Below are 72,089 nucleotides of genomic sequence, written 5' to 3'. Positions count from 1 at the left end.
GCTGGCCCCCCTTTTTTCTTTTTTGTGCATGTTTGCAGGCCGGAGCTTCGGGAGCTGCGCGCTGGCCTGTGCACCCCCTCCTACCCCCTGTCATCCCGTTGCTGCCTCCACCTGCCTGCGCCCCCCCCCCCCCTCTGGTCATCCCGCTGCTTCCACCTGCCTTCTGTGTGCTGTTGACGTCCCTGACCCCCCAGTCTGGCCCTCGGCAGGAGGGTCACCCCTTATGATCCAGGTCCTGGTCCAGGTTTCTTCCCCCCGTATGATCCAGGTCCTGGTCCAGGTTTCTACCCCCTTATGATCCAGGTCCTGGTCCAGGTTTCTTCCCTCCTAAAGGGGAGTTTTTCTTGCCACTGTTTGGCTTAAGGTTTTTCTCCGACTAGGGGAGTTTTTTCCTGCCATTGTTTATGTAATAATTGCTCGGGGGTTTATGTTCATGTTCTGGGTCTCTGGAAAGCGTCTAGAGACAACATCTATTGTATTAGACGCTATACAAATAAAATTGAATTTAATTGAGTAGTATCATTACACACAGGAAAGCATCTAACAGTCAGCTGGGCATTTTTATTCAGTACCCTACACAACTTTAATTTGGAAGGTCATTCATTCATTCACGGGATTAAAACACTAGAGCCACAGTAATCACATAATACATTTTATTTGTTAGGTGCCTTTCATGGCACTCAAGGTCGCTGTACAACAATCAAAATATAAAAACACAATTTAAACAACAGAAAACAGCAGAGTTTGCAGCAGAACATAAAAGACAGTTATTGTAGGTCAAATGCCTGTCAAAATAAGTAGGTTTTGAGTTCAATCTTAAAAACTGAAACAGAGTCAATATTCCCGATGTCAGGGTGCAGGGAGCATGTCTGTCCACCCCATGGTGGACAGACATGCTAGATGGATAGTCAGGCTGATGGAGGAGGCAGATCTAAGAGACCGGGTGTATATATATTGATGTATAGGAGCGTAGAGAGGTGTGTGGGAGCAAGGTTATGGATGGCCTTAAACATCAAGTTTAAGGCCTACCTCAGTTTTGTTGCTGTTAAGTTTGAGGAAATTTGAGGAGAGCCAGGCTTTGATTTCCTGTTAGCAGACACAGAGGGAGGAGGGTGGGAAGGTGGAAGTGGGTTTGGAAAAAACGTAGAGCTGGCTGTCGTCCGCATAACAGTGGAAATGGATTTTATGTTTGCGGAATATCAGTCAAAGTGGGAGGAGATAAATAATAAATAGGATAGGGCCCAGGACAGAGCCCTGGGGGACACCAGAGGAGAGGGGGGATGGGTGGGATGTGAATGATTTCAACTGGATGATCTGAGTATGGCCAGACAGATATGAGTGGCAACAGTCAAGGGGAGTGTCAGTTATGTAAACGGAGCCAATCTGTCAAGGAGGATGTAGCGTTGGATGCTATCGAAAGCTGCGCTCAAGTCAAGAAGAATGAGGATGGTGATAGTCCAGAGTCAGCTGCCATTAGGAGGTCATTTGTAATTTTAAGGAGGGCCGTTTCTGTGCTGTGGCGGGGACGAAAGTAGGATTGGAATTGGTCATACAGGTTATTGTTGGAGATGAGCATGAACCTCTGAACCTTCTTTTCCAGCAGGTTGGAGATGGGACGATGGTTCTTGTAGTTGCTGGGTTCTGAACCAGGTTTTTTCAGTATTAGGGCGGCAGTAGCTCAGGTGGTAGAGCGGGTCGTCCAATGATTGGAAGGTTGGGGGTTCGAATCCCGCTCCGTCTCAGTTGCTGTCATAGTGTTCTTGGGGAAGACACCTTACCCACCTTGCCCCGTGTGAATGTGTATGAATGTTTGGTGGTGGTCGGAATATGGCAGCCACGCTTCCGCCAGTCTGCAGGGCAGCTGTGGCTACAAACGTAGCTACCACCACCGGTGAGAATGTTTATGAATGAATAATGGTCTCTGTAAAGCGCTCTGGGTGCCTTGAAGGGCACTATATAAAACCAAGCCATTATTATTATTATTGTTGGTGTAACTGCAGCAGATTTGAAAAATGGTGGGACAGAACCAGTGGTCAGAGAGGAATTGATAATGGCAGTTATCAAAGGCAACAGAGATTGGAAGGACCTGATAGTGCCTTATGTTCCTGGCAGAGCGCTCTGCTCTCAGAGTGCAGGTTTACTCGTAGTTCCTAGAGTATCTAAATGTAGATTTGGAGGACGGGCGTTCTGCTATCAGGAGCGGCGTTCTGGCCTGCGGTCCCAGTCCCCCCGCATCCCGTTGCTGCTTCTACCAGCCTACGGGGATGTTTGCTGTGTGCTGCTGACGCCCCAACATCTGTTGTATTAGACGCTATATAAATAAAATTGAATTGAATTGAATTGAATTGAATTGAATTGAATTGAATTGAATTGAATTGAATTGAAGGGAAGCTATAACCAGGGAGGATGGCAGGGGGTAAAGTTGGCAGGTTGATGGTTTGGATTTCCAGATGACTTCTGATAGATCTGCGGCAGAGGGGAGTTCGAGGCATGAGAGAGGTGCAGTGATGGGGCGTGGAGAACTAGTGGAGATGAAGACCTGGATGTGATGGGGGGAGACATCTGGGGGACGTAGTGTGCTGTTGAGCACTGAGAACAGGGCCCTGGTGTTTCCAGCCCCAGCAGTGATTATTCCAGTAAAGTATTCTGATTAGACTGAGGAGAGGGCATCTTTGTAGTGGAGAATGTGTGCATGCTACATCTGCTTGTGAACAGCAAATCCGGATTTTCTGGAAAGCTGCTCCAACTGACGTCTTTTGGCCTTCAGCTGACGTAGGTGAGGGGAGAACCAAGGGGCAGAGGGGAGAATGAGATAGTCCGAGTTTTGAGGGGGTCGAGTGAATTCAGTAGAATTTGGAAACCATGATTATAAAAAGTGACCAGCTGATCCAGGGTGCATAGGTGATTGAGGATGGGGAAATTGCTGATGCCTGCTGTGAGGTCTACTAAATTAATTGCGGAATGACATAACACGTGGCTGTTTGAATTTATATAGTGACAAACTCAAATTAAATGAAATCAGCATGTGATCAGATATGAGAAGATGAACAGGAGAACAATTGAAGGGAGAGACACCTGAGAAACATGTCCTTTAGAGTGGGTGTATAATGCATAATGGGATGTATTCGAATATTCATCGGGGAACACTGTAGGTCACAACATAGAATAAGTCTCTATGCAGGTGACATATTACTATAGCTAGAGGATCAGTGCAAATCTATAAAGGAGACTTCTAATATCATTAATAATGTTTCCACATGAGATTCTGACCACGGCGACTCGTTCTGATCTTATCAAAACTCCAGGTACTTACCCCCTTATCTCAATCTTTTCATATTCACTGCCCTCTATATCGCTTTAATTAGGGCCCGAGCACTTACAGTGCGAAAGCCCTATTGTATCTGTAGGAATTTTATTTTTATTTTTTTCCTCGTTTTTATTCTTCCGATGAAATGAGGGCCTTTTTGCCCCCCTAAACGTGCCCCAAAAGTCACCAAATTTGGCACGCAAGCCAGGCCTGGCGAAAAATTTGATATTTAACGGTTTGCATTAATGGGCATGGCAAAATGGCTCAACAGCGCCCCCTAGAAAACTTTGTACCTCAAGCCCCACAATATGGTTTGACGTACGTGCACGAAAATCGGTACGCACCTGTATCATGTCGCAACTTAAAGAAAAGTCTCTTGGCGCCATGGCCGAAACCGAACAGGAAGTCGGCCATTTTGAATTAATGATGTAATTTTTCCGCAATTTATGCCATTCCTTCGGCAGTTAATACGGCCCGAACCGTAACGTGAACCCAGGTGTGTTATACATTTAAATGTGCGTCTCCATCCTGCATTACTTTTCTCAGTCAAAAGCGTCACCATGGCGACGCTAGACGCCAAAAAGCGCGCCCCCCCTTCATCTGATTGGTCCATATTTGATAGTTCCTACTTTCTGCCATAACTTTTGAATGGTTTGACATAAAGACTTGTGGGTGGTGTGATCCAACTCGGTTTTCGCACAATAGTCCTTGAACAAAATTGGTGCAAATTAGCCCCGCCCCTTCTTCTGATTGGTCGATATTTGATAGTCCCTACTTTCTGCCATAACTTTTCAATGGTTTGATATAGAGAGTCGTGGCTGATGTCATCCGCTAAATGTCCAGGCCTGAAGAATCTACATGCAAGTCATACAAGCGCTTTCACTGCAGCCTGAACGTAGAAAAGGGTGCGAGGGCCCGTTCATCGCTGCTTGCAGTTGCAGCTTTAATTGGCATTGATCTTGCCATGAGTGAACTCCCATAATCCCCACCAGGACTCATTCGGTTCTTTTCCACTGGGAAACTTTACTCCATGTGTCCCCTTCATGAAATTCCCTCATTTCCTCTCATGAACTCTTTTTCAGATCTTCACGTACTGCATTTTTAAGCTTTAACATTGTGTTACACTTCTATATGTGTTCATGATTAGACACTCTCCAAAACTACCTAAAATAAAATACTTCCATGCATGATATGCATGTGTAAGATAAACTAATGGAATACTTAGAGTACATGAGAAACTCTCTCAGATATGGTTCTTTACTTTTTCTAACATGGTTATCATGTTGGTATCTTTGACACTAATCCCTAAATTCCCCCAAAGTTTCAGTGCGGATCCTCAGTCACGAACAAGCAAGAGAGTGAGCTAACACCATCATCTAAAAGCATCTGCAGTCACTGCAGGTCAGGGCAGAAAATACAAGAGTGTAGAAATGATTTAATTAAAGTAGCTACACCTACAGAGCAGTTTCACAGGTCCAGCGTTGTTGACACCTATTCTCGTAAAGGTCCCAACCTCATCATTTCAAGTTAACACCCACTAGCATTCCAAAAATAGGATTGCAGATGTTCAGCCATTTCCCAGTTAAGAGGTCATTACACTACAAAAAAACTACTGTAATTGAAATGACTGTTATACAAAATAACTACTGTAATAAGCTGTAATTTATGTTTTGAAATAGACAGACAGAAATAGACAAATAGAAATAGACAAAGACTGTGTGAGTCAGTAAGCAACTGTGGCAGAAGTCAGACTCAACAGTAAAACAGTGGAATGTGACAAGACTGTTCCAAGTTTATCCTTAAACATTAGTGAGTGGACGTGGTCCCCTACAGCCGAGGAAGCCTGTCTGGGCAGGATTACTGTAGAACTGGATTCATTTTTCATTTCATTTTATTCTTTATTTCATTCAAAAAATAAATCAAACATTCAATACAAATACAAACACAAATGTTCATAAATTGTGACTGAAAAGGGAGCAGAAAGAAGAAGAATCTTATCTAATCTGCCCCTTTTTCCAAGAAATAAATTCACAAATAACAAATTAAAAATAAAAAACCAACAACAACTAAGTAAATAAAAAACCCAAAATAAAATAAAATTTTAAATAACCGCTGTCTATGGGTATGTCAATCAAACTTAACTAACATATTTCATTATATTTACTTAACATAGAGGCTTTAATTGTTCTTTTGAATGTAATGTTTGATTTGGATTCTTTGTTTTCTTTATTCAGATTGTTCCATAAACTGATTCCTTTCACAGAAACACAACGTTCCATCAATTTAGTCCTGAATCTTGGTTTTTTAAAGCTATAAAGCTAGCTGCATCGTGTGGAATCAACTGCTCAGGGGGTCGAGATGAAAAAGGGCATGGATTGATTGGATCCCCACGCTCTCTCACGGCAAGGGCATGTGGTGTTGGATCCTGGTACTAGAGAAGAGTCCTGCAGCTCTCTCCTCTGGGACTGTTACAGTGTGAAGCTGCCACTGTGGCGTATGCTCACACACACTGCTCCTCTATCTGCTCTACCCACTGGTTCTTTACCCTGCTCTGCTCATCATTGGATGTGTGTTTGTGTGGGCCAGACACAAAAAGTGCTTTCATTTGGCTGCTTTGGCAAATTCTGTTTTTTTTTTACTCAGAAGCTGCGTACAAAAGTCATGTGAAAACCATAAAGTACAGAGTGAGAACGTGTATAGAGGGAATGCGCATGATGTCACAGATGCGACTTCACAGCGGGTTACGCCCACTGAGTGTCGGAAAGACTGAGTGTCAGAAAGACTGAGTGTCAGAAAGACTGAGTGGCAGAAAGACTGAGTGTCAGAAAGACTGAGTGTCAGAAAGACTGAGTGTCAGAAAGACTGAGTGGCAGAAAGACTGAGTGTCAGAAAGACTGAGTGGCAGAAAGACTGAGTGACAGAAAGACTGAGTGTCAGAAAGACTGAGTGGCAGAAAGACTGAGTGTCAGAAAGACTGAGTGTCAGAAAGACTGAGTGTCAGAAAGACTGAGTGTCAGAAAGACTGAGTGGCAGAAAGACTGAGTGACAGAAAGACTGAGTGTTAGAAAGACTGAGTGACAGAAAGACTGAGTGACAGAAAGACTGAGTGTTAGAAAGACTGAGTGGCAGAAAGACTGAGTGGCAGCGTAAACTTTCAGTTTTAGCAACTGGAAAACATCTAAAATGGGAAAGAGTTGTTGTGGGATCGACTGTACCCTTTTTACAGACTGCCAAAAAATAAGCTTAAGAGAGACAAATGGATCGCTGCAATTCACAGAAACAACTGGATTCCAGACACCGAAACGTGGATTTGTGGTTCCCATTTTGTATCAGGTAATGTTGGATTTTTGGGTAGCTAACGTTAAACGGTCAAATCATAAAGTTCGGTGTCCTCATCACTTTAATTTCTACAACAAATCCTACCTTGAAGTCGGACCAAGCGTCAAGACTTTTGTAAGCCTTCAAGCTTTGCTTCGTGTATTTCCCCGGCGTAGAAATTAAGTACATATAAATATCAGGAAACTGGATTGGTGTTCATGGATTTGTCCATGGACAAATATTAATGTCCATGGACCTCTGGTTCTTGGGATAACTGTACGGGTCACTGTCAAGTCCAACTGCCTTTAATTTAAGCCGATAATCAGCTGTTATCCCGTCTTCTCCACTAGTTGCAGCTGTTTTTGACACTCAATGCGAGTAAGGGGCCGTGGTCCGGTGGGAATGTGACGTCAATGCAGACCCTCTATCCAGGGATCTGCAGCATCACCGCCGGGTATTTTTAAAACCGAATATTTCCCCCCTCCGTTTATAAAATAATTTGTATCCACATTACATCGTTTAAAAAAAAAAACCCTTCCACACATAACCGAAGATCTGCGTTTTCGACCACATTCATAAGCATTCCAAACCTGTAGATCATCTGCGCCTGCCGGGGAAGCGCTTCCCCGGCAGGCGCGTCTGCTTCTCGGTTAACGAGCCTCCGTGTCCCGCCACGGAGCTGCCGGCAGGTGCGTCTGCTTCTCGGTTAATGAGCCCCCGTGTCCCGCCACGGAGCTGCCGGCAGGTGCGTCTGCTTCTCGGTTAACGAGCCCCCGTGTCCCGCCACGGAGCTGCTGGTGAAGCTGCGCCTCCGCGGCGCAGCTTCACCGGCAGGCGCGCATCCTTCTCGGTTAACGAGCCCCCGTGTCCTGCCACAGAGCTGCCGCGTTATCGACGCGTAGGGTACGGCGTAGGGCTGCGTCGGTGTAACGCAGCAAACGGTGGTCAAGAGCAGAGACCATTTATTTAATAAATAGCTTGGAGAACAGATGGTGGATCATCTGTAGTTCTGTAGTAAGTAAGTAAGGAAAGTGTCGATGCAAAATCTCATTTCTACTCTCCCTCGCTGTTCAAACAGCCACCGCTTCTAAACAATGGCGGAGGTCGAGCCGGCGGAGAGAGCTTGTTGTGGGCGTGGTTTCAGCAGTGGAGGCTGAACCTATGGAAATCTGCTCCTGTCGTGACGTCACGACGGGAGCAGATTCTAATCGGCTCAAAAAAAATCACGTGACACTGGGGGATTCTGTCCGGCGGGGGTCAGAGACCTTGCAGAAATTCATGGTATTTTGTCTTCCCTCTGCTGACAGGGTGAGGGGAGACCACTTTATATATGTTAAATCAAGAAAAAACTTGTTTTTCATAATATGTCCCCTTTAAGGTTGAATTCTGGTTCTGCGTTAAACCTGCGCTGTAGGCTACGCGGCTGTCTCTCCGTAGCTACGCCGTAGCCTGACCTGCACCTCCCAAAAAATGGAACTACGACCCAACGCAGGCTGTGATTGGTTTGCTTGGTAGCAAAGCATTTCCGGTTCCGGTGTTCTGCCATTTTTTGCTGCTTTGCCAAAAAATGCTACCTAATGGTTTTCTACCTTTGTAGAGCTACAATTTTACTGTGTTTTACTCCCTAGCCCACTTCCTTTTCCCCCAAGTGGTCCTTGTTGCTTGTCTGGTCGCCATTGTAAATAAGAATGTGTTCTTAATGACCTGCTTGGCTAAATAAAGGCGAATGACTGAATAAATATCAAATAAAGCGATAGAATTACATTTTTTTTTCTCTTTATCGCATAATGTTCACCAAGTGTAATGCGATTCATGTCATGAGTAGTGTATTTTTTTGAAGGATCAAATACTCAACATCCCATATTATCAATTTAGCGTGGCAATCAAACTTTGAAAATCGACTGTGCGCATGCGCAGAACCACAAGTAGCATTTCTCGGCAGAAATTGGCAGAACACCGGTTCGTGAAGCAGTAGTGAACTTTCAGCGCTCTTTTCTTCATGCGTGTGATTTAAAATTTTTTTTTTGATTGTTTTGGTTTTTTGCACAATAGTTGTCCTTATCTCTTTGATTCTGTAATGGGAAATTTTGGTATAACATAAATTTTGATCTTGTATGCTTTCACAAATCCTGTTTTCAAGTGAACATTCCTTGGCGAGGTCATGCTCCTTTGACACAGTGCCTAGCACGGTTGTCAGGGTGATATATATGTTTTGTCTTTGTTCCCAGCCTGGCTGAAACTATAATTCAATTCAATTCAATTCAATTTTATTTATATAGCGTCTAATACAACAGATGTTGTCTCTAGACGCTTTCCAGAGATCCAGAACATGAACATAAACATAAACATAAACATAAACATAAACCCCCGAGCAATTATTATATAAACAATGGCAGGTAAAAACTCCCTTAGTGGGAGAAAAGCCTTAAGCCAAACAGTGGCAAGGAAAAACTCCCCTTTAGGAGGGAAGAAACCTTGAGCAGGACCAGGCTCATAAGGGGGGACCCTCCTGCCGAAGGCCAGACTGGGGGAGTCAGGGACGTCGACAGCACACAGCAGGCAGGTGGAAGCAGCAGCGGGATGACCAGAGGTGGGGGGGGGGGCGTCAGCAGCACACAACAGTCATGTGGAAGCAGCAGCGGGATGACCAGAGGGGGGGGGGGGGGCGTCAGCAGCACACAACAGTCATGTGGAAGGAGTAGCGGGATGACCAGAGGGGGGGGGGGTGCAGGCAGGCGGAAGCAGCAACAGCAGACATCCACGTAGGCAGGTGGAGTAAATTTCCAAGAACAGGAAGCCTGAGCGTTAAAAAGCTGGAGGCTTTGCAGGTTAGACTTGAGATGACTGAGGACCAGTTGTCACTCACAAAAAAGAAAAAGAAAAAAACAAATTGAGATAGATTGGAAGGCCTTCGAAATGTGGCTGACCGAAGCAAAACGGAGGCAGATACCCAAACAGACCGCGCCCCAGTGTGCGAAGCTGGACCCGGACTTGGACTCTGTCCCACCCGCAGCACCAGGCCCTCAACCGGCACCAGCACCCGGACCTCAACCAGTTGCGCCCCTTTACCCCCCTCTGCCAACAACCACTCCTCCATCCTCACCCATCCTCAAATCTGAATCTCAGCCTTCACTCATTTCTCCAGCATCTCAGGAGATGCTGCAACTGGAGATTTAAACGATGAGGAGAGTGCTGAAAAGACTGACCATCAATTCCCCGCCTACACTGAGCCCCTCCCGACTCGGGAGCCGCAGCAGCAGGGCGCGGGAGACGCTGCTTCTGCGTCCTGTTTTGCTGCCAGCCCACCACAGGTTGCTGGATAAAGAGGACTGGCACAATGTTTACAGAGTGCGGGAAGAAGGAAGGGGAGAAAGCCATGGCCTGGAGGCCGGGGCGCAGAAAGGGGGGCCGGGATGGAGGAGCTGCCGACCGGTGCGGAAGATTCGGACACTGGGCTCGGGATTGTCGGTTTGTGCTGAAAAAGAACTGACTAGGGGTGGCAGAGAGAGCCGGTGGGGGTCCAGCGGACACGCGAGACCGGCTGAGGGATCTGCAGAACACGTGAGCACCCAAATACACAAATACACATACACGCAAGAACCTTGTTTTTCATTTATTGTAATAATTAATCTGATCATCGACTGTGGGATTGTGGGAGCTAATAATTTTTAACTTTTTGTTGCCAAAAAATGCAATTTTTTTCCACAAAGGAAACGTTAATCAAGCAGACAATCCTAAGTACCCCCTGACCGCCTCAAAGATTTAACAGGAACATTTAACAGCAATTTGCAGTTCTGGATTGTTTAGGTGTGTGTACACAATGTTCAAAGGGGAGGAAATCAACACACTCGTCTGTATAAGATTATAAAGTAATTTATTAAAAGAAAAATTGGAATTGAGTATTGTGTCAGGAGAGATTATTCATGACGTGTGGGTACACACCCCGCTGCTGTTGTAGCTGCTTGCCCGTAATTAGTATCCTCTCAGACGTGATTATTAATGAATAAAGAACTTACGAAGTTACGTGAACACAATTGTAAAATTAAATAAGTGTCAGTAATTTTACTCATGACGAACTGTTAGTGAGTTAAAGGCTTCATTATAATACTTTCGGCTGTTAGAACACTGTTGCAGGGGGCTAATTTATACTTTTTGTTTTATTCTGCAGCAGGAAAACTCTTGCATCACATGCCAGACTGGAACGCTTCATTCACGGTTAATTAAAAATGAGGTACAAATGAGATTAAGTGATATAGATGGACTAGAAGTGAAATGGATTCGACCTAAATCCACATACTATTCTGTCTCAGGTTCCGGTAGAACGCTTTTTTTTTTTCTCAGTGTTCCAGTGCATCCTGACAGTCAATTTTGGTTTGCTTTTGTTTTGATGGTAAAATGTTACACGTTCACTCGTGTGGGGTCGGCTCGACGTAGGATCAAGCAGCCGTGCTGATTTCAGTGACAAGGTTATGGTCCTGCGCCGACCGAGGCCCGGTGACGGGTTTCCCTGTGGAGGAATGGTGACGTAGAATTGTCAAATTGGGTTGATTCACCATTCGAATGGTTGCAGATTACTTTTGTGATACTGTATTTGACCCTGATTGTATGGAAATGGGATTCTTGCCATTGCGCATATGAGCTGTGTATGATTGGGCATTGGGTTGATTGTGACAAGCCTGAAACATATCAATAATTTTTCTTTATTTTGTCTGTTGTGAAGTCACGTACTCATGATTGACGGCTTCATCAGGTTGGGTTTCGTCCCGTACAATGAGTGCCCCTGTGTTTTTGGATACAGTGGGTCCCGCATTATGCTGAAATTGAGGCACTGTTGGCAGCAATTGCCCATGGAAAAGGCCTAAAAAGTATCAGACCCTGTTACCTAGACTGACGAGGCTGACAAAGCCTTCACTGACCTGAAACTGACGTTACAGACGCCTCCGATACTTGGACTGCCTGACTGTTCACAACCTTTCACCCAGACTGTGGACGAAAAGGGGGGTTACATGACCTCAGTGCTACTACAAGTTCTTAACCCTTACCCTTTTGCCAACAGCTGAGGAAGGAGAACCACACGACTGTGTGGCAACGATAACATCTATTCGTTCCCAAAGACCTGATTTGAGGGATGTTGCAATGGACAATGCTGACTTTGATCTTTTTGTTGATGGTTCTGCCTCCAGGGCTCCTGCTACGAGCAATAACTCTGCAGGTTTTGCTGTTTTGGGGCCTTTGTCCCCAAAACACTCAGCACAAGCTGCTGAGCTGGTGGCGCTGACAGAGGTATTTTGCCATTGGTGAAGAAACTAGTGGCTTCTGCCATCTCCACCGCTGCTGGGCCGGGAGGATGAGTGGGTTCCTTCTTTCGTGGGAGAAGAAGAGTTACTTTAACTTTATATTCTGCATTAATCCTTCCTCAAGCTGATGTTTTCATTTATGCTGTTTTGAACTGATTTTGAGCTGTTATGTCCTGTTGACAAAATGAGAGGGAGTCAAGCATTAGCCCCGTGTTACGAAGGGTTAATACATGGAGAGTTATGCCAGGGCATGTGTGATATTTTATTTACCTTTTTTCTTTCTCACATTTTATCCTACTACTACACAATGTTTTTGATTTTTCTTTTTTTTTTTTTCTTCTCCTTTTTCCTTCATGGACTATTGTGCTAATTGTGATTTGTTTTGTTGTTTGAAGTAGATTAGTTTATATTTCATTATGAGTCTTTTACACTGGGCTTACATCAAATACGTCAAAACACAACAATAAAAAACAGTTTTCTGTACTTATCAATATGACTCTGTCCTTCACAGGATAAGTAAAATGTATCAAAATCTTAACAAGAATATTTGTCTTATTTCTAGTTAAAATGTCTAATTTTAGTAAAAAAATCTCGTTACACATAAAACAAGACTCATCACTGGAAAAAACAACAATTTTCACCTGTTTCAAGTAGATTTTCACTTGAAATAAGTAGAAAAATCTGCCAGTGGAACAAGATTTTTTTGGTTGTAATGAGAAGATAAATCTTGTCCCACTGGCAGTTTTTTCTAATTATTTCAAGTGAAAATTTACTTGAAACGGGTAAAAATTGTCAAATAATATTTTTCTGGTGATGACTCTAAATGTTGAAATGGCAGTAAAACCACATTCATTGATGAAATGACAAGAGATGAAAAGGGGGGATGGCAGTTTTACAGGGGGGATGATTTGGACCGTTTTTATTTCAGGGGGGGATGATTTGGACCGTTTTTATTTCAGGGGGGGATGATTTGGACCGTTTTTATTTCAGGGGGGGATGATTTGGACCGTTTTTATTTCAGGGGGGATGATTTGGACCGTTTTTATTTCAGGGGGGGATGATTTGGACCGTTTTTATTTCAGGGGGGATGATTTGGACCGTTTTTATTTCAGGGGGGGATGATTTGGACCGTTTTTATTTCAGGGGGGATGATTTGGACCGTTTTTATTTCAGGGGGGGATGATTTGGACCGTTTTTATTTCAGGGGGGATGATTTGGACCGTTTTTATTTCAGGGGGGATGATTTGGACCGTTTTTATTTCAGGGGGGATGATTTGGACCGTTTTTATTACAGGGGGGATGATTTGGACCGTTTTTATTTCAGGGGGGATGATTTGGACCGTTTTTATTTCAGGGGGGGATGATTTGGACCGTTTTTATTTCAGGGGGGGATGATTTGGACCGTTTTTATTTCAGGGGGGATGATTTGGACCGTTTTTATTTCAGGGGGGATGATTTGGACCGTTTTTATTTCAGGGGGGATGATTTGGACCGTTTTTATTACAGGGGGGATGATTTGGACCGTTTTTATTTCAGGGGGGATGATTTGGACCGTTTTTATTTCAGGGGGGATGATTTGGACCGTTTTTATTTCAGGGGGGGATGCCATCCTCCCTCATCCCCCCTCAACTCCAGCACTGGTGGTGGGGATGGTTTTTCTTGTGTTTTTGCCGTCAGCTTGATGGTCACCGTCTTCACTTCGGAGTACTCGGCCAGCGCGTACTCTCCCCTGAGGGAACACAGAGAGCCAGTCAACACACGTTCAACAAGAACACCGGGAAAACAACGTGATGGTTCTTACAGCTCGCGTCCATTGCCTGACATCTTATATCCTCCGAAGGGAGCCTGGACGTGCAGAGCGTTGTAGCAGTTGATCCTTAACAAAGGGAAAGAGGTCCAGTGGTTAGTCCTCATCCTATCAGGCCTTAAATGAAATAACTGAATCCACTTGAGAAATGCTTGGAGCAGTGTGGATCCTGAATAAAAGCTCTACACATTTACTTTGGCTCGTCTCTCTCTCAACACACACGAACCCGAGATATTTCATCAATTTCATCAATGGTTCAATGGTTTCATCAGCTGGTTCTGTCTCCAACATATGTGCAGCTGAAAAAACCCCAAGCTCAGCTGGTGAGACGCATTCATATAACACTGACAAAAGTCAAAACTGCTTCTCTTTTCAACCTATTCCATGTGTGGAAATAAGGAAAGCTCTTAAAGCTATTAATCCAAGAAAATCTCCTGGACCAGATAATTTGGACCCTTATCTCCTGAAAACTGCAGCTGATTTTATTGCTGAACCCATTTCTCATATTTTTAATCTGAGCCTCCAAATGAATATCATCCCCACAATATGGAAATCAGCTTTTGTTGTGCCACTTTTTAAAGGTGGGGACCCAACTGATCTCAACAACTATCGCCCTATCTCAAAATTGCCAATTCTAGCTAAAATATTAGAATCTCAAGTAAATTTTCAGATAAAACAGTACTTGGTAAACAATAATATTCTGTGTGAAACGCAGTCTGGTTTTAGGGCAGGACATAGCACCATAACTGCAACGATGTCTGTGCTTAATGACATCTGTAATGCTTTAGACCAGAAGAAACACTGTGCTGTACTGTTTATTGATTTAACCAAGGCTTTTGATTCTGTTAACCATGGATTACTGCTTAAAAAACTCAAAGATATTGGCTTTTCTGACCCAGCTGTTCACTGGTTCAGGAATTATCTTACAGACAGGACCCAATGTGTAGCTACAGATGGGCACCAGTCAGACTTTATCACAATTTCCAATGGGGTCCCTCAAGGTTCTGTTTTGGCTCCTGTCCTATTTACAGTTTTTATTAATGACATTGGGAGGAATCTGAACAGTGCAAAAATCCATCTTTACGCAGATGACACAGTTATTCATTCGATCGCCCCCTCTCTTTCCCAAGCCATCAATGATCTCCAGTCTGCTTTTGAACAGCTCCAGACATCACTGACTGAACTAAAGTTGGTCCTCAACGCCAAAAAGACCAAATTTATGACTTTTACCAGAACCCGTTCAACCAACACCATCCATCCTGGTATACAAACTACAGGAGGAGAAACTATTGAAAGAGTACCATCATATAAATACCTGGGTATCTGGTTGGATGACAAACTGTCATTTTCAGAACATGTGTCTCATCTGGTAAAGAAACTGAGGGCTTTGCTGGGGTTTTATTATAGAAACAAAACCTGTTTTAACATTGTTGCCAAGAAAAAACTAGTACAGGCAACTTTTTTAAGCACTCTGGACTACGGGGATATTATTTATATGCATGCTGCCTCCTCAAAACTTCATTACCTTGATACAGTTTATCACAGTGCTTTGCGTTTCATTACCAACTCAGCGTTTAGGACACATCACTGTGTTCTCTATTCTCTGGTCTCCTGGCCCTCACTGACCCTGAGGAGACAACAACATTGGATTATTTTTATTTACAAAGCCATTCTGAATAAACTCCCCACATATCTGTCCAACTTGTTGTCTCCAGTTCACAGTGTGTACAGCTCCCGCTCTTCCACACGGAAGCTGTAGAAAGTCCCCAGGATTCATACAGAACTTGGCAAAGCAGCCTTCTCCTACGCTGCTCCCTGGTCCTGGAACAACATTCAGAACTGTCTTAAACTTTCTGGGCTCATCTCCTTGGGTGAATTCAAGGTTCTTCTCAAACAGAAACTAACAGAAATGTGCACCTGCTATTTTTAATGTAAGGTATTGTAATGTTGTTTGCACTGTTTGTTGTTGTTGTTGTTAAATTGATTTTATTGTTGTTTTCAATTCAATTTTCAATTCAATTTTATTTATATAGCGTCTAATACAACAGATGTTGTCTCTAGACGCTTTCCAGAGATCCAGAACATAAACATAAACATAAACATAAACATAAACATAAACCCCCGAGCAATTATTATATAAACAATGGCAGGTAAAAACTCCCTTAGTGGGAGAAAAGCCTTAAGCCAAACAGTGGCAAGGAAAAAACCACCAGTTGTTGTTGCACCAGTTAAGCCTCTTGGCCAGGTCTCCCTCGTAAAAGAGATTCAGTCTCAAGGGATTTTCCTGGTAAAATAAAGGTTAAATAAATGTTTGTCATAATAAACTTCCTCTCTATGAAAATACATGAATTCCAACGCATCAAGTCTGGAAGTAATTCAGGGCTGATACTGAGGTTGACGTCTTTTTAGTGTTGTTAAGACATCCATACTGTGTTATTTGACGCGTTAGATTTGATTTTTATTTTGTACATGTAAAAGACAACAATTAAAGATTAAAAACTAGGGGAGTTTTTACCTGCCATTGTTTATGTAATAATTGCTCTGGGGTTTATGTTCTGGGTCTCAACAACATCTGTTGTATTAGACGCTATACAAATAAAATTGAAATTGAAAGAGAAGATAAGAAAACAAAACAAAGCAAACAAAAAAAACAAACAAACAACAAAACAAAGAAATTCATACTTTAACACTTTATATCTTAATTACATGTGCAACAAGGAGTCGGAAGAAGTGTAAACTTATTTAATCCTACCCCCATTCACTAATCATTTATTAACACGTATTTATAATAACTAACTATACTATAATTATACTCACACACTAACCTATACTGTACATACATACACATAGTTGAGTAACCTGCAGAAACACCTGCACAAACACCTGCAGAAAAACCTGCAGACTCGCCTGTAGAATCACCTGCAGACGCGCCTGAAGAAACACCTGCAGAGGCACCTGCAGAAACACCTGCAGACGTGCCTGCAGACGCGCCTGAAGAAATACCTGCAGACGCGCCTGTAGAATCACCTGCAGACACGCCTGTAGAAACACCTGCAGAAACACCTGCAGACGCGCCTGTAGAAACACCTGCAGAAACACCTGCAGATGCGCCTGTAGAAACACCTGCAGAAACACCTGCAGACACGCCTGTAGAATCACCTGCAGACGTGCCTGTAGAAACACCTGTAGAAACACCTGCAGACGCGCCTGTAGAATCACCTGTAGAAACACCTGCAGAAACACCTGCAGACGCACCTGTAGAATCACCTGCAGAAACACCTGCAGACGCGCCTGCAGAAACACCTGCAGACGCGCCTGTAGAATCACCTGAAGAAACACCTGCAGACGCGCCTGAAGAAACACCTGCAGAAACACCTGCAGACGCGCCTGAAGAATCACCTGCAGATGCGCCTGTAGAAACACCTGCAGAAATACCTGCAGACGCTCCTGCAGAAACACCTACAGAAACACCTGCAGACGCGCCTGTAGAAACACCTGCAGAAACACCTGCAGACGCTCCTGAAGAAACACCTGCAGAAACACCTGCAGACGCGCCTGAAGAATCACCTGCAGATGCGCCTGTAGAAACACCTGCAGAAATACCTGCAGACGCTCCTGCAGAAACACCTACAGAAACACCTGCAGACGCGCCTGTAGAAACACCTGCAGAAACACCTGCAGACGCTCCTGAAGAAACACCTGCAGAAACACCTGCAGACGCGCCTGAAGAATCACCTGCAGATGCGCCTGCAGAAACACCTGCAGACGCGCCTGTAGAATCACCTGCAGATGCGCCTGTAGAAACACCTGCAGAAACACCTGCAGACGCTCCTGCAGAAACACCTGCAGACGCTCCTGCAGAAACACCTGCAGACGCTCCTGCAGAAACACCTGCAGACGCTCCTGCAGAAACACCTGCAGAAACACCTGCAGACGCGCCTGTAGAATCACCTGCAGAAACACCTGCAGACGCTCCTGCAGAAACACCTACAGAAACACCTGCAGACGCGCCTGTAGAATCACCTGCAGATGCGCCTGTAGAAACACCTGCAGAAACACCTGCAGACGCTCCTGCAGAAACACCTACAGAAACACCTGCAGACGCGCCTGAAGAATCACCTGCAGAAACACCTGCAGATGCGCCTGTAGAATCACCTGCAGAATCACCTGCAGACGCGCCTGAAGAAACACCTGCAGAATCACCTGCAGAAACACCTGCAGACGCTCCTGCAGAAACACCTACAGAAACACCTGCAGACGCACCTGTCACTAATGATAAGATCAGGTCAACTCAGCGTGATGATTAATACCCAGAAAAATGAACGTCTTCCTTCTTTCCAAGTCCATCATTCCACCATTCTGAGATTTTGATGAGAAATTATCTTCAGAATATATATTCCTTATTTATATTTCTTCATTAAAGAACTCTAAACCAGTGGCACCAAACCACATCAGCACAGACAAGTTCATCAATTTAATCCTGAATTTTGCATGAAAACGTTTGTTTTCTTTTTTTCTGCAAAGGACACAAAACATCTGACAAAACATGTCCCTGGGCTTATGGCGGAGACTCACCAGACGGTTCCCGTCTCCATGGCTGCAGACACAGACAGAGCTCTGTCCAAACTGGTGGTAAAGACTGCCGACACCAGGCCGAAGTCCGAGCTGTTGGCTCGCGTCACGGCCTCCTCCGCGCTCTTAAAGCTGAAGATACACTGGACAGGTCCAAAGATCTGGCAGTGCAAAGATATCAATCATCATCAAACCTATCATATCTAAGTATATATATTCTTAAATGGCGATGGAAAAGGGACTTTTACTGCAGGTAGCTGCAACATGTAACTTCATGTATACTTTAGCTAGTTATACTTTTCTGTACATGAACCCTGACTCAAGTATCAGCCAAGCATATTGATTTGGTAGCTGGTATACTACGTAAACGATCACGTTTCGTTTTATGAAATACATGTAAGGAGTGTGAAGATGAATGTGTGTTTTATGTGTGATCTTATGGTCAGGTACAACGTTAGGTAAAACATAAACAAATGGGAATTGAACTGAAAAATCAGGCAAGTATACACACAAGTCCACTCTGTATGGCAGGAAGAGCTTGTTGGGAGCTTTGACCATTGTCTGTGTAGTGTAGGTGCCTTTCCCTTAGCGGGGTCTGTAGTGAAACAGGACCGGAACTTCTAACAGCCGCTGCAGCAGGTCCATCACACTGCAGCGCCACACAAGAACCCCCGACCAAACAAGCGATACAGCCAGTACTGGAGTTGAGGGGGGATGAGGGGGGATGAGGGGGGATGGCATCCCCCCCTGAAATAAAAACGGTCCAAATCATCCCCCCTGTAAAACTGCCATCCCCCCTTTCCGTCCCTTATGTCATTTCATCGATGAATTGTGGTTTTACTGCTATTTCAACATTTAGAGAAAATCACCAGAAAAATAACACCAGAAACATAACTTATTTGACTTATTTGATTTTCACCTGTTTCAAGTAAATTTTCACTTGAAATAAGTAGAAAAATCTGCCAGTGGGACAAGATTTCTCTTCTTATTACAAGTAAAAAAATCTGCATTTGTAGACGGTAGAAAGTACTGGGATAGAAAGATTTAAAAGAAGGTGAGCGAAAAGTTGCGTGAAGCAGCATTTGTTTTGAATTTGGTACAGGAAGAAGAAGCGGAAATGATGGGAATTGCGTCATGACGTTCTCCGCGCGTCGCTGGTTTGATCCAGATATCCCAAATGATTAATTACCATGTAAACGGAATATTCCCAATGTGTCAGTAACCGGAATATTAGCAATAACCCAAATTTTGACTGCATATAAACGTAGTCTATAATTAGTAGGGATGTAAATCACAATTGTATGATGGTTTTATGTTTCCTAAAACCACAATATGTCCAGTTCTGTGGTGCTCCTGTGCTGCTCAGACACAACCGCCCAGCTGTCTCTTCGTTAGGTGGGCAGTAATCCAGACTGGAGGCGTCCACCTGTGTCTCCCGGAGGTTCTTACGTAGTACCGTAGTACCGTAGTACCGTAGTACCGTAGTGGTGCAGGCTGCACTGGAGAACTCAAAGAACATGATCCTCACAGTGCCAGAGTTATCACAATGATAACTTCCTTGTTTCACCAAAAGGCGTTTTTTGATGGGATCCTGCTATTATCGCTGGATGATGAACGGGTGCTTAACGCACATGGGGTCATATAAACGCAAGGCTTGTGTGAGTGTGTAGAACGGGGATGGATGAACACGGGGATTTTTGGCCGGGTTTGCTCCGGGTCCGTTTACTGATCACTGTGATTACTGTGATCATGGCAAATGCGCCACGCTGTTTTTTCAGGTTTGTGTGAATTAAAAGTAGCAGAGTTGTGGCTGTTTTACACAGTAAAACTATAGTACTACATTTCCATCAGATTCATCTGTACTGTGTTCAAACAAGTAAAACTATGAAACTATGTTCCAGCTCTGACTATCATAAATACACCAGACGTGCAGATGGAGGAGATTCTGCTGCCAAATGTGAATTCTAATGCTGGTAAAAGGACTGTTGTGTACAGGGCCATGTATGAGTGGAATTCATTTCCCAAACACATCACACAAACAAACAGCATAAGAACATTCAAATTATTAGTCAAGCAACATCTTTTGAATCAGTATAGTAACAATTATAGAACGTTGAAACAGAGATCACTCTAACAAGCAGCAGCTGAGACTGATTGTCTGACCTGCTGGAAATTGAAACATAGTTGGTTATGACTGTTGTTGGCTGTATTCTTTTTTCTTCTCGTTGTGACGTTCTAGACTACAAATGAAATGAAATTGTGGACTGCTTTTCAGACCTTTTGACGACCTCAGATGAATTTCTGGTAACCCTTTCTTTTACAGTACAGTAATAACTAGAGATGCACCGATCGAACGGCCCCTGATCAGGATCGGGCCGATAATGGCCCTATCGGTTTTGATCGGAGATCGGAAAATAATAGTTCAGAGTGGCCGATCTGATGACGTTTACAACAACAAACCCCCGCCCGCGCGGGCGTTCCCGCATCTCAGACCGAGCGGTCCTGAGGGAGCGTGATCGGCCTCGCCGGTGCGGGAGTTTTACAATGTCTGAAAACAACAACAAATTTGCAGTTTGTGAAGTGTGTCCAAAGGAGATACCATGAGGAGGAATGTTACAAAATAATTTCAACACAACGAAGCTGATAAGACATTTGAAAGTTTTTCACACGGACTATATTGAGTTTTCAAAGTTGGCTGCAGCAGAAAAAAGGGAGAGAAAAAAGGAGCGCGCAGCAACGGCACTAACTCAGTTGTAACACCTGTAACAGAGACTTATAAACGACAGGAAGAAAAATAAAGAACTACATCGTAAGGTAATGAATTCATATGCTTTGCTCATCAGCTGCTTTCTGTTCTAGAAGACATCGGGTTTAAACACGTTTGCAGCTTTGATCTGCGGTGCGCGCGGTGCGCGCTGCCGCGGTGCGCGCTGCCGCGTCGTAAATATTTCACTGATGAAATCCTGTCGGAGTTTTACCAGACTATATACAGTCCAAAGCCTCACGCAGGACGACAGTCGTGTCAGTCGCTTCAGGAGTGACATGTGGAGTTCTAGTGTGAAGAGTTTTGCTTCACTCACAAGAGTTTCCTCACACCCGGCGGATGCTACCGCTAAAGCTTTCACAAAGCTTAATAATTCATAATTAATTTTTATTTTAAGATTTAATTCTTCTTTCCACAGGAAAACTAAGGTTTATCGTTTGCAACTTGTATCCACTTTTAGAGAGTGAAATGTCTGCTGTTGTCTGTGTTGGTCACATGTTGTACATAATTATTACCACAGGAAAGCTGAAGCTACTAAACTACACTTACTCTTTGTAAACCGAGTTTACACCTAATCTCCTAATTTTTATACCTAATAATACAATGTCAGTGTCGTGTACATGAGACAACAATATTGACGAATTTATGGATTTTACCCTGTGATCGGTGATCGGCAAAATCGGGATCGGCCGATACTGGTTTTCGAGATCGGTGATCGGTGATCGGTGATCGGTGATCGGCCCTCAAAATCCTGATTGGTGCATCTCTAGTAATAACCAGGTAATACCATGGTAATTACGCTGTAATTACCTAGTAGTACCTTCTATTTACAAGGTAATTACATGGCAACTACCGGGTAATTTACCCAGTAAGTACTAGGTAATTATTACGTATTTTCTTGTACCATGTAATTATGTGTATTTACCATGTAATAACATGGTAAATACCTGGTTGTTTAAACTAAACATTACTAGGTAATTACAAAGACATTAGATGGGAACTATGAGGGAAATGACAGGTATTTACTAGGTTAATATTGGTAACTACCAGTCAATTTACCATGTAATTACGCTGAAATTACATGAATTATTTCTAAGTAAGTACCAAGTAATTACTAAGTATTTTTCTGCAAACTACCAGGAAATTATAACCTATATTTGAGGTAGTTACCAGCTAATTACACTTCAATGACCATGTAGTTACCTTGTATTTACTATACATTTCATGGATAACTACCGGGTATTTACCCATTCATTATTGATTTATGTATTATCAATGGATTGGTGCATGTACCCCCGAGGGGTGTAAATGACTCTATTGACCTTGTAATTAACCTGATAGTTACCATGTTTTACCTGCAATTGGCAGGTACTTACCTTTTAGTTACTTGCCCAGTAATTCTATTTCCTAAGTATTTACCCAATAAGTACAGACATTTTTACCTGCTTTTACTCAGTAATTAAAGTGAAACTGGACTGTAAAAGAAAGCGTGTGTTGTTTCCATAATATTACCTGGTACTTCCTCATTAAGTACAGAAATAATTACCTGATATTTACCCATTAATTAAAGTGAAACTGGACTGTAAAAGAAAGCGTGTGTTGTTTCCATAATATTACCTGGTAATTGTAGATTATAATTATAAAGATTTGAACAATCGGCAAAACGTCTGATAATTACCTCCCCTTTACCCCGCAATTAGAAAGTTCGACCACATAATTTATCATTATTATATTATACAAAGATGGTTATTATTATTAGTAGTAGTAGTAGTATTATTATTATGTATAGTATATCATATTATTATTAGTATAGATATCGGATAGTTGAATGGATGAATGAATGGGATGCCTGGGTCTGGGGCCCTGCACGGGTGTCGCCTTGTTGGGGGGTTCCCTCTCTCCGGGCCCGTCTCCGGTCCCCCCCGCTGCCTCTGCGGCGGGGCGCCCCTCTGGTCTTGGAGGGCCACTTTCGTGGGGGACGGGTGCGCCTGCCCGCGTCGGCGGCCGGGGCGGCTCTGTCTCTCCGGGCGGGCTGGCCCCCTGCCGGTTGGGGGTCGTTGGCCTGAAGGGTGAGGGCCTCCTGGCCGCGTGTCCGGCCCGGACCGAGTGGCCGGGGATTGCCTGGGTCGCGGTCCGCCGCCGCGGGATCCCTGGCTGCTTCTTCTCGCGCCGTGGGGGCCCCGCCCGCGGGCCCCCTCGGCCGCCGCCGGGGGGGGGGGGGGGGGCCTCGCAGGCGGTGGGTTGCCTCCCTCCTACTTCTCCCCTCTGTGGGGTTGCCGGTGGCCTGGGTTCCGGGCTCTTCCGTGTCGGCCTCTGGTCTCGCGGGTGGCGGGGTTGCTCCCCCCCCTCCCCCACTATAGATACACTTCAGGTGGAACTTTGTTTGGTTTATTACACACACACACACACACACACACACACACACACACACACACACACACACACACACACACACACACACACACACACACACACACACACACACACACACACACACACATATAGTCACTTAGTCACATGCATATACACACACACACACACACACACGCATGATCATATACATACACACACACACACATAGACATACACACTGGCTTGTTCACCTGCATGCTGGCTCTCTAGTTTTTGGGTTTAGGTAGCGGTAGCGATAGCTTAGCTCAGACTGCGACGATCAGATCTCAAGATTTAGGTCGATTGCTGTTATTGTTTTGGTTGGCTCCGTGCCGGTTTCGTGCTTTTTTGTTGCAGATTTCCAGTGCTTGACGTGTGTCTCCGTGTGTTCCTGCTTCCTGGATTGGCAGTGGTTGTCGTCACCCCCCCCCCCTCCAAAAAAAAAAACAAAAAAAAACACTGGGTTTGTATGTGTATATTTATGTATGTGTACGCATATGTGTGCGTATATATATGTATATATATTAAATATAGTAATAATGCACATATATATACTTTTGGTTTCTACCGTCATGGTATCAATCATTAATATGTGTGCAGACAAGGTAAAAAAAAAAAAAAAAAAAGAAAGTTCGACCACACCCCCTTATACCCCCTCACACACCACCACCACCTTGTAACAAATATGCCAAAACAGGTGATCTGTCAAAGACTAAATACACGTAATTACATGGTACAAGAAAATACGTAATAATTACCTAGTACTTACTGGGTTAATTACCTGGTAGTTACCATGTATTTACCTTGTAAATAGAAGGTACTACTAGGTAATTACAGTGTAATTACCATGGTATTACCTGGTTATTACTGTACTGTAAAAGAAAGGGTTACCAAATTTCTTAACTGTGCAGTGTTTATGTTTTGTTTTGTTATATTCTCATTTCGCTGTCTTCATTTTGTGGAATGTCTCTGCTAGTATTTTTAATTTGATATTCTTTTTATCTAGTGGACATTTATTTGGTTTGCTTTTATTATGTTATGTTTTAGTACTGCATTATTTTTAAATGTTGGCGGACCCCAGGAAGAATAGCTGCAGTCCTGTTGTAGCTAATGGGGATCCTAATTAAACAATTAAACAATTAAACAGACTGTAACCTCTTCCTTGGCAATCCGCATATGATCTTTGACCCTGGAGAAGATGGTGGGCTGAATGAACAGGTTATTTTCTCCCACAGCCTGTCCTCCATACTCCAGCTTGGCACCCTCTTTCTTCCCGCTCTCTATCAGCTCCATAACCTTGTCAAACTGACGCTGATCAATCTGATGAAAGTAAAGGGATGACAAACAGGTTAGTAACATCGGAACAACCTGTGACCGATGGCTGGGCGGAGAAGCAGTCAAAGGTGTCGTGTAGGGCTGGAACAATATATCGTGCCACGAAATTTCGCGATACAAAAACGTCATGATAGGTGTCGTGGAGGTGACAAACTGTAGAGCGATATTGGGTTATTAATATTAATCTATTGTGTTTACTAGTAACATCTATTGGTGCAGCGGGATCCCATGACGGCCGCACCTCGACCCGCGGACCAAAATCTCACTACGCTCAGAAGAAACTAGTACCGTTTTGGTCACGATCACGGGACTCTTGGGGGTTTTGAACTCTGAACTTTTACTTCTAAGGTGAGCATGAATCAATCTTTTTATGATGTAAAGATTGTGTCGTCCCCAAAGGTGGGAGGATGAAATGATACCGGGTTCACCTTACGACCTCAGGCTGGAGCAGGTGAAGCTCTGAGCTCTGGCAGAATACAAATAACAGTCACTTTTCATAGTTTATTTACTTTTATTTATTTATTTAATTTGTTAAGTTGTTAAGTTGTTAAGTTGTTAAGTGGTTAAATTTCTGGAAAAAAAAAGTCAAGCCATACATGAGAGAAACTATTCAGTTTCAGTGGCTAAATATTTGTACTTGTATGAAAGTGAAGATGCATAATGCAAACCTGACATTTACTTTTAGTTCAGTTTGTGGAAAATGGTTGGCCTGGCTTTCTCTTTAAAACTTAAACAGTTATAAAGAATTACAAACTGGAACAATAGGGCAAACGCACAGCATTGTTTTGTATTTTGTGTCTTTCAAATAAAAGACCATTTATTCCAGTCATATGTTCCTCATTCAAGGTTGTTAAAAAAAATACTGCTATAATATCGTATCGTTATCGTGACCTCAATATCGTGTATCGTACCGTATCGTGAGATTAGTGTCTCGTTACACCCCTAGTGTCAGGACACCTACCCATCCATGTTAGATAAGCTCAAACCTTTGACGCGACGGATAAGCACCAGCACGCTATCTTCAAAAATATGCCTAAAAAGAGTTTTTTGTGTAAATCAGTTCAACTGGCAAACATAACAACACTTCTCCAGGATGCCTTGAAAGTCTTTAAAGGGGACCTATTATGAAAAACAGGTTTTTTCTTGTTTTAACATATATAAAGTGGTCTCCCCTCAGCCTGCCAACACAGAGAAGGAAGAAAGCAACCGAATTCTGCAGGGTCTGTACAGCCGCCCGGATGAGCCGTCCAGTGTGATGTGACTTCTACGAGCCGTTCGGATTCTGCTCCTGTCGTGACGTAACGACGGGAGCAGATTTCCATAGGTTGTCCTCCGCTGCTGAAACCACGCCCACAACTAACTCCGCCGGCCGGAGCGTCCGCCATTGTTTGGAAGCGAAGTGTATCGAGTGGCTGTTTGAGCAAGGAGAGACAGTAAAAATGAGGTTTTGCATCAACACTTGCCCTCATAAAAGGATCAGTACCAACAGTACGGACCCGGCAACTGCACACGAGTCAGCGGTAAGTGAATTAAATTTTTTATGTTATTTATATTTGTCTACAAGTATGATCTTTGCATGGGCTAAGTATTTAGCTTAGCTCCGGTGCACCGGACCGGTGAGTGGCTCCGGTGTTCCCTAACGGAGTGTTAGGTAACACTAGAGCTCTATTAGTAATACATTTTTCTTCTGTTCATGGTTTCAGATCTTCCAAGCACCTGAATCTGTTCAACGACACCTTCAGAAGACGCACGGTCCTTCCTTGAGCAGCAATAGTGCATTAATGTTATTTATATACAACTTATGTTTTATTTTTTTAACAATAAAGTTGCCATTTGTGAACATTCAGTGTTGTGATTTCTTTACAGTTAACATGATTCATTTGTCTTGTAACATAAGAAATGAAATGATGAGGAATCAGAGTAAATAACTGTGGTGTAACTGTTTAGAATTCACTTAAATCTTCCTGTGTAGTGTGAAGACGAGGTGACCCGTTCCCTCTTCAGGGAACTAAAGGCTGATTTATGGTTCCGTGTTTCACCAACGCAGAGCCTATGGCGTAGGGTACGATTTAATGCAGGACCGTAATTCAGGCTTTAAGATCCATTTACACCATGTCCTAACTGCATGCGAGCGTCCAACTATCGCGTCGGGCTGCGTGACATCGGACGCTCTCTGTCCACACTGAAACCGTTAAACTCGCGGCCAGTTAGGACAGTCCAATACAAAAAAAATAAAGCAATGGAATTAATTTTGTCACTGACGCTCGCTCGCATCGCATGCGACATGCTTTAATAGCGTACGCAGCCGCTGCTCTTCTGCCCGGAGAGGCTTTGTTCCCTCCCCTGCTACACGTCATTCAGGCAGCCAATCAGCACAGAGCCTCATTATCATAGCCCCGCCCCCTCAGAATCCCTCATACAGAAGGAGGTTAGAAGCGGTAAAACTAGAGACATGGCCCACAGGCTGAATTTCTGATTTATGTAGAAAAAACAAGCTTTTGATTGTTTTTAAGACATTCAAGGCCTGTTTAAAATATACATTAAATGCCATAATAGGTCCCCTTTAAACCTTGTTGTTTTGCCCAGATTTAACCCCCCCAAGCCGAGGGCAGCGATGGAGCCCCAACACATGACTCAGTGGTGAATGTGGAGATAGCGTAGCATAACGGGTCAAAGCGCTTCATGAACATAGTCCGTCTTTAGTAGGACCAAGAAATCTGTCCCGGCTATTTTCAAATGAGCAGCAAGGATACTTTTATTGGTTTACTCCATCTCCTCCTGAAAGATTACAACTTTAAATGAACCGGGCTTGAGGCGTTGCGTTAAACATACACATGGTTGCACTGCAACACTTATTAAAAATGTCAAAGGGGGAGCATTTCTTTTCGGGGCGTACCTGCGGTCCGTGTGACGTCTGTAGGTCCAGCGGGTCTCCGATCACAATCTTCTTGGCACTTTCAATGCTCCGAGACACAAACTCATCGTGAATAGTTTCCTCCACAAAGATCCGGGATGCAGCAGTGCAGCACTGACCCTGGTTGTAAAAGGCTCCTTTCTGAAGTTCCTCCACAGCCTGTTGCACTGGAGAGGACATTGCATTCTTATGACCTTTGTGAAGGCTGTCCCTTACAATAACCCCATCCATCACAAGTGCATGTCCACTGTCATGTTCTAACCAAGCATTCTATATCACTAATCGTAAGCGTAGCACCAAGTCTTGACCCCCAGAGATGACTTGATGAACCTGTGGTCCCAATCAGTTTAGGTGACCAAACCAGGCAGAAAGATGAAATGTCAAGACACTCTCAATCATGGTCTTACACACAAGTTCTAAGGCCTGCTGACTGACACTAAAGCTGTTCAGCTTTCCGAGTAAATAGAGTCGCTGGGAACATTTCTTGTAAATATACTCTTGTGTTTCCAGAGAAGCTCATCTGGCAGTCTAGAACTGTGCCTAGATATTGTATCATATATAACCATTCTGTATGTGCGCACTTGTCCGTATGAGCCTTCCCTTTAAGAATGTGATTCCAGAACAGCAGACGGTGGACTGCACGTCCCACACTGTTCACAGCTGGAATTCACAGCTGGAGACGGTTTGTTTGTGATTGGTATGTGATATGAGAGGATTATGTAAAACTGCGTGGGAGGATAACTGGGTTTATTAAACACCACTGGGGATGAGTTTCCCTTATGACTAACAGAAAGTCAAATTGCTGCCTTAATCTGACCGATATCAGAGTTGTGTATACACCTTAGCCGTGCTGTAGTGGAACAGAACTGAAGCTCTTGAGATGGAGCTTTTAGTTCCAGATAATGCGTCCTAATCCAAGTTATTTCTGAATGTATAAGCAACCAACGCTTATCCGAGCTACCGACCGCCCTGGGACTCCTCCTTCTGGAATAATAACAGTCACGGCGTCACAACAACATGCTAACAGAAGAAGAGGGAGACTTTGCTGCATCTTACCTGCAGCTTACTATGTACCACATTAACAGAGCTGCTGCATCGTTAGCGTTCATTTTTTCGCATGTTGTCCTCCTTCGCGGTGGTTTACTAATTGTACTGGAAAATCGCCAACGTGAAAGTGCTTGTGGCACCACCTAGCGTCACGTAGTCGAATGGCCCTCACTCAATAATTCGATCGTCTTCTTGTGCATGTTTACTTGGATTTGGAACCTCCAGTTTAATCCTTAGCTAGACTGTTGCCTGATTTAGATCTGCATGAAACCGGACTGACTGTATCTTACATCAGTGGAAAACAAAATAAATACGTGTAAAAACAACTCCTAACTACGGAAACGTATTACATTCACTTGAAAAAATAATTCTGCTCTGTTCTGAATTAACCAGATACCTCACAACATGCAAGAAAGAAGTCTGTCATTCCCTTGAGAACTCGATGTCATGGGAGCAAACATGTCTCGCCTGTCCAGTTTAACCAGTTTTATTTTGCTTTCGGTTTGAAACATTGGGAGATACTCTTGTCTTTAAGTTATATAGATGGTATTGTTATTAGTTTGTCGACTTTGCGCAGGCACCTCAGGACTTTGTGGTTGTGAGAGCTTCTCGCAGGTTGTAAACAGAGCAGGTTTATTTTTTTTCATTAAAACTTTTTCTCGGAATTCTGAGATAATTAACTTGTAAATTCAGAAAAACAAAGCAGAATTTTTTTTTAATCCAAATTGTATCTCAAGTGAATGCAATACGCTTCCGTATCTAACAGCCTTACAAGTCAGCTGAAAACAGATGAGATGTCAAGTTAACAAGGATGGCTGTAGCAGTTTCTGTTGGGTTTCTGGAGCAGGAAGGGAAGCTGCAGATTCAGGTGCAGGCAGGTGGAAGCAGCAGCGGGATGACCAGGTGCGCAGGTGGAAGCAGATGCATTCGTAGTCCTCAGTGACGTGCACCGAGAGACATGAAGGGAGTACGTACACAAACAGACTCATCTACTACAACCAAGTTCCTTCAGCGTCTGTTTTCTCCTCAGATTTGAATCTTTTTAACCAGTGAATCAGCTTGGCTTTTTTGGAAGAGTCAGAACAACACAAACACAATTTCACAATTTCCTTCCTTCCTTCCTTCCTTACTTTTTCCCTTCTTTCATATTGCTCTCTCCTTCCTTCTTCCCTTCCTCTTTTCTCCCTTCCTTCCTTCCTTTTTTCCTTCTTTTTCCCTTCCTTCCTTATTCCCTTCCTCTTTTTCTTTTCTCCCTTCCTTCCTTCCTTCCTTCCTTCCTTCCTTTTTCCCTTCTTTCATATTGCTCTCTCCTTCCTTCTTCCCTTCCTCTTTTGTCCCTTCCTTCCTTCTTCCCTTCCTCTTTTTCCTTCCTTCCTTCCTTCCTTCCTTCCTTCCTTCCTTCCTTCCTTCCTTCCTTCCTTCCTTCCTTCCTTCCTTCCTTCCTTCCTTCCTTCCTTCCTTCCTTCCTTCCTTCCTTCCTTCCTTCCTTCCTCCTTTTCTCCATTCCTTTTCTCCCATCCTCCCGTCCTTATTTTCTCCCTTCCTTCCTTCTTTCTTTCCTTCTTTTCATTCTTCCTTCCTTCTTTCCTCCCTTCTTGCCTCTGAAACCAGATACACAACCATGCGAATGTGTCAAGGTTGAGAGCAGCGAAGCCCTGTGGTGTTCCAGATGGAAAATGCATGTGGGATTATGGTTTTTCCCTCAGAAGCAGGTTTTCAATTTGTTTAATTCCAACCTTCTTCTCCGATCATGGAGAGGTAGCAGTATAACGCAGTAACCTAACACGGCTTCTGTGACTGGGTTGTGCTTCAGCTGATGGAGAAGAGAGGAAAGCAGCTGGTTTACTCACAATCACAGTCAGCAAACACGATGCAAGGGTTCTTTCCCCCCAGCTCCAGGGTCACTCTCTTCAGATTACTGCTGGCTGCAGCTCCTGTCACCAGCTGGCCAACCTGCACGGAGTTGGAAAAGTGAGTGCATTTACCCACAATCACATGGAGAACGTGAACAAGCAAGTACCAACGATTCAGTAACTTGTGGAACCACCTTCAGTGGAAATCAGCCCCAGTATTTGTTTTCTGTTTGACATTATCAGTTCAGCTCATTCAGTCCAACGATATTCTGATGAAGTGACACGGTTGTAGTAAGTCGTCAAGGACTACATACTAGTGCTGAACCATTAATTGCATTTGCGATAATATCGCGATGTGATAAAACAAGATTTTCTAACAGCAAAGGCTGTGATTAGACCAGTCACGTGATCTGGTCACGCCACCCCCCCCCGCCCCCCCCACCCCTGATCTCTGCTAAGCAGAAACATCCTCTCTCAGTCTTTCACAGTCTCGTCCGTTTAGATACAACTTTCCAAACTTCAATCATTCTTCCACGTTCTTCTGGGAGAGAAGAGGCTTCCTTTGTTCCTACAATCTATCAGAACTTTCACTGTTAAAGCGGAACTGTGCCACTTGAATGGCTGCTAGGTTCTCTTTCAAAAATGTATCTAATTATCATTCATTTATCAACATGATGATTATACAGCAGAAGTACATTCTCATGTGTTGGATACCTCTGTGGAGCCGGTGAAGGCCACTTTGTTGATGTCTTTGTGGTGAGCAATAGCCGCTCCTGCTGTGGAGCCGAATCCTGGAACGATGTTCACCACCCCGGGAGGGAACTCCGCCTGCAGGAGAAGTCCAGAAAACATGTTATTACAGCAAACTGAGGTCTCTCATACCAGACAACAAAACAGGCCGGTACTTTTGCTTACCGTTAAAAAGGCGAATGCACTGGTTTATATTTAAGTCTCGTGCACTAAATAACTACAACATAAAAGTGTGAGTGGAAGCTTGGAACGGCAGCTTGGCGTGTTTCTGGGACTGATCGGGAATGCAAACGCTGTTTCAGTTCTCTGAGCTGCAGTACCGCAATACAGTACTGCAGTACTGCAGTACCAGTCCTCTGGCTGTACCGCTGGGCACACGCTTGGATGATACCACCCATCCCCCACCCCCCCTGGTCATCCTGCTGCTGCTTCCACCTGCCTGCTGTGTGCTGCTGAAGTCCCCGACTCCCCCAGTCTGGCCTTCGGCAGGAGGGTCCCCCCTTATGATCCAGGTCCTGGTCCAGGTTTCTACCCCCCTTATGATCCAGGTCCTGGTCCAGGTTTCTACCCCCCTTATGATCCAGGTCCTGGTCCAGGTTTCTACCCCCCTTATGGTCCTGGTCCAGGTCCAGGTTTCTTTCCTCCTAAAGGGGAGTTTTTCTTGCCACTGTTTGGCTTAAGGTTTTTCTCCCACTAGGGGAGTTTTTACCTGCCATTGTTTATGTAATAATTACTCGGGGGTTTATGTTCATGTTCTGGATCTCTGGAAAGCGTCTAGAGACAATTTTTGTTGTATTAGACGCTATATAGGGGGCGGCAGTAGCTCAGGTGGTAGAGCGGGTCGTCCAATGATCGGAAGGTCGGCGGTTCGAATCCCGCTCTATCCCAGTTTGCTGTCGTAGTGTCCTTGGGCAAGACACCTTACCCACCTTGCCCCGTGTGAATGTGTATGAATGTTGGTGGTGGTCGGAGGGGCCGTTAGGCGCGATATGGCAGCCACGCTTCCGTCAGTCTGCCCCAGGGCAGCTGTGGCTACAAATGTAGTTTACCACCACCGGAGAGAATGTGTATGAATGAATAATGATTTCTGTAAAGCGCTCTGGGTGCCTAGAAGGGCGCTATATAAATCCAATCATTATTATTATTATTATATAAATAAAGTTGAATTGAATTGAATTGTTAATCATGGATGTGACTGGAGACTCAAACAACAAGATCAATAAATGCTATTTTATTCTTATGAAGAAAATACGTGGCTGCTGTGAACATCTCTCTAGCTTGTTCCTCTAAATTATCCTCCCTATGACTTCAGAGGGCAGGATGTCCTTACATGGTCATATCCTCCAGGATGCATGGTCATCCTCCAGTTGCACAACAAGGATCAGGGATGTTTTCCAGCAGGTGAACCTGCTACTACGTCACACTAAACAGTTTAAGAGAGCTGCAGACCCGTGTGCTGGTTGTGGGGGGCCGTCAATCGTTCAGCATTTGTTTTCCAGGCCAGCAGCAGCTCCTTTTCTTTTTTATCGGTAACACTTCTCCTTTTTATGAACAACTCTCAGTTCAACACTGGACTTGCAGAACTACTGGAGTTGAGAGTGCTTTCTGAGTGTGTCACGCTGTAACCCGTCCGTCTGTGCTGCACTGCTCCCCTTCATGCCCCAACCAGAGGACTCCAGGACATTCATAGGACATGTTGAAAGCAAAATTAGCATAATAATTTGTGAATGTGTGTGAATGTGTATGAATGTTGGTGGTGGTCGGAGGGGCCGTTAGGCGCGGAATGGCAGCCACGCTTCTGTCAGTCTGCCCCAGGGCAGCTGTGGCTACAAAACGTAGCTTACCACCACCAGTGAGGATGTGTATGAATGAATAATGGTCTAAGTGTAGCACTTTGAGATTCATGAATGGAAAGTGCGTTACAAGTTAAATGCATTATTATTCATTATTAATACAGGACTGTCTCAGAAAATTAGAATATAGTGATAAAGTTCTTTATTTTCTGTAATGCAATTAAAAAAAACAAAAATGTCATACATTCTGGATTCATTACAAATCAACTGAAATATTGCAAGCCTTTTATTATTTTAATATTGCTGATTATGGTTTACAGTTTAAGATTAAGATTCCCAGAATATTCAAATTTTTTGAGATAGGATATTTGAGTTTTCTTAAGCTGTAAGCCATGATCAGCAATATTAAAATAATAAAAGGCTTGCAATATTTCAGTTGATTTGTAATGAATCCAGAATGGATGACATTTTTGTTTTTGTAATTGCATTACAGAAAATCACAATATTCTAATTTTCTGAGACAGTCCTGTTTGGCCACCTTAAAAAATGTGACCAGGCATCAATTACATGTTTTCTCTTGTAGGAAAAGTCTTTTCTGATGTTCTCGGCTGATCTGAATTAAAGTAACATCCACTTTTAGTCCTTTCCTCAACTGTTGATGTCCCGTCCAACCCTTCCGGTACTGTGTTCCTGTGATTAAAGACGGAGCCCTCCGCCCCCCACGTTAGTCCTCACATCTCACCTCTTTGACGAGCGACCCCACGTGGAGGGCTGTGAGGGGCGTCTGCTCCGCCGGTTTGATGACCACCGTGTTTCCACAGCTGAGGGCCGGGGCTATTTTCCACATGAACATCAGGAGAGGGAAGTTCCACTGGCACGGAAACAAGAACTGCATCAATCATCTTACCAATGAGGGAAAAAGCAGACAATTAAATCCAACATCTCTAACCCGTGATGTGAACCCATTGACCCCTCACAGAATGTTCTTTAAATCTTCAAAACAAGCAGTTTGCTGACAAGCATGCATGAAAGTCTGCCCCGCCCCTCTGCACATGAGCTGACACCACGTCTCCTCCAATCCCCCTCACCTCACAACAAGTGGTTACCCTGTATTTACCAGGGAGTTTCTCCTTCGCTCATTGAGCTGCAGCCTGCAGAGGAGCAGCAGCCTGCAGAAGAGCTGCAGAGGAGCTGCAGAGGAGCAGCCTGCAGAGGAGCTGCCTGCAGAGGAGCTGCAGCCTGCAGAGGAACTGCAGAGGAACTGCCTGAAGAGGAGCTGCAGCCTGCAGAGGAACTGCAGAGGAGCTGCAGCCTGCAGAGGAGCTGCAGCCTGCAGAGGAGCTGCAGCCTGCAGAGGAGCTGCAGCCTGCAGAGGAACTGCAGAGGAGCAGCCTGCAGAGGAGCTGCAGCCTGCAGAGGAACTGCAGAGGAGCAGCCTGCAGAGGAGCTGCAGCCTGCAGAGGAGCTGCAGCCTGCAGAGGAACTGCAGAGGAGCAGCCTGCAGAGGAGCAGCCTGCAGAGGAACTGCAGAGGAGCTGCAGCCTGCAGAGGAGCTGCCTGCAGAGGAACTGCAGAGGAGCTGCAGCCTGCAGAGGAGCTGCCTGCAGAGGGGTTTCTTTAAGTATTTCTGAGCCTAATAATAATAATAAAAAAAAAAAAAGAAATATATATATATATATATATATATATATATATACAAAAAATAACAAATAAATTATATATATATATATATATATATATATATATATATATATATATATATATATATTCCTCTGCAGGCTGCAGCTCCTCTGCAGGCAGCTCCTCTGCAGGCAGCTCCTCTGCAGGCAGCTCCTCTGCAGGCAGCTCCTCTGCAGGCTGCTCCTCTGCAGGCAGCTGCAGCTATATATATATATATATGCCTTAGGTTTTTACCAACATGGTATTAACCATTAATATATATGCGGACAAGTAAAAAAAAAAAAGTATTTCTGAGGCTGTATACTACAACAGTATAGTAAGGTCCTGTAATGATGGCTTTTAGTTTTGGTTCCACCCCAACAGTTGAAGTGGCCCCCTCTGGCCCCCCCTAGGAAACATGTCTGGAGACGCTCCTGGTACCAACCATGTCAAAGTTGCTTGTTCTGACCAACGTCCTGCCCGGCAGCTATGAAATATACATCTCAGCTCATTTTCCTTTCTTTTGTAAAGTCAGACGGAGGATAAGAGCTACTTTGTAGGGAAAAACTGTAAACTGTAACTAGAGCCTCAGCTTCAAAGAGCAACGCCAAATGTATAAATATAATTTATATAAAGAGAGCACACTCCCTTACTTTTTTTTCATAATGTTGAACTTACAAACTACTTGTAACCATCTGGAGGAAACAACCGGCGGCAGTTCCTCTCAACTCTTCTCAAAGTAGCAGCCTTGTTTCCTTTTTTCTTTACTTTCTTAAGTGTCATTGTTGTAAAGTGTTTCGTTGCTAAACATTTCCATATGATTCCCGTAATTCACTGTGAGGATGTGTAAATTACAAGCAAACAGATACGGACGGCTGGTGGTCTGAAACTTGTCAAATAAATGACAGCGGAGCAACGCTGCCATCTAGAGGCCGCCTGAGGAAACTCCTCTATAACCACCTTTATAGGAACATTGCAGTGTCTGTGTTTTAGAAATGGTGATAATGTCACGTCTGGTGTATGGTGTGGACCCAAACGCAGGAGAGCAGGAGGCAGGAGTTGCAAAAACCAAGGATTTATTCCAGAAAACCAAAAACAAAGCGCTGCTTTGCAGGATCAAAAGAAACTAAACAGGGATCAAAAAACTTGAGGAGGAAAAACGTGGCAGGAAACATGGAGGACAAAACAGTGCGGATCAACAGGGAACAAGGGAATGACAAGACCAGATATACACAGGGGATAACGAGACACGACGAGACACAGGTGCAGACAATCAGGGCAGATGGGACACAGGCGGGGCAAAACAGAAACTGAAAGGCTGGGGGAATGTCAAACCTTGACAGGTAAAATCTATCTGCCTATCTGTCTGCCTGCCCCCCCTGTCTGTCTGCATGTCCGCCTGTATGAATGAACAGGGGTGGTTACTTTTCTTTGATGCTAAAGATAAACTCTTTATCCCATGAACTCTTGGACCTCAAGATTGAAGGACTAGAGCCGGGGTCGGCAACCCAAACTGTAGAAAGAGCCATATTGGACCAAAAACACAAAAAAACAAATATGTCTGGAGCCTTAGCCTCAGCCTTAGAATGAAGACAACACATGCTGCATGTTTCTATATTAAATATAGTTGGGGTAGATTTTTTTTTTCATTATGCACTTGAAAAATGTCGAGAAAAAAGTCGAAATGTCAAGAAAAAAGTCAAAATTTCGTGAAAACAGTCGAAATGTTGAGAAAAAAGTCGAAATGTCGAGAAAAAAGTCAAAGTTTTGCGAAAAAAGTTGAAATGTCGAGATTAAAAAGGAAAGGAAAAAGGAAGAAAAAAGGGAAAAAGAAGAAAAAAGAAAAAGAGGAAAAAAAGAAGAAAAAAAAGAAATAAAAAGAGAAAAAAGAGAAAAAAAGAAGAAAAAAGGAAAAAAAGAAAAAAAAGAAGAAAAAAAGGAAAAAGAAAGGTCAAACATTTTTGAAAAAGCTCCAGGAGCCACTAGGGCGGCGCTAAAAAGAGGGTTGCCGACCCCCGGACTAGAATAATCGGCTCATGAGTGATGATGCAGTGAAGCCGCTGCTGGAGAAACAGCTGCAGCTCTCTGGGAATTCTGCTCTGCTCGACAGTTTGGTGGTGACTGTGCAAGTGCATGCTCACATACACACATGCGTGCTCACATACACACATGCATGCTCACATACACACATGCATGCTCACATACACACATGCATGCTCACATACACACATGCATGCTCACATACACACATGCATGCTCACATACACACATGCATGCTCACATACACACATGCATGCTCACATACAAACACGCATGCTCACACACACACACACACACACACACACACACACACACACACACACACACACACACACACACACACACACACACACACACACACACACACACACACACACACACACACACACACACACACACCAGCTGGTCTGTTGTGTAATTCAGTTCTGCTCACGTACATGCTTGTATGTGCAGCTACATTATGACCAAAGCTGCCCGGGACTTGAAGTCCGAGGACTTTCATCAAGGAACTGTCGTTGTTCCCAATCTGACTGTTCTGTATTTGTTCTTCTGATCGAAACTCTCTCTGTTTTTTTCTACACAACAGAGTTTTATTGTTGTGACTCTTGCCGGAGGCCATTAACTAAATAACTTGGGCAACAGATAGTCTGAAATTCTGGGAGTACTGGGAATAGAGGGAATGCGCATGACGTCACAGATGAGACTTCACAGCGGGTGTCAGAAAGACTGAGTGTCAGAAAGACTGAGTGGCAGCGTAAACTTTCAGTTTGAGCAACTAGTAAAACATCTAAAATGGGAAAGAGCTGTTGTGGGATCGACTGTACTCATAGATTTAGCAAGAAATCAGAGTTGTCGTTTTACAAACTACCGAAAAATAAGCTTAAGAGCGACAAATGGATCGCTGCAATTCACAGGCACCGAAACGTGGATTTGTGGTTCCCATTTTGTATCAGGTAATGTTGGATTTTTGGGTAGCTAACGTTAAACAGTCAAATCATAACAACAAACAAATCCTGCCTTGAAGTCGGACCAAGCGTCAAGACTTTTGTAAGCCTTCAAGCTTTGCTTCGTGTATTTCCCCGGCGTAGAAATTAAGTACATGTAAATATCAGGAAACTGGATTAGTGGCCAAATATTAATGTCCATGGACCACTGGTTCTTGGTAACTGTACCAAATATTAATGTCCATGGACCACTGGTTCTTGGGGTAACTGTACCAAATATTAATGTCCATGGACCACTGGTTCTTGGTAACTGTACCAAATATTAATGTCCATGGACCACTGGTTCTTGGTAACTGTACCAAATATTAATGTCCATGGACCACTGGTTCATGGTAACTGTACCAAATATTAATGTCCATGGACCACTGGTTCTTGGTAACTGTACCAAATATTAATGTCCATGGACCACTGGTTCTTGGGGTAACTGTACCAAATATTAATGTCCATGGACCACTGGTTCTTGGTAACTGTACCAAATATTGATGTCCATGGACCACTGGTTCTTGGTAACTGTACCAAATATTAATGTCCATGGACCACTGGTTCTTGGTAACTGTACCAAATATTAATGTCCATGGACCACTGGTTCTTGGTAACTGTACCAAATATTAATGTCCATGGACCACTGGTTCTTGGTAACTGTACCAAATATTAATGTCCATGGACCACTGGTTCTTGGTAACTGTACCAAATATTAATGTCCATGGACCACTGGTTCTTGGGGTAACTGTACCAAATATTAATGTCCATGGACCACTGGTTCTTGGTAACTGTACCAAATATTAATGTCCATGGACCACTGGTTCTTGGTAACTGTACCAAATATTAATGTCCATGGACCACTGGTTCTTGGTAACTGTACCAAATATTAATGTCCATGGAACACTGGTTCTTGGTAACTGTACCAAATATTAATGTCCATGGACCACTGGTTCTTGGTAACTGTACCAAATATTAATGTCCATGGACCACTGGTTCTTGGTAACTGTACCAAATATTAATGTCCATGGACCACTGGTTCATGGGGTAACTGTACGGGTCACTGTCAAGTCCAACTGACGCTAATTTAAGCCGATAATCAGCTGTTATTCCGTCTTTTCCACTAGTTACAGTTGTTTTTGCCACTCAGTGCAGTAAGGGGGCTGGTCCAGTGGGGAAGTGACGTCAATGCAAACCATCTATACTAGGAGTACTCAAACACAAATATTTATACCTACAAGGCCCACCACAAAAGTACCATTGGGTAAAATCCCACAGCCCCTTTGCTTTGCTCCTGGTCCTGGTGGGTGAAATGAAAACCCCAGGTCTTTTCATACCAAGCTGAATATAAATGACTGCTCAGAAATTCAACCCAAACCTGGAGACTTACTGGTATAATGGCTCCACATACGCCAACTGGCTCATGTTTGGTCAAACACACAAAGCTTTCATCTGTAAAATAGAAATAAAGGATTAAAACAAGAAGAAAAGGGAACATGAAGGTGGTCTTTGATGATCGTTTCTGCTCTATATCTTTTACGTTGCTGTCCAGCTTCTCTTTTAAAACGCTTGTCGAGCAAAAAGTTAGAAGGCCAGTAATATTCATGCTTACTTCATTATCTTGCTTGATGAAAATGATTTGAATCTCAAAATTTATTTAGATATTTTCTCTGTTGGTCTTCTGCTGTAAAAATGATTGTTGATGATGATGATTGTAGGCAGAGAAAAGTTCATGAAGAAACTGCTGCCATTTTTTAATATACGTATATGTCAAACAATCATCTAAATGAATCCATTCATGAAATATATGATACTGTGCTGCCAGCCAGAGCCCTGACCACAGCATGTGAGAGGTTTGATATAAGGGAACCGAGGGTGTTTAAAAAAACGCATTTGTGGATCGAGTCATGTCAGGGGAGTCGCAAAAGTCACACACAAATGCAGCGCATCTAACAGACAAAAAAACATTTGTAAATCAGGTTATATTTGTGTGTGCATCAGAAATACATTTGTGTATCTTGTCCTACGCATTAGTGAATTGTTCTGTGCATTTAATTGTGCCTCTTGTCCTGTGCATTTGTGGATCGGTGTGTGCATTTGTCACAAAATCATGGATGGATTATCCTGACCGCGCGCTCTACTAACACGCCACGGATGCCCTCACCTTCACGCACGAACAGGACACGTGTCCGTCGCCAAGCACACGGACATAGGCTGGAGCAGTGCTTTAAGTGGGCCGGTACACACCGGTGCAGAGTACCCGCACTTCTCAATATTAGCCTCTGGCGTACCGGGACTTTTTACGGCGTACCAGGACTTCTCATGAGCTCATAGTACTCTGTTCTCTCCTTGCAATTTGGCTATACAGTGGGTCGCCATGACAACGCGACTGCCCCTCGCGAGACGTTCACTCGTAAAGCCTGATTTATGGTTCTGCGTTAAATCGACGCAGAGCCTACGGAGTAGGGTACACCTACGCCGTAGGCTCTGCGTTGGTGTAACGCGGAACCATAAATCAGCCAGTGTCCGTCACTCATCTGCGTCCAGCAGTTTCCTGCAGCAGCAAGACGCTGCTTTCTGCTGCTCAGTTAACACAAAGTAACGATGGATATTGGGAAGTGGTTCAAGCACAACCACGCCAGCAAGTTAGACAACGGTGGTCATGAGACAGAGACTCCATCTCAACTTGACTGGACCACACAGGTTATATTTATTTTTGTTATATATTTTTCTATGTTTTATTTTCTGTTGCCACACTGAAAAAACTCAAAATCTTACCAGGAATATTTGTCTTATTTCTAGTTAAAATGTCTAATTTTTAGTCAAAAAATCTCATTACACTTAAAACAAAGAAAAACGCTTCATAACCGGTCACTACAACCGGAATCACTGTACAACGCTGCACATTACGAGATGTTTCTTTATTATATTTTACACCAGACGATACAATGTACAGCGTTGTACAGTGATATAAACATCGTATATATAAATATAATCAGATAAAAATCACATTACCGTTCCCGCTGTATGTTTAAACCATGGATGTAAACACTGTGGTTCAGTCAGCTGTTCGGTCTCTCTCTACATCCCGTGTGTCTGTCCATTGAGCTGTTACGCCGAGAGCGCCCCCTGCAGGTTTGGAGCACTTCAGGTTGTAGTGACCGGTTATGAAGCGTTTTTCTTTTGAAGATGGTTTCTTGTTTTATATAGTTTTGTGCTTTGCATCGTTTCTCTATTTGCAGCGTTTGATGATGCTGCATTTGTCTTTGTTTTTTGCAGCAGGTTTTTTCATTTGCACCACGTTCCTCTTTTTGTACCTCGTTTTGAGTTTGTGAATTTAAACCGTTTCTGTACTTGAAGCCGTTTTCCTTAACTGAGACGCATTAGGCCGTTGCAGTGCGTTTGGCCCTTGTCGGCCACCGTACTTTAGGGACCCCACTTGGAGCACTACATAACTACATAATATGTAATTTAAGGTGAACATACATCCTACAGATCCTCCCTGGACGACTGCATGAACTCACCTACAGACAGGCTCTTGCCATGAATCTTGTCGGCCCAGCCCGCGTAGTAACGGAGGGTTCTGATACTTCCCTCCAGGTCAACGGAGTAGGACTGCATGAAGGGCTTTCCGGTGTCCAGAGTCTCCAGTGTCTGAAGAGTCCGGAAAATAAGCATCAATATTCAACTCATTTCTTATTCTTCTTACCTGAACATAATCTGTGATAGAAGTCTTTCACTGCCTCCCAGTGGATCAACTACGGAAGAGTATTAGGGCCGGGCAGGAGAAAAGAAATTTGAGTGGAAGTTTTTTTTTATTGTGCACTTCGAGAAAAAAGACGAAATGTCGAGAAAAAAGTAAAAATGTCGAGATTAATGTTGAAATACGATATTGAGAAAAAAATAAAAAAGTCGAAATTTCGCCTTTTTTCTAAACATTTAGACTTTTTTCTCGAAATTGTACTTCAACATTAATCTCGACTTTCTCTCGACATTTGGACTTTTTTCTTAAAATTTCGACTTTTTTCTCAACATTTCGACTTTATTCACGAAATTTTGACTTTTTTCTCAACATTTCGACTTTTTTCTCGACATTTCGACTTTTTTCTCGAAGTGCATAATGAAAAAAAAATCTTCCTCCTCTTAAATATTATTATTATTTTTCTGGCCTGGCCCCAATACTCTTCCGTAGGATCTACAGAGATATTTCCTACTGATGAAATTTCAAACAGTCAAATTGGATTTTTGAGAGGGAGTGGCCAAAGTGTAAAATATTTGTATAGTTGTAAACCACAAAGTTGTGCGACCCACACTTGGACTCAAACGTTGGGGGAGCAAAATCGCAAGCTAGCTGCGGTTTTGGGACTCAATGGCAGGATTGAAAAAACTTTGGAGAAGTTGGAAGCTCGGCTTGGCGGGAATTTACCACAAATTCGTCTGTTTGGAGTCGCCATTGATGAATCAGAGATTTAAGGATGACGGAAAGTTACTGCAGCCTGCCTGATCCAAATGCAATTGTTTTATTCTACAACCTGACCTTGACAGGGCGGCTTGGCAGGCCGCTCCAGTCACAATCTCCCTGGAAGAACTAAAACAAGACGCTCTGCTCCCACTAGCCCTGCCCTTCCCCCCAGGACACCAGTGGACCTGGATCAGGACCAGGGCTCCAGAGTGCGACCTATTAGGTCGCATATGCGACCTAATTTATTAAGGTGCGAGTTAAAATTTAATGAGGTCGCTCCGGTGCTACTTGCAAGAGGACTAGTGGAAAAAAAAAATATATGTATATTTTTTTTTCACTCGGCTGTGTTAGTGCATTAATGGAGTGGTTGATAATACAATCTTACTTTCTGGCTCATTACTGCGAGTCCTATTTCTCGTCTCTCTCTGTCTGACTGCACCTGATACGGTCTGCGCACGTTACGTGCGTACACGCAGCGCGCTCAAAAAGGTAAACAAAGCGCAGTATGAAGCGGTCTATAGTCGATTATTTTAAGAAGAAAGATGTGCCAGAGGCTGGTGGAGGAGGAGGAGAATGGTTAGCAGAGGGAACGACAAGAATCGGATTCTTCTTCTTCTGATGAAGAGAGTGACAGGTTGGAGAAAGACCCGGGGGAGAGTGGGGAGAAGAAAAAAAAGTACAGCTTTCAACAACAATGGCACGGTTCCCGTGGTTAAGATACGAGGGACAGGCCCAGGCCCGGTTCTACGAGGGTGCATCAGCATTGCACCCTCAGTTTATGTGTTTGCTCAGTTGAAAAGACGAAAAGAAAACTGATAAATGCGCCCGCGTTAAGCCACATTTATGGTTCCGCGTTAAATCTACGGCGTCGGGTACGCGGCGACGCGCAAGGTACGCACCGTCCCCGCGTATCCTACGCCGTAAGATCTGCGTTGGTGTAACGCGGTACCATAAATCAGCCAGTGTCCGTCACTCATTTGCTTCCAGCAGTTTCCTGCAGCAGCAAGATGCTGCTCTCTGCTGCTCCGTTAACACAAAGTAACCATGGATATTCAGAAGTGGTTCAAGCACAACCACGCCAGCAAGTTTACAGGACTGTCTCAGAAAATTAGAATATTGTGATAAAGTTCTTTTATTTTCTGTAATGCAATTAAAAAAAAAAAAAAAATGTCATACATTCTGGATTCATTACAAATCAACTGAAATATTGCAAGCCTTTTATTATTTTAATATTGCTGATTATGGCGTACAGTTTAGGATTAAGATTCCCAGAATATTCTAATTTTTTGAGATAGGATATTTGAGTTTTCTTAAGCTGTAAGCATGATCAGCAATATTAAAATAATAAAAGGCTTGCAATATTTCAGTTGATTTTTAATGAATCCAGAATGTATGACATTTTTGCATTACAGAAAATAAAGAACTTTATCACAATATTCTAATTTTCTGAGACAGTCCTGTATATTAATGGTTATATTGATTTTTGTTGCTAGATTGTCTGATGGGTGAGGTAGCCCAGACTAAATGTAGCATTTTCTTGGTTCTGCAGCGATATTGCTGCAAAAATGCACTTTACCATAAAGTCACCTTAATTAGCCTAACATTAGTTAGTACATTAACATTACTAAGCATTTATATAAATTATATTATCCAACTTTTAATTTATTAACTAACTCATCACATTAATTAGCCTAACTGTAGGCTATATGTGTTTCCTATACATAATGATTGTTAATCTGTAAACAGTTAATTAATGCTTAATAATGTAACTAATGTTAGCAATGAAAAATATGGTGCTACCTAATTTGTTTTGGTGCTACTAAATGAAAAGCTAGGTGGCACCAGTGCTACCTGTGAAAAAGTTAGTCTGGAGCCCTGATCAGGACTATACCGAGCCGCCTGATAAGATCAAGGACCATGGCTGAGGAGTACCGTATTGGCCGGAATATAAGACGGTGTTTTTTGCATTGAAATAAGACTTAAAAAATCGAATGGAAGTCGTCTTCCATTCGGGGTCTAGACATTATACCCATTCGCAACGCTAGATGGCGCCGGATATCTTTAAACCGAATGCTGAACTTAACTCCCCAGGCCAAAGCGAACCCCTGTCACGAAGAAAAAAGAAAAAAAAAAAAGCGATAAGAAAGAAAAGAGAAGAAAATAAGGGAAGAGAGAAACTGGAGAAACGTAGCAACAATCTGGAGAAAAGTGGGTGGAAGATCGGCAGGTGAACCGGCAACTGAGGAGAAGTTATAATGCAAACTTCAAGATGATGATTTGAATGAGGCAAAATAACATGCTTTTTCTCTCAAATATATTGCTATAATCATTTGTTTCAGATGTACTGTAATTATTTACTGTATAAAAATTGAATTTGGTGTTCAAAAAGTATTTTCCCAAACTTGAGTATTGAAAATGAGGGGGTCGTCTTATAATCAGGGTCGTCTTATATTCGGGCTCACACACATACACAATGATAAATACACTTCCTTCACTCTCCAATGCCAATGCCACCCCCCCCCCCCCGCCCCCCCCCCCCCCCCCCCCCCCCCCCCCACCCACATACAAATCTCGTTACGATGTCGTTACATTTGTTATGAGTATGTTGCTTTTTTGTGCAGAGGTGTTTTTTGCACCTTTACACTGTGTATTTATACACAGTGTGAAGATCCTTTTTTCCCTCCTCCATCCCAGTGTCTTCCTTTCTCCAAGATGGCGCCGTAGAACAAAAATGGCTGTAGACGGAGTCCAATTCCCTGTCTGACATGTTCAAACTCGGCCAATGAAGCTGATTCTGATTCCACTGTGCTAAATAGTACGACATAGTAGCATGGAATTGATCATTTTCACCAAAACAATAAAAATATTATGTTCTGTTACGTTTGTAACATAGTACCAATTAAGTATGTACTACGTTTGTTACATAGTACATATTAAGTATTTACAACGTTCTATACATAGTATGTATTATGTACTATGTTTGCTACATAGTATGTTTTATGTATGCTCTGCATTTGCTACATAGTACTTAATAAGTATGTACTACATTTGTTAGATAGTACATATTAAGTATGTAGTACGTTTGCTACATACTACGTATTAAGTATGTACTATGTTTGCTACATAGTGCGTATAAAGTATGTACTAAGCTTGCTACATGGTACATATTATGTATGTAGTACGTTTGTTACATAGTGCATATTAAGTATGTACTACATTTGTTACATAGTGTGTATTACGTATGTACTACGTTTGATACATAGCATGTGTTAAGTATGTTCTACGTTGCTGCATAGGACGTATTATGTCTGTTCTACTTTTGCTACATCCTAAGTGTTAAATATGTACAGTACTACGTTTGTTAGATAGTGTCTATTATGTATGTTCTACATTTGCTACATAGTACTTATTAAGTATGTACTACGTTTGCTACATACTACGTATTAAGTATGTGCTATGTTTGCTGCATCGTACTTAATAAGTATAAACTATGTTTGCTACGTACTAAGTATTAAATATGTACTACGTTTGTTAGATTGTACATATTAAGTATGTAGTACGTTTGCTACATAGTACGTATTACGTATGTACTACGTCTGTTAGATAATATGTATTGAGTATGTAGTACGTTTGCTACACAGTACGTATTAAGTATGTTCTACGTTTGCTGCATATTACTTATTAAGTATGAACTACATTTGCTACATAGCACGTATTAGGTATGTACGGGATCTCTGGCTCCTTCTTCCCGTGTCGTGGGGGCCCCGCCCGCGGGCCCCCTCGGCCACCGCCGGGGGGGGGGGGGGGTTGACCTCGCTGACTTCTCCCCTCTATGGGGTTGCTGGTGGCCTGGGTTCCGGGTTCTTCCTTGTCGGCCCCTGGTCTCGCGGGTGGCGGGGTTGCTCCCCCCTCCCCCACTATAGATACACTTCAGGTGGAGCTTTGTTTGGTTTATTACACACACAATCACACACACACACACACACACACACACACACACACACACACACACACACACACACACACACACACACACACACACACACACACACACACACACACACACACATGATCATATAAATACATGCACACACACACACACACATAGACATACACACTGGCTTGTTCACCTGCATGCTTGCTCTGTAGTTTTTGGGGTTAGGTAGCAGTAGCGGTAGCTTAGCTCAGACTGTGTTCAGATCTCAAGATTTGGGTCGATTGCTGCTCGTGTTTTGGTCGGCTCCGTGTCGGTTTGGTCGGTTTTGTGTTTTGTTTGTGGTTTAAAAAAAAAAAAAAAAAGCATGTATTACGTTTGCTACATAATGCGTATTATGTATGTACTACATTTGCTACATAGGACGTATTAAGTGTGTACTACGTTTGCTACATGGTACGTATCATGTCTGTTCTACATTTGCTACATAGTACTTAATAAGTATAAACTATTTGTAGTCTAAGGGTCCTCTTAAGAACATCATACACCATTTGAGTGCAAACAGAGGAACCAGAACAGGAGAAACAGATCATGTTTCATGTTGTTTGATGCCATCAGGACAACCTGCTGAGGCCAGGTCTAACGTCTGAGGTGGACCACGTCAAGTACTTTGGCCCAGTCCCAATACTACCACTACCCCTACTTTTCATCCCTACCCCTAAATTTTGCGCGTTCCCGTGATGGTAGTGGTGTCCCAATTCCTCTTTTCACCTAGGGGGAGTGTGCTTATTTAGGGGTAGTGCTTACGAATCTGGCCCTTCAGAGCGAGAGTTTTCGGATGCTCCCTAGCTGACCAAGGGCCAGAAAAATTTCCCAGAATGCTTTTCGTCGTCATTTGCGGATTGAATAAAAAAAAAACATGGCGGACATTTCTTATTTTTTAGTGAATAAAATCAATATTTTGAATTAGTTTCTGCATAAAAATGCGTTTTGATTAAATTTCTAGCGAGAAATATATATTTTACTTTCATAATATTCACTCAGTGAATGTACATAATCACTCGCTTGCCCGTTGTTGCGAAGTCTTTTTCAAACCTCGCCTGAATAAAGGCTGATTTATGGCTCCGCGTTACACCAACGCAGAGCCTATGGCGTAGGTTACGCGGCGACACGCGCCGTACCCTACGCCGTTGGCTTTGCGTCGATTTAACGCGGAACCGTAAATCAGCTCCCAAGCCGGCAGCCGGCTGTACTCATCTCGAAATTTTCGGGGCAAATTTCTTAACAGGCGTTATCTGGATAAACTGAGCCCAGGTTGGGGATCTTAACGGTTACTTTTACGCCTGAAAAAATATTAAAACTTAATAAAGTGGCATATTAACAGCGCTACAGCTGAAATTAAAACAGCTTTTAGCTCTGGGTTTCCTGATATGGTGTGACATATGTGCAAACGTAACTACGCAGTCGCTTACGTACCCGAACGTAAACCACGCAGGGACGTAGCAGCAAAATTTAGGGGTAGTGCTGAAAGTAGGGGTAGGGGGAGTATTGGGACAGGGCCCTGGGAAGATTACAAGGGCCCTAAAAATTTGTGGCTTGAATTTTAGGGGTAGTGGTAGTGAGTAGGGCTAGTGGTAGAAAGTAGGGGGTGTATTGGCTTTGTCTCTCCTCAACTACAACAACTCTGAGGTGTGTTTTACAAAGCCAGAGCAACTTTGATTATTTTCCCCTCAGATAGCTGACTGGACATCATTGAGCTGGACCCCCAGGTCTTTCTCATGTACACTTCACATGAGGACTTCACCTTCCGGGCTTCTTGCCTGGACGACTTGTCTGGATTACGACTACGGCCGAGCCTTTCCTTCATCATGAAGTCAGGAAGCATTAGATAACTTTTTAAGAAGTCAAACTGAAGCTCAGGCAAGCTTTGTGAGGAGAAGCTGACTTGGATGTTATTCGTGTAGAAAGTAACCTGATGTTTCAACAATAAGGAAAACATAATGGTTACATGTAAGCAGAAGACGGAGAAGACACCAGCCCACAGCAGAACCACCTCCTCTGGTGTGAACTGTGTCCCTCGTCTGTCTTCTTCTACTTCTACTTCTAGTTCCTGGTGTTACCGCCAGCAGGAGCCGGTCTCTCTCCAGTAGGTCGGCCAGTCTGTGCAGCAGCCTCCCCCGGCCGCAGGAGTCCATGCTCCTCCACGGAGAGCCGGGCCGGCCGGCCGCCTTGGCCGCCTCCACCGCCTTATCAACGTCGGCCTGAGGAGACACCAGCAGAGGAACCAGGCGTCAGGACACGCGGGTCACTGTGGACCACGGGGTCCTGGGTCCTGGGTCACCCCTGAAATTCAGCTGCAGTTCACGTCCTGAGCCGCACACTCACTTATCCGGATCAAACATGACGAAATACATCAAAGCAGGGACCGTGATACACACACACAAACACACACACACACACACACACACACACACACACACACACACACACACACACACACACACACACACACACACACACACACACACACACACATAGCCGCACAGACACACACACACACACACACACACACACACACACACACACACATAGCCACACAGACATACACACACAGACACACACAGACACACAGACACACACACACACACACACACACACACACACACACACACACACACACACACACACATAGCCAAAGACACATAGCCACAGACACACACATCGGCCCGTTCACCTGCATGCTCGCTCCGCAGTTTTGGGGGGTTAGTTAATGGCGGTAGCCTAGCCTAGCCTAGCTGTGATTGGGTCCCGGGACTTGGGACAGTTGCTGCTCGTGTCTCTGCCTGTTCCCGTGTCTGTTTGTTTTTTCTCTTGCAGATTTCCAGTGCTCGTTGTGGCTTCCATGTGTTTTTTCGCGTCTTGGACTAGCAGTGGATGAAGAACCCTCACCCCCCACCCCCCCAAAAAAAAAAAAAAAAATATATATATATATATATATATATATATATATATATATATATATATATATATATAAATATATGTGGCATATTAATATAATAATATTATAATAATATATATTTATAATAATATTATAAATATATCATATATATTTTATATCAAAAATGCACATACATATGCTTTAGGTTCTTACCAGCATGGTATTAACCATTAATATGTGTGCAGACAAGGTAAAAAAAAAAGGCCTTTAATAAATGTTCATCAAGGCTGCTGGAAAAAAGCTAATTCTCCAGTCTAGACAGAGACTGGAGACAGATTCCTATCGGATGAGTGGAAGCTGTAGTTTTGTGCTACAAAGTTTTATTTCAACAACAACACCCACCTTCAAGTTCGAGTTTCCCCGTGTTTTTGCCTTTTTTTTTCTTTCTGTCTTGCTCCCTCCTGATTCGTGATGTCTTTTGGACGACATGTTTAAATGTCACCTTCTGCACCTGCCTGCACGCGCAGCCCTCTGATTGGTCAGATGTGGAGGACTGTCAGTCATTGCGCCGTCAAATGACAGGTCTCCTTTCTCTCCTCCGCCTCACGGTAGGACATAGGCTACAGTATGCGCATATGTCCTACCGTGCAAATGCGTTCCCTCGAGCAAAGTGTGGCCCCCGTTGGAAGATGGGGCCCTACGCTCAGCGCGTTTTGCAGCCTGCGGCCCCGGAGCCGCATGCGGCTCTTCATCCTCATTGTCCTTGAAAAAAAATCCCGAACATAAATAAATTATATTTCTGAATTCATTTTTATTAGTTTATTTTGTTGGGCAGTTATCTAGGAGTTTGAGTTGACGTCATCTAATTTTAAAATAACTATTTTTAATTTCTATATTTATTTTTAAAGCTGCAGCAAAATGTTTAATTTATATTAGAGTGGGGTAGTTTTTATTTTACTTTTTCACAGTTTAATTTATTTCAAAGTACGCCTAAAAATGCACGCTGCATTTCCGTTGTTATAGTTTTAGTGGTTGTAACAGCTGAAATAATAGGCTACATTTTAAAATAACTTTTAAAATCTCTGTTATTTCTTGCGGCTCCCGACAATTTTTTTGTAGAAGTGTGGTCAAAATGAGTCTTTTGCATCAAGGTGTATAAGAATGCTTGAAAAGAGTCTCCGTGTTCAAGCAGTTTACACACCAGATGCTGCAGAGACGCGTCCCCAGCTGCAGGTGCGTGTGTCCCGCAGGTGCGTGTGTCCTGCGGCTGCAGGTGTGTGTGTCCCGCAGCTGCAGGTGCGTGTGTCTCTTACTCCGTCCGCCTCCTCCACGTCGCACAGCTTGGCCCCCGTCGCCGGGTTCCGGGTGGGGAAGGTTCTCCCCCCGCGGGCCCGGAGCCACTGGTTGTTGATGAACACCTGCGGGCACGCAAGTGTCACATGCTTTAAACGGACACGCACGGATGTGTGTGTGCCTCTTCATTACCTTAGTGTGTGTGATCCGGTGGACCTTAACGGGCTGAGGAGGAGCCCGAGCCGGCCCCTGCTCCGGGCCCCCGGGCCCGTCCTCTGGGGCCCCGGGCCCGTCCTCCTGGGCCCCGGGCCAGTTCTCCGGGGCTCCGTTCTCCGAGCGTCCCGTCTGCGCCATCGCGAGTCTCCAGCGCAGTCCGCAACCAGTCCGGTCTGCCCCCTCAACCCGTCACCACAAGCTTTTATAAGAACCCCCGGCTCCACCCCCCCCCAGACTTGTTGCAGAATGAGATAGAAAAACGGAAAGAGCTGCAGTTAAAGCTGATGTTCTGCCCAAGTACCTAACTTCCACACAGCCCGGTCCACAGGGGCCACTCATGCCTGGAAACACAAAAATAAAACACCCGGAACTGATGAATTCATTGTCCGAATTTGTTGTTTTTAGTGTTAGGGTGAAAATCTCCAACTTTTCATGTCGTCCATTGTCTTTGGTTTATTATTTTGTTATTGCTCACTAGATTTTATTTTTCATGTCAGATATTGTTTTTGATCATTTTTTGTTCATAGCCTTAAGTTACATTGTTTTATGGTTATTTTTCAGTTGGACATTGATTCTTTATTCCTCATCTTCTGCATTTATTAGTGCATTTGTTGTCTTCATATTATATCACAAACCTAACCAATTGGATTTCCCCAGTTGTGGTTAGTGAACCACGTATTTAGAACAAAGGACACGTGAGAGACCAAGATAGAAGGTTGGGGGTTGTAGTTTCTTCTCTTTCAGGAAAAGCCGGTGTCGGATTGGACAAAGAGACAAGTCTCCAAGATCAGTCAACCACGGGAGTCTAAACCACGCCCTCTCCACCTCCACCTATATAGCATAAAAGTTTACGCGTTAGCCATGTGGTCGTGGTCTTTTTATATTTCACCTGAGATCCAGTCGACATTAATCGCCTCCGGATTAGTGGGTGCTGAACCGTGAGCTCATGTATTCTGTACAATAAACACTTCTGTTGAATTTTGATCAGATCAGGTCTTCCTTCCAATTTTTCAACATCCATCCATCCATCCATCCATCCATCCATCCATCCATCCATCCATCCATCCATCCATCCATCCATCCATCCATCCATCCATCCATCCATCCATCCATCCATCCTCCCCTCTTATCAGCCCCCCTAACACAGTCTCCAGGTCCGAGCACCACGAAGGCCGCGCCGCTCACTTGGATGCACCGTGCCGGGATTCCCACTCTCTTCCCATTTCACTCATGGGGAGAATTGCCACCACCAAAATGATGGTTTTACTAAAAATAATTTATCTTTTTTCAATGATACCCTTCAAGCCCCCTTCTTCTTGGTTTAAGTCACTGGACTCAGATGTATCAAAATTTCTATGGAAAAATAAAACATCACGTACATCACGTAAACTAGAGACTGTGGAGGTTTAGACTTAGCCAACTTCCAGTATTACTTCTTAGTTAATACGTTACAGTATATCTTAAAATGGTGCACAAGTCCCCCACTAGATAGTCAATGGCTGGATTCAGTGTTTTGTGTCACAGTGGTACTCAGTGGTACACAGTGGAATGGGCGCTGGAGCACCCATTCTCAGGTTTCTATGTTCTTTGTCGTGGATGTGAATGGATGACTGTTTTTACCATCTCCCGCTCCACACTGGGGGCTCTGACAGCGGTGGGGGCCCACTCCTGGGGGTGCAGGCCCCCCCACCCCAGAGTGGCCTGTGGGGAACGTGGGTGCCTATTTGGGCCAGTACCTCTGGCCCTGCCTCCTGGCTGCATGCTCCTCTCCTCCTCCTGCTCCTCTACATGACTCACCCACACATTCACTTAGATCCGAGGGGTTGGGGGGTCTGGGGCATGGGGGACACTGTCTTACATACTCCGGGACTGCCTGCTCCTCAGTTTTTAATAACATCTTAGACATCTCAACAGATATACACCTGACAAGGACACTTGCACATAGGGTCTTTGGAGGGGGGGCACTGTTTATTACTGCAACGCAGTTTAAAAATCTAGTAAGATTAGATATCTCAGTTTTCTTAAATGAGAAGAGGAGCTGAATGTCGTCTGCATAGAAGTGATATGTGATATTAAAACTGCGTATGATGGTCGTTAAGGTAGAATATAGAGAGTAAATACTATTGGCCACAGCACTGATCCCTGAGGGACACCAAAGGTCATGGGTGAAGGATCAGAGAAAAACCCCACAAAAAAGACAGCAAAACTGCTGTCCTTAGTATCCCACTGCTTGCTTCCACCTGTCTGTGTCTGTGTATATGTCTGCTATATGCTTGCTGACTTCCTGGCCTGAATTGAAAATTTAATTTATGGCGCTTTTACACTAGAACCTACTCAGCTCTACTCAACTCAGCTCGGCTCGACTCAACTCGGCCAAATTTCTTTTCAATAACGATTCATCTGGGCAGAAGTAGGAGGTTGGAGCGAAGCTGCTGTGACGTATTTGATTGTGTGATCTAAACGAAGAAAACAACAACACTAAAGATGTAGAACCTGGAGGAGATGATAGATGTGCTGCTGGGTCTGTGGCTTGTGTTCCATATCAAGTTAAAAATGAGAGTTTGTCCTCTCCTTAATGGTTTCTGGTTAAGCATCTATGATTGGTTTTCAAAGGTTTACTCAAAAGACTTTCCCCTGGACCCTAAACTAGCTCTCTTTGGATGTTCAGAACCTTCTTGGATTACACTCTTGAGGAACAACAGACGCTGATGCTCGGAATGGTTGTGGCTAAGAAAATAATCTTATTGGACTGGAAAACACCTTCCCCTCCTTGTTTCAAGAAATGGCTTAATGAAATGATCTCCATTATACATTTGGAAAAAACATGTTTCTTTGGATCCATATTAAGCCACAGGTTTCTGAAGGTGTGGGGTCCATTTCTGAACTCTATTAGAATGAACTAGCTAGACTGGGGCAAGTCTCCCACACTAATATGATCTGATAGCAGCCCTTTTTTTCTCTTTCTTTCTATGTGTTTGTGTTATTTGTTGTCTTGATGTGTTTTGTTACTGTGTTGGTTTTTTGTATATGGATGTACATGTATTCGTGTGGGTGGGGAGAGGTTGTGGGTGGGGGGTGGTAAGATGGAGAAAATAGCACTAGATATGATGCAAACTATCAGGAAGTGTACTGTAGAATATTTAAGTTTTGTATGTTCAATGAACTGAATTTGTGAGTTTGTATCTTATTTTTCTGACATGTACCATGCATCCGGTAAATTCTTACAGTGCTCACAATAAATATATATATATATATATATATATATATATATATATATATATATATATATATATATATATATATATATATAAAAAAGAGACTGAGAAGCTTTTCTTTTTTTTTTGTTTGTCTCTGTGCTGCTGAAAGTCAGCTGGAGCCGTGAGCAGCTATGAAGAGACAGAGCTCCTGGTAGATCTGGTCGTTCATTATCTCCGTCTAGATCCCTTTTTAATTCTCTCCTCAGCACCAGGTTTATGAACATCTGCACCTCAGAGTTGGACCATGAAACAGACTTTTGCTGCAATTGCTGGTTGAATAAAATTAACAAGAAGCTGCAGAGTCGTTCTTTCACTGATTTCCTCCTCCTGACTCAGACGTCTGACTCCAACCCCCCGACCAATCGGTGACCTGTAGTGTGATGACTCAGCACGCCTCGACCCCCTAGTGGAGAAGCGCAGAACGCGAAGGCGAGGCGAGTGGAGTCAGGCTGAGTAGGTAGTGGAAATCCAACCCCAGTCTGACCCTTCTGATCTTGTGGCCCTCCCCGTAGCAGCTGTGGTCCTAAACAACCAGGCCTATTCCAGATAAAGCAGGTGTAATAAAAATGAGTACATAAAACAGTATGAGTACAATAAACACACAAAAAACAACCTTTAGGATCATTTCAAAATAAATGGCTGATTCTGACTGTTTATAATGATCAAATTAATCTATAAGTACTAATACAGTTCATCCAAAGCATCTTTAATTTTAAAACAAATCTCAACAAAGTTTGCTTGCATTTCTACTACTCTTTGGTCCCTCCTTGAGCCCAACTGTCCAAGTTTACCACAAATACAACACTCATCTGATTCTCCTATTCTAAAAGGTTACAGTTTGAATTTTAAACACAGCAGTTTAAGCTAAACATGGTTTTATAGAATTCAAATGATACTCGAATGAATTAACAAAATGTTGCATGTAGTTGTTTTACACGCGAAAAAACATACATGGTTGGGATGTTATAAAATTTGGTTAATGATATAAAAGGAAAAAGTTGCTCGTGGGTATGGGTGACTGGACACAGTCTCAGCTTTCTTTTTGGCAAACTATTTAGCCAGGGTTTCATCACCGGTGCAGGCTTTGACATCAACATCCATTCAGTGTAGAGTGCTCTGTGAGCTCAGTTTGCGAGGGGAGATGTGTCTACCCATCAGCCCTCTGTCATCCCCGCCCTCACAGGCTGACAGATCTGAGCTAGCAGGTCTTTGATGTCGGGAAGAGATCCTTACTCCTGGCCGTTTCTCACCAATTCACATAAATCTGCCCACTGTTAGAGTGAGTAAGAGGCTGCTTTGTGTTTACGGATTAAAGTCATTTGCAAGTTTATTCACCAATAGTGTTAAGTGTAAAGACTTTTATACGTTGCAGTCCAGTCACTCAAGTGCAGCTTGGGGAAAAAAAGCCACTTAGTCTTTCTTGCTATTTTACTGTAATATTTACTACTGGGTATTAAAAACAACAACAACAAACTATATCACACAGGAAACTCCTTATGTGTAGAACATCAACAAGTTTTCAAGTTCAGGAAAATAGTTTTACAAGAAAAAAACTGTTCATATTTTATATGTACAAGGGACTTTTCTAAACCAGGAAATACCCAGCTTCTTGATCCAATCATTACACAACCAGATTTCACTCACCTGCAGTGGGAAGACCTTTGCAGGACTGACTGAATTCAGACACTTATCTAACAATATTCTGGTTCCTACTCCAGGAGTCTTTGACAGTGCACTAGATGGGCAACGGAAACAATGAACTTGAGATTGGTGGATGCCAACGGGTTTCATGACTGTTGTAGAGGTTTAAATAAGAACTTGAGATACTTGCTTATGGCTTACTCTTAGGGTTGCCAACATCCAGATTTGCAAATGAGGGACACCTCCTGGCCGCCCGCCACAGGCAGGCGGGCGAAAAATTTGGGGGTTTTTGGGGGTCAAAAACGCATAAATAACAGCATTTTGGCACAATACCTATAACAGACTATACAAACACATTAGGCTACTGTATTACACTAAATACACTTACAATAACAAGATTGTAATAACACCTCATGATCAGTTTGATCAGTTTTGTATTTGAGGTATACATGTGAGACACTTATAGTTTAAGTATGTATTTATTTTTGGCACAATGTGCAAAATATGACAATTGCTGTCTCATTTTTTTTGTGTTTTAACAGTTTAAAACAATATAAACAGTGTAACAGCAATAATCAATTAAATCGTAGGCCCACTAGTGCAACCATGTTGTGCAAACAGTTTTAGGTTATTGCCTAGCCTACTTATTTGAAACTATTTGATTAACTTTACAGTAACTTAACATTTCTTTTTTTTCCAACAAAAAAAGTGCAAAATCAGAATTGCAATCTTCTGAACAACAAATCAACAAGGTGCAATATATAACACTGAAAGCAAGCAAACACACACACACACACACACACACACACACACACACACACACACACACACACACACACACACACACACACACACACACACACACACACACACACACACAAAACAGCACCGCGGACAGTGTCTGCCTTCTCCCTATCTCTGTCTCTCCTTAAGACTTAAGTGTCCATCATTGGGGCCGGGGCCTGGGACATCCACGTCCTCCTCTTCATATTCTATCTCATCATTTTCACGTCCTGCTGCAGCAGCGCTCATTTTTCCGTGCGAGACTAGATGTAAATATTGGCACGCGTTTCATTTCCTCACAAACCAACGCAGCACACCCACATCGCGTGCGCACGCCCATACACACACACAGAGACTGAATCACACACACATAAGCACGTGAGCACTGCATACTGAGCGGTCCTAGTAGGCAGGCAGACAGACACACAATGCGCGGCGCACAAAGAGAAAAAATATATGCATCCTCCCTTTACCCGTGCGGCCGCTGCGGCGGGACAAAGAGCGTCCCGTGCGGGATGCGCTCATTTTGGCTCAAATGCGTGGTGTCCCGCCTAAATCGGGACGGTTGGCAACCCTACTTACTCTGTCCACAGTCAATTGTTAGCAAGAAGCTACGTCCACAAAGCGGTGTTCGTTGCTAGCCCAGCAACACAGATCAAAAAGGTTAACTCGGGAAACGTTGTAGTGAAATAAAAATAAAGATCTCTGTTTTATTACTCAGTCTCAGAGTGTACACCCACTGGCATGAAAAGTAAGCTGGCTAAAAACACTTGTAACTAATTGCTAGAGTGAAATAGGAAGAGAGTTCCGTCGGGTAAGATCATCCTCTATTTTTTTTAAGAGCTGAACATAATTTAGTTCTGTTAGCTCTGACAGCCTAGGGGAGATGTTTATGCCTAAATATCTGATGTTTCCTGATTGTAATTTAGTAGTGGCTATATTGTGGAAATTGCAGTTGATGCACAAAACTGTGGATTTAGACCAGTTAATAGAATAGTCAGACAGAGATGAAAATCCGGCACGACCGCGGGAAGAAGCAGCCAGGGAACCCACGGCGGCGGACCGGGACCCAGGCAAACCCCGGCCACCCAGCCCGGGCCGGACATGCGGCCAGGAGGCCCGCACCCCCCAGGCCAACGACCCCCACGAAAGCGGCCGTCCAGGACCAGCGGGGCTCCCAGCCGCAGAGGCAGCGGGGGGGACCGGAGACGGGCCCAGAGAGAGGGAACCCCCCAACAGGGCGACACCCGCGCGGGCCCGACAACGGAGGGCCCCAAACCCAGGCATCCCATTCATCCATCCATTCACCCATCCGATTTCCATAATAATAATAGTATAATATACTAACAATAATAATAATAATAATAATAATAATAATAATAATAATAATAATAATAATAATAATTGTAATAACCATCTTTGTATAATAATAATATTAATAAATTATTCCATTTTGTTGTCCTGCCGATGGAGGCCCAAATCCTCCATGGCAGGACCCTTCCACACCGCATTCTCACCGACAAGGACGCACATTCATGCACCGTTTCCCCCTCGCCGGGGGGGGTCCAGCACCGTTCCCCCCTCCCCAGGGGGGTCCAGTACCGCCAGGAGGCACCCCAGACCGCGCGGCGAGCCCCACCAGGCCCATGCACCACGACCCGCCCGCCGCAGGCCGACGAGGGAACGCGGGTGGTGTGGGCCCCCCTCCCGCCCCTGGTGTTGAGTGCATGTGGCTAATGCAATAAAAAAAGGGAGGGGGAGGTCAGGATATCATATTGACGATGACCCCCCCCCTCCAAGATGCTAAGTATCCTTGTTAAATGTATTTATTAAATGTTGAATGTGCAGTATCTACGGTGTTATTAAAACCGTGGGGCGGGGAGTACCAGGCCACGCGGGACAATGTCCCCCATGCCTCGGATCCCCCGCCCCCTCAGACCTATGTGCATGTGAATCGTGTAGGGGGGGAAGGAGGTGGAGCGGAGGCCAAAGCCCGGAGGCAGGACCAGCAGAGCCGGCCCTGGAAGGACGCCCACGCTCCCCCACTGGCCATCCAGGTTGAGGGGGGCCGGCCCTCCGAGCCGGGCCAGGGCCCCACCGTACCTCCACGGCGACCCCGGCGCAGCCAGAGCCCCCAGGCGTGGGGGGAAACGGTCTAACATCCCTCCATTCATACTGACAACATAAGACATAGACAGCTGAGAATGACTCCACCCCGCCGCCGCGCCCGCCCATGCACCCCCTTGCCAGGGGAGGCACGCCCCACATTCACAGCCCGGCCCCCCCCGGAATGGACCGGATCTAAATTTGTAACCTGCTCCTGATGTAACTTTGGCAGATTCATTTTTTTGGTCGTTCCTTATTGCTCGTCTAGATCCCCACCAGAGGCCCGCACCCCAACCCCCCAAGTCGACCCCCAACCCTAAGGGCTACGGGATCAGCACGGGTTCTTCACGCACCATGCTCCAAAACTCCTTATAGAATTCGGCTGGAAAGAAGCCTGGGCCCGGAGCTTTATTGTTAGGCATATGATGAAGAACTTCAAATCTCATGAGAGCGGCAAATCTAAATTTGTAACCTGCTCCTGGTGTAACTTTGGCAGATTCATTTTTCCAAGAAACTGATCAATGGATTGGTTGGATGGTTCGATTTGTGATGAATATAGTTTACAGTAAAAATCTTCGAAGACTGAATTTATTGAACAGAGATCATGAGTAATCTTCACTGATTGGTCCTTAATGGATGTTATGGTTGTTTTTTCCTTGTTCACTTTTAATTGATTGGCTAAATATCTCCCTGATCTGTTGGCATGTTTAAAGTTCTCTAGACAAAGCATTTGTACCAGAAAATACTTTTCTTGCTTCCCCAAGGAACACTTGCTGATGTTTCCGGTTGGTCGTTGTTTTGCAAGTATATGTCCCATTCTTTTTTTTTTTAATTAACAAAGTCGGGGTCTTTAAGTAATGATATATTAAATTCAATTCAATTCAATTCAATTTTATTTGTATAGTGTCTAATAAAACAAAAGTTGTCTCTAGGCGCTTTCCAGAAATCTTCAAATCTCCAATTTCTGGAAGGTGGTGTGCTTCCCTTTTTCACCAGGGTGAAAGAAACTGCTGCATGATCGCTGATAGTAACGGGATGGATTTTGGATTCTGAGATATCTCTCATCCGAGAACTGCTGACTAAAAAGTAATCTAGCCTGGAATATGAGTGATGGACTGCAGAGAAGAAAGTGTAGTCCCTGAGAGTTGGGTGAAGAGAACGCCTTGCATCGCACCCAGATCGTTCATATATCTAGTCTATATTGCTTAATAATAGTTCCGGACTGCCAACTCCTGTGACTACCTGCATTACTGAGCCTGTCCACTCCAGAGTCCAATACCAGGTTGAGGTCTCCTCCAGTGATGACTGTGTTTTCAAGGTGATCAGAGAGTGAGGTGAAAAAAGAGTGAAAAAACGAGGAGTCATCAACATTTGGACCATATACATTAGCAATACAAAAGTTCATATTTTGAATGCGTAAAACTAATATTATAAATCTACGTTCTGGGTCTATGTGTGTGTCCTTTAAAGTAAAATTAAGAATCTTGTTAATGAGAATAGCTACCCCTCTTTGTCTGGAGTTGCAACAGGCTGAGAACACATAAGGAAACTGTGCTGTGATGTGTATCTACTGTTGTTTTAGCTAGATGGGTCTCCTCTAGCTCCTTGATGTCCTCTTTTGTATATTATGTCTAAACGGGTATGTTGCATGAGCCCATGTAGGCTAGTACTAATGTGTGGTGCATATGTGCGTGCCATGTAATTCTATATAAGTGCCATGTGTGTTCATACCAATTTATATCATACCGATGGCGTTTGTGTTCACAAGGCAACCGTCTGTTGCGGTTCAAAGCTGTTAACAAATGCCATGCGCAAACCAACTGTTCTGTCATTGGTCAGAAATGAATGCGGAAGGAGTTTCCTCTTCCGTAACCCGGGAAAAACAACAATGGTTATAAAGCTCCTTTCACATAAAGGGCGCAAAGCGCAGACCACCGCCGGAGATCCCATTCATTGTGTATGTGCTACCGGTGCAAGAGTGGAGCGCTCTGCTGCCGAGCTCAGCGGTGCGCGAGAGGACACCTGCCGCAGCATTTGCACTGCGCCTGCTTGCCCGAATTGAAATTATTTTTATTTCACCCTGCCCCGCTGTGACAACATCTCGGCGGGTCCAATGGGAGAGAAGGGAGAAGAGAGAAAGTTGCGTCCAATAGGAGAGAAGGTGGTTGAGGCTCTGCGCCGACTCTGCGCCCTACCCGGCGGTGGGCGAGGTGCAAACCGCGCTCTATGTGAAAGCAGCTTATGAGTGAGTTGTGTCGGTTGCTGTGTGGATTATGTTTTCACAACAAATGAACCGCTCCAGGTCTGGAATGGAAGCGAGCCGAGACGCCTCTCCTAGGAGATCTCGGCTCACTTGTTTTGTGCCGCATCCAAGTGCGATTGCTGTGTTCACATGTACCAAACCAACCGATCTTTAGGGGTAAACGCTCCCTCCACTGCTCCAAACGGGACAGGTGTGAAAGCACCCTAAGATAAACAGAAAATGCAGCAGGATGTGTTAAGATGCGGTTTAGCTGAGGATCCAAATGCAGGAGAGAGGGAGGCCGGAGGCAGGAGTTCTAAAAAAAACAGGATTTATTCAAAAAAACAAAACACAAAAGCGCTGCTGGCAGGATCAAGAAACTGAAACAAAACAGGAATCCAAAAACCACAGGAGACATGGAGGGAACAAACAGTACGGACCGACAGGGAACAAGGGAATGACAAGACCAGATATACTCAGGGGATAACGAGACACGACGAGACACAGGTGCAGACAATCAGGGCCAATGGGACACAGGAGGGACAGAACTGAAACTCACAAACTGGGGGGGAAGTGTCAAACCCTGACAGGATGGGACATAAGGAATAAAGAAAGAAAAGAGAGGACAAAAGGGTGGGTGAAAACGGGGAAAAGGGGTGAGGTGGGGGGGTGAGGTGAGTATTCAAATGTAGATTTGGAGGGCGGGCGTTCTGCTATCAGGCACCATTACCATGGAACCAACTTCCAATCTGGGTTAAGGAGGCTGACACCACCTCCACCTTTAAAACTAAACTTAAAACCTTTCTGTTTAGTAAAGCCTATAGTTAGTGTTAAGTAAATCTCTAGTTAGTGTAAACTCTAGTGTGTTAGAGTCAGTAGTCATAGTTGCAGCTATAGAACAAGACTATAATAGTTAGCCTCTGTGGCAGGGTGGAGAGGTTGATGGGACACACGCACCTGTGTCCCATCCGCCTGAGTGGCTGCCGCTCTCCACCCTGCCTGCCTTATAAGGCAGAGCTGGACAGCAGCAAGGGGTCGGAGGAGTTGGTGTGCTGAGGTGCTGATGGCGTGAGGTGCTTGTGCACTGTGTCCTGGGTGATTTGCTATAATAAAAACGGTCTGCACTAAACTCTGTGTCCTCTCCATCCTGTTGGTCGGGCCCCGTGGCACTCGCCCTGCTACAGTCTCAAATATAGCTTGGTTGTAGATATGCTGCTATAGGCCTATGCTGCAGGGGGGCACCGACATGATCCACTGGACGGTGCCTCTCACCTTTCTTCCCTTCTCCTCCTCCCTTCCTCTCTTCTCCATTTCCATTTTTATTTATTATAAGTATCTCATAGCTATCATTTTTGTCCATCGTTCCTGTAGTTTCTTTTGCTGGCCCCCTTTTTTCTCTTTTGTGCATGTTTGCAGGCCAGAGCTTCGGGAGCTGCGTGCTGTTTCTTCCCTCCTAAAGGGTAGTTTTTCTTGCCACTGTTTGGCTTAAGGCTTTTCTCCCACTAGGGGAGTTTTTACCTGCCATTGTTTATGTAACAATTGCTCTGGGGTTTATGTTCTGGGTCTCTGGAAAGCGCCTAGAGACAACATTTGTTGTATTAGATGCTATACAAATAACATTGAATTGAATTGAATTCTCTTGGAAAATGATTTAGCTGGTGGTAAAATGCTCATTAATCCTGAGGTTATTGCCTTTCCTCTGCCTGAAAACTCTGACGACTTGGCGTTAAAATTTCCAAAAGTGTTTTCAGCCTGTGCCATGACACGTGCAAGGGCTGAGCGTCAGAAACTGGAGGCTGAGGTGGAGCTCTCTGACAGTTTCCCGGTTGACCGTTCAGCTGTTCCCCCTGCCTCTCCAAATTCCGTTTTAAACTTCAGCGCGCTTGTGAGTTGGCTAAAGAAAACATCGCAGTTGCACAGGGCAAAATGAAGCGATGGTTTGACAAGGACGCAAAAAGCAGGAGTTTTAGTCCTGGTGATAAAGTTCTCGTTTTGCTACCCATTCCTGGCTCTGCTTTGCAGGCGCGTTATGGTGGCCCTTATCTGGTTAAAAAGAAGGTGGGCGATCGGGATTACATCATTGACACCCCTGATCGATGGCGGCGGAGTAGGCTGTCACATTAATATGCTAAAGCCTTATTTTGACAGTGAGTCCCAGCCTGATTCCAACCCTTCTGATGTGGCATCACCGGATACCAGTGTAATGGGTGAGCCAGCCAAGGTGACTCTGGCACTGACTAACACTGCCAGCTTTCCTCTTGAACCTCAGGATGACCAAGATGAAATTGTAGGTATCTCCACTGATATCACCCATGGCCGACTTAAGAACTCAGAAATGCTTGCTAACCTTCATGATTACCTTCCAAATTGGGTTCAGTCTAAGCTTGAGGATGTGATCAGTTTAATAGGTTCTAACTAAACTCTCTTTTCAGATGCGCCCTGTTTTTTGGCTGCAAAGTCTGATGGCTCGGGTCGGTTCTTCACCGATTATCGAAAGGTGAATGGGGTCACGAAACCTGACTGTTGATAAAGTTGGCTGTGCCAAGTATGTCACTAAACTCCATCTATTGAAAGGATATTGGCAGGTGCCATTAACTCCGAGGGCTTGAGCTATATCTGCCTTTGTGACCCCTGACGCCTTTTCTCGAGTACACGTAATACCTTTTGGTGTTAGAAACGCTCCAGCAACGTTCCAGCGTTTGGTCAACACAGTGCTGTCGGGTTTATCGGGCTGAATGAACAAGAACATGTGTGTGGATTTAGAACATGCGTGTAGATTTAGGTGTATGGATGAATCAGGATGAAAAACACCTTTTCCATCCTGGAAGAGATTTAGAGATGGTGGAAGACAACAGATACTTTGAATTTCATCTGGAAAACAGGATCGATTGGAAGTGCAACATAGTGTCCAAATGTGGTCCACTGGTGTAGACTTTCAGTCATCCAGGTCACAGGCGCTCTCAAAGGCTTGAAACAAGGCAGCTGACTTACTACTGTCATTTGTTACTACTACTACTACTGTCATTTAACAGAAGCTTTTATCCAAAGCGACTTACATCTGAGAGAACACCACCAGCAAGAAACTTCCTTCTCTTTTATTCGGGAAAACATTTCACCTTCCACCCTGCAGGCATCCAGTTGCTTTCAGGATGGAAGGAGAAACATCTTCAAGAACAAAAGAAAAGGAAGTCCAGCTGCCTGGAGTCAAGCCTTTGAGAGGTTTTCATAAGTATATACTTATATATTTAGTTTAGTTCACAAGTAATCGAATCCTCCCTTATGCTTAAGATCCAAAAAAGTTACTTTTGACTTCTTTTTACTCTCATTTGATGAGTTGCAAATGTTCCGCCCTGTTTCAATGTGATGCATTTTCTTTAGAGTCCTTCAGATGGCTGTGAATACTGTAAAAGAATGCAAGAAAAATACAATTATAGCTGCAGTGACAGCAATTTGTATTACTTTAAACGGGTTAGGAAAGAGGTCATCAAGGACTCTTAATGTGAACAATGCTGAGACTGAAACAGGATGGAGACGTTTTTGTGAGAGGAACATATAAACTTTTGTTCGAGGAACGTATGAGCTCTTAAATGAACTTTTAATAGCCCATTTAAGTCTGGAGGCCCTGTTCGTCTTGAGCATCCTCTCCTTGAATCTGTTCTCCTGTTTTCTGTGAATGCTTCCCCTTCAAAAGCAAGCGAACAAAGGAAGAGCTAAAAATAGCTCTAGTAGTGGACAAAGAATGATTGACTTCTTTGACCTCACGGTCAGTGTGATGGCCGTCCCAGCAGCCACATGGAGCACAAGGGGGATCTGGTTTTTTGTGCTTTCATTTAGACTATTTATCATTTAAATATTAATATTAAAATTTGACATGGTGATCTTAATGGGAAAACACATTTTGTGCCCATTGTTTTTTGCCCTTTTGTTATTAGTTGGGGAATTATATTTGTTCTTTAAGTTTACAATGCATGGGGTGATAGCGGAGTCCTGGCTGGCCATCAGAACCACACCTACTTCCATCAAGGATTGAGAACCTGTAGACTGCACCCTTTTCCTTTGGCAAGATGGGAGAGGGAAAGTTCTACTTAGCTGGCATAATTTAAAAGTTTAATTGCTTTTCTAGTTTAGCATTTTTGTTTAATAATAAAGGCAAGGCAAGGCAAGGCAAATTTATTTATATAGCACATTTCACACGACGAGCATGGACTCAATGTGCTCAAATACATAAACAAACAGACAAACAAAATTACAGGGTTACAATAACAGAAACAGACCAAAGGATGCCAAGAGTAAAATAAAAAACAACAATAACAATATTAAAACAAAAATGCTATCACTCAACCAATCATGTAGATTTTAGTCAAACGCATGTGCAAAAAGGTACGTTTTTAGTCTGCTTTTGAAAGAGGGCACTGTCGGAGCAGACCTTAGTTCCTGTTGGAGCAGACCTTAGTTCCTGTTGGAGCAGACTTTAGTTCCTGTTGGAGCAGACCTTAGTTCCTGTTGGAGCAGACCTTAGTTCCTGTTGGAGCAGACTTTAGTTCCTGTTGGAGCAGACCTTAGTTCCTGTCGGAGCAGACCTTAGTTCCTGTTGGAGCAGACCTTAGTTCCTGTTGGAGCAGACCTTAGTTCCTGTTGGAGCAGACATTAGTTCCTGTTGGAGCAGACATTAGTTCCTGTTGGAGCAGACATTAGTTCCTGTTGGAGCAGACCTTAGTTCCTGTTGGAGCAGACCTTAGTTCCTGTTGGAGCAGACCTTAGTTCCTGTTGGAGCAGACCTTAGTTCCTGTTGGAGCAGACATTAGTGCGGTGAGGAATTCCAGAGAGTTTAGTAGTGACTGAAAGCACCATGAGCAAATCTAGTGTCAATTCTAGGTATGATGAGAAGACTCCGACCGGCTCCGGCCGAGATGAGTTTCCTCCGCAGGGTGGCTGGACAGGGTGAGGAGTTCGGTCACCCGGGAGGAGCTCAAAGTCGAGCAGCTGCTCCTTCACATTGAGAGGAGTCAGCTGAGGTGGCTTGGGCATCTGTACCGGAACCTCCTGGATCCTCCCTAGGGAGGTGTTCCAGGCATGTCCCTCCTCCCTAGGGAGGTGTTCCAGGCATGTCCCTCCTCCCTAGGGAGGTGTTCCAGGCATGTCCCTCCTCCCTAGGGAGGAGTTCCAGGCATGTCCCTCCTCCCTAGGGAGGAGTTCCAGGCATGTCCCTCCGGGAGGAGACCCCGGGGAAGATCCAGGACACGCTGGAGAGACTATGTCTCTCGGCTGGCCTGGGAACGCCTCGGACTCCCCTCGGAAGAGCTGGAGGAAGAGCTGGAGGAAGAGATGGAGGAAGAGCTGGAGGAAGAGCTGGAGGAAGAGCTGGAGGAAGAGATGGAGGAAGTCTCTGGGGTGAAGGAAGTCTGGGCATCTCTGTTGAGACTGCTGCCCCCGCGACTCAGGAACGGATAAGCGGCGGAAAATGGATGGATGGATGGATGGATGGATGGATGGATGGATGGATGGATGGATGGATGGATGGATGGATGGATAAGAAGGCTCTTATTTGATGATCTAAGGGATCTGTCCGGCATGTATTCAGTCAGCATGTCAACAATGTAGGAGGGAGCTAAGCCATTCATAGATTTAAAGACAATAAGAAGTACTTCAAAATCTACTCTTTGTTTAACAGGGAGCCAGTGAAGAGAGGATAAAACAGGAGTGATGTGTTCATACCTCTTGGTTTTGGTTAGAATTCTGGCTGCAGCATTTTGAATAAGCTGGAGTTTATGTAACGCTTTGTTAGTCCTGCAAAAAGTGCATTGCAATAATCTAATCTGCTTTCCAGAGTCTGATTGTGACAGAAAGCATCTTACTTTAGATATATTTCTGAGATGATAGAAGGCAGTCCTGGAGACATTAGCTTTGTGTTTCTGGAAGTTAAGATCAGCATCTAAAATAATACCCAAGTTTTTGACAAGCTCACACGGTTTTACTGACAGAGGAGTTAACAAAGGGAGAATATGTTGCCTCAGAACACTTGGACAAACTAATAGAATCTCTGTTTTATCCTCATTCAGCTGTAGAAAGTTTTTTGCCATCCAATACTTGATATCTGCAATGCATTGAATGAGGTCATTGACTGGGCTCAAATGATTGGCAGTAACAGATACGTATAATTGTGTGTCTATCAGCATAAGAATGATATAGATAAATAAAGTGATTTTGTTAGAACATTAACTTTGATTTGTTCATTTGAGTAGTTGGTAGGTTTTAGGTCATTGGTAGGTTTCTTTGGAGACATGATTTATTTGTCAGTGACTGCTCATTAAACAGTTTTATTTTGACATGTGATTGATGGGTTAGTGTCTGTAAGGGTTGAAACACAAAAACATCTACTCCATGCCTGCTGGTCCGTTCAGGGTTGCAGTCTTGCAGTCTTTCTAACAGTGATGCATCTAGCAGTAGCAATATCCTGATGTGTCACATATGCGATAGAGCACCAGGCAGACCAGATGGATGGAATGGAATTTGCATTAGCAGGCTAAGAGTTAACAAACTTTTGATGGGAGCTTCTGTGAATGTAATGGTTCTACACAGGATACCAAACTTTTTGACAGTAGAGACATACAGTATATTGGAGTGGAGAAGTTGTTATATTTCAGCAACTGTGAAGCAGAGTATGTCAACAACATCCCAGTAGTTGACGGGGTCAGTCAGAACTGGCTGTCAGCCACAGACAAGTCCAGACAGAATAGTCATGACACGCTGGGAGAGCAAGGCAAAGAACATGGCAAAGAGACACGCGTATGGAGCACAGTTTAAACTGTGTGAAACAAATGAACAAGCTGTGCTTACTGTTATTCCGGGAGGTCTGACAAAGGAACTCCAACCGCTGGACATCGGTGTGAACCGGCCGTTCAAAGTGAGGCTGCGAGCGGCGTGGGAGCGATGGATGACCGATGGAGACCACAGTTTCACAAAGAGTGGAAGGCAGCACCGGGCAAGTTACGCCACAGTTTGCGGATGAATTGTAGATGCGTGGGCTAACGTGTCTGCTGGCACTGTTGGTCGAGCTTTCGCAAAAGCCGGCATCATTTCCGAGGGGCCGCACGGCAGGGAAGGTGACTCTGACAGACAGCAAAGAAAGTAGAACTGGCATATTTGATTTAGCGCAGCTGTTTAATTCAGAATCGGATGATGAGGACTTCGATGGGTTTGATTAGATAAGATAAGATAAACCTTTAATAGTCCCACAGAGGGGAAATTTGCATTAATGACGATTACCGGTAATGTGCTTGTTTTAATTTTTGATTATTCATTGGTGATTTATAAAATGTTAGTACTTTGTAATAAAGACTTAAATAAAGCACAATCAAATTCAGTTTTGCTCCCGCTCTATTTTTAAATACGCACACTTGTAATCGTGTGTGTGTTGTTGTAAGGCGGCGCGCCATATGTGTGTGTAGACGACGCCTTTTCGTACGGTGCGCCGTATGTCTGTGTTAAATACAGTACTGGCACACATAACTGAGACTGCGCCTTTTCGTACGGGGCGCTGTATGGTCGTGAAAATACGGTATGTATGTCCTGGATGCTGTAGCTTTTACAGATGGTTTAGCTAGTGTCTTTAAGCAGAGCTAATATGACAATCTTGTAATAGATCTATAGTATGTTTTTGTAACGAGGCACGGTGTGAGTCTTTTACTTACTTAAAGCTGATGGCTCTGGAACCCAAGGGTGCCTTGAGAGGGGTTGGAGTTGCCCACAGTGAGATGCATTGCGCAGGGGTAGGCATAGTTATTGCCTCCTGGTTTGGTGCCTGTACGTTGGGATTAACACTGGTAAATGACTCTGGACAGGTACAGGTCCTGGATGGAGGGGAGGCTGACATCAATGATTTTCTCTGTAGGCCTTATTGTCCGTTGCAGTCTGTTCTTTTCCTGTTTGGTGGCCGATCCAAACCAAACAGTGATGTAGGAGCAGAGAACAGACTGTGTAGAACTGGATCAGCAGCTCCTTCTGGCAAATTGAGCGTCCCACGTCCTGGCGCAGGAAGTACAACCTCTGGATGGCCTTTTTGAGGATGGCGACTATGTTGGTCTCCTACTTCAGGTCCTGGGAGATTGTGGAGCTCAGAAACTTGAAGGTTTCAACAGCAGTACCAATCCTGTTGGCGATGGGTCGCAGAGTGGGGGGGCTCCTCCTGAAGTCCACTGTCATCTCCACAGTTTTGATTGTGTTCAGCTCCAGATTGTTCTGACCATCCCAGCAGACCAGCCATTCAACCTCCAGTGTCTGTATGCAGACTCATCACTGTCCCGGATGAGATCGATCACTGTTTTGTTGTCTGCAAACTTCAGGACTTTAACAGACGGGTTTCGTGAGGCACAGTTGTTGGTGTAAAGGGAGAAGAGCAGTGGGGAGAGCACGCTCCCCTGGGGGGCTCCAGTGCTGATAGTCCGGGTGCTGGAAGTGATGCTCCCCAGTCTCACCTCCTGCTTCCTGTCAGTCAGAAAATTACAAATCCACTGACGGGTTGAGGAGGGCACAGTGAGCTGGGTGAGTCTGGAGTGGAGGATGGCCGGGATGATGGTGTTGAACTGCATACTCGAGGTGATGCAGGATGAAGTGCAGTCCCATGTTGACTGCATCATCCGCTGACCGGTTTGCTCGGTAGGTAAACTGCAGGGGGTCCAGCAGGGAGCCTGTGGTGTCCTTCAGATGCGACAACACCAGTGTCTCAAAGGTCTTCATGACTACAAATGTGAGGTCCACAGGCCTGTAGTCATTCAGACCAGTGATGGTGGGTTTCTTTGGGGGGGTTTCTCATCCATGCATTTATTCAATTCAATTCAATTCAATTTTATTTGTATAGCGTCTAATACAACAGATGTTGTCTCTAGACGCTTTCCAGAGACCCAGAACATGACCCCAAGCAATTATTACATAAACAATGGCAGGTAAAAACTCCCCTTGTGGGAGAAAAACCTTAAGCCAAACAGTGGCAAGGAAAAACTCCCCTTTAGGAGGGAAGAAACCTTGAGCAGGACCAGGCTCATAAGGGGGGACCCTCCTGCCGAAGGCCAGACTGGAGGGGTCTGGGACGTCAGCAACACACAGCAGGCATGTGGAAGCAGCAGCGGGATGACCAGAGGGGAGTGGGCAGGCCAGCACAAGAAACTACAGGAAACTTGGACAAAAATGATGGCTATGAGATACTTATAATAAATAAAAATGGAAATGGAGAAGAGAGGAAGGGAAGAGGAGAGGAGAAGAGGGGTGAGAGGCACCGCCCAGTGGATCATGTCGGTGCCCCCCTGCAGCAGAGGCCTATAGCAGCATATCTACCGCGAAGCTATATTTGAGACTAACTATTATAGTCTTGTTCTATAGCTGAAACTATGACTACTGACTCTAACAGACTAGAGTTTACACTACCTAGAGATAGCGGTTTACTAAACACTAACTATAGTCTTTACTAAACAGAAAGGTTTTAAGTTTAGTTTTAAAGGTGGAGTTGGTGTCAGCCTCCTTAACCCAGATTGGAAGTTGGTTCCATAGTAACGGTGCCTGATAGCAGAACGCCCGCCCTCGAAATCTACATTTGGATACTCTAGGAACTACGAGTAAACCTGTACTCCGAGAACGGAGAGCTCTGCCAGGAACATAAGGCACTATCAGGTCTTGCAAATATAAGCTAAGCCGTTTTGAGCTTTATATGCAAGAAATAAAATTTTAAATTGGATTCTGAATTTTACGGGTAACCAATGGAGCGACGCTAACACTGGAGAGACGTGGTCTCTCCTGCTGATTCCTGTCAGTACTCGTGCTGCTGCATTTTGGATCAGCTGGTGCCTATTCAGCAGATTACTTGGACATCCTGCTAACAACACATTACAGTAATCTAGTCTAGAAGATACAAACGCATGAACTAGTTTTTCTACATCACTCGGCGAGAGGATTTTCCTAATCTTTGCAATATTACGGAGATGGAAAAATGCTATTTTACAAACCTGATTAACATATGGTTTAAACGATATTTATCTTCAGTGGACTTGATTACTGCAACAGTGTCTTCACAGGTCTGTCTAAAAACAGCTGATCCAGAATGCTGCTGCCCAGGTTCTCACCAGAACTTAGAAAGTGGATTTTTTTCCCATCTTCACTTTTCATATTTTTATTATGTAAAGCACCTTGAATTGCCTTGTTGCTGAAATTGTGCTGTACAATTAAACCTGCCTTGCCAGAGCACACACCTAACTCAGATCCAATATACTCATAGTTTACCAACTCTAAACCCCTGATTTAAAAGTTGTTTCTTTTCTCTGGGTTTATTAATTGAACCCAATGCCCCAAAAAAACAAAAAATAGAAAGAGAAATTTGAAAATAGTACTTTGTTAAGTTCAGTATCATTTTACCAGAGGCATTTCACCCCTTGTCTTTGTTTCTCCTTTCCCTTTGCCCCTCAGATTGCTTTCTTAAAAGATGTGGTTTCTGTTTTCGCCTTCATTTGTTCTCATCAAGACTGAGTCAGACCCTACACTGAGGTGAAGTGACCTTAGAGTGACTGTGATATACTTGAGTCTTACTTTACCAAACATAGAGCACTATCGCTGAACATATCACTGGCAGCATTACATTAAAAAACAATACCAACCCTCTGTGGGCCACCAAGTCCTCAGACAACAATAGCAGCTTTGTTGGATAGTTAGTTAATATTTATTTCGGTCAATCACAACCATAAAAATCAAGATAACAAACATCCACAGGTTTTTCCCTGGTCAACATTGTGATTATTTTGATCGAAAAGGTCTGGGCTTGAAGCATAAAGCTTATCTTGCCCACCTTTTAACATAATAGAATATACAAAAAGAACAAATTAAGTATCATGAGGTTACACAAAATAATAATAATAATAATAATAATAATAATAATAATAATAATAATAATAATAATAATAATAAATAATGATAATAATAATAATAATAATAATAATAATAATAATAATAATAATAATAATAATAATAATAATAATAATAGCTTAAATAACTGTAATAATACCGTATTTTCGCGACCATTCGGATTTAAAACACACACACGGCATACCGACCGAAAAGGCGCCATCTACACACGGAGCGCCGCCTTACAACACACACACACACGCGCAACAACACACACAAATAGAGCGAAAAAAATAATAATTCAAAATAAAGCAGGAGCAAAACTTTAAGTTTAAGTTATTACATTAATCAAACCAATCGAAATCTTCATCCTCCGTTTCTGCATTCATCCGAACCTGATCAGCTGAGACCGGGAGAACTGATCAGCTGCGACGGGCAGAGCCCGCAGCTCTCTGGCCGCTGAGCAGCCCAGTCCCTTTCCTGCCGTGCGGCCCCTCGGAAAT

The 72,089-nt window shown here is 43.9% G+C and overlaps 1 protein-coding gene across 1 annotated transcript; it reads right to left on the bottom strand.

The window, feature by feature from the left end:
- Positions 1-13,405: 13,405 nt before the first annotated feature.
- On the bottom strand, positions 13,406-50,811 carry aldh1a3 (aldehyde dehydrogenase 1 family, member A3). The gene is made up of 13 exons (XM_061735837.1): positions 50,650-50,811; positions 50,478-50,582; positions 48,347-48,487; positions 41,355-41,484; positions 39,221-39,282; positions 33,891-34,019; positions 31,320-31,433; positions 30,603-30,705; positions 27,688-27,872; positions 24,612-24,776; positions 18,305-18,462; positions 13,724-13,798; positions 13,406-13,651 (listed from the first exon to the last, which is right to left on the bottom strand). The coding sequence occupies exons 1-13, from the start codon at positions 50,809-50,811 to the stop codon at positions 13,510-13,512; spliced, it is 1,671 nt and encodes a 556-aa protein (XP_061591821.1). The 3' UTR covers positions 13,406-13,509.
- Between the last annotated feature and the right edge of the window lie 21,278 nt (positions 50,812-72,089).

This window comes from Cololabis saira, chromosome 2, assembly GCF_033807715.1.
Source record: "Cololabis saira isolate AMF1-May2022 chromosome 2, fColSai1.1, whole genome shotgun sequence".
Taxonomy (NCBI): Eukaryota; Metazoa; Chordata; class Actinopteri; order Beloniformes; family Belonidae; genus Cololabis; species Cololabis saira.
The sequence above is the reverse complement of the archived record's forward strand: the minus strand, read 5'-3'. Positions and strand labels throughout refer to the sequence as shown.

Bases quoted from the DNA above. Each gene is read 5' to 3' on its own strand.
- aldh1a3 (XM_061735837.1), bottom strand. From the start codon at position 50,811: ATGGCGCAGACGGGACGCTCGGAGAACGGAGCCCCGGAGAACTGGCCC. The intron at 18,463-24,611 runs GTTACAGTCTGT...TTGCACTGCCAG, and splicing joins TGCGGATTGCCAAGGAAGAG to ATCTTTGGACCTGTCCAGTG. The intron at 13,799-18,304 runs GTGAGTCTCCGC...CCCTTTGTTAAG, and splicing joins ATGGAGACGGGAACCGTCTG to GATCAACTGCTACAACGCTC.